Below are 70,822 nucleotides of genomic sequence, written 5' to 3'. Positions count from 1 at the left end.
AAAAGAGACCAACCCCCCCCGGCTCCCCCCTCCTGTCAGGGAGTTGTAGAGAGTGAGGAGGTCTCCCCTGAGCCTCCTCTTCTCCAGGCTGAACAGTCCCAGCTCCCTCAGCCTCTCCTCATAGGACTTGTGCTCAAGTTCCTTCCCCAGCCTTGTTGCTCTTCTCTGGACCTGCTCTTCAGCTGTTCTCAGGGTTTAAAGTTGAAACCTGGGTACAGTTTCCGTCCTTCGCTTCATCTTTGTAGCACAGGGAGGTGAAACAAAGAGGGAACATCTCCTCTGTTGTGCCCTGTGGGCTCCAGGACCCAGCCCCAAAACTCCCAGCTGGTAGCTCATGGAAAGCCCAGGCTTAGAGCCTCTAACACCCTGATCAGCTGCTCTGTGGTCCTGAAGGCACCTGACACCCCTCAGAAAGCTCCTTGAGTCTAGACAGGGACCAGACTGTGAAAGCTCCATCTGGCACCATGAGCCAGCTCCTCTTTGTCCCAGCCCTACCTGCTGGGCTCCATCCAACAAGCAGTAGCCCCCCTCTCAGGTGAGACACTACGTGAAACACTGCAAAGGAAAACACTGGCAAGAATTCCTGCCTGCTGCCTTCCTACAGGGGTCCAACCAACAGAACCCTGCTTGCTTTACTTCCCACATCAGCTGGAGTAGCTCCATCGGGACAGGTGGGATAAATACTCTCCCAAAACAGTGTGCTCTACTGACAAAGTTCTGCCCCCAAAAACCAAAGGTGCACATTCCTGTCTTTTCACAGGAAGGGAATTGTCTCAAAGGCCACTGCTGGTCACATTGTCTCGTGATTTCAAATACCAGACTCGAGTGGCTTCACATGCTGGCAGAAATCCTTCCCTCGTGGGGCCAGTGGAGCAAGTTACCCCAAGAGGCTGCAAGTCTCCATCCTTTGAGGTTTCCAAGACCAGACCAGGAAACCCTGCACAACCTGCTGTGATCCCAGAGCTGACCCTCTCAGAGCAGAAGGTTGGACTAGAGCTCTACTAAGGTCCCTCCCAGCCAGAATTACCCTGGAGAGCTGAGAAATCATTCTCCCTCCCTCCCTTGTACTCCTTCTGCCCCCCCAAATCAAGCTTTCTCCAGAAATATTTTCATTTGTGCCTTAATATTTTCTGCAGAAAGCTGCTGACACTAAATTAAAAGTTCAGTTTAGAGAGAATCACGTCTTTATGAACACTGCCAGCCATCTCACACATCCACTGCTGCTTCACTACTGTCAAAGCCACAACCATTCTCCCCCCCAAAGTGAGAGCTGCCAGCTGCAGCTTCCTAATGACCATTGTGATGAAACACTTGATTTTCAAACGTGTCATTTATAGAAGCAGGAAATGTTTTGTCACCTCCTCAACTTTCCAATAGCTCAGGAGCATACTTTTTTTTCCCCTCTTAACAAAAGCTTTTAATAGTTCAGATGTGTGATCTGTGTGGAGGAGTTCATGGCTGGAATACCTGGATGCCAATTGAAACTCAAAAGGCAACATCTCTTAAGATAAACTGGAGAGTGTAATTTATGCAGACAGTGAAAATATATTTTGCAGACATAAAACCAGAGTGTAAGAGATCATGAGATGCCAGTCACTTAACCTTCTGCCCTTGGACAATCCATCTGTGCTGTTCCCAGCACACGTGTACCTTAGTTTCCTTAAAAATAAAACATCTCTGATATAGATTCAAAAACCTCTCTAAGCAATTTTTGATTCAAGATGTTAAATGACAAGGACATTATAACATGCTCTGATGGTTTGAGCTTTTGTTATTTGAAATGTGTCTTGTTTTTGCTCTAATTTTTAGGTTTTTTTTCTGTCACGTGCTTGGACACCAACCAACCCTGCGCTAAATAAATGTGTTTACACGTCACCTCACTGGCCCAGAGGTGTGAGGAAACCTATTCTCTGACAGCCTGGCAGTTGTTGTCTCTTGACCACTAAGAGCTGAACATTCATTTAGCAGGAGATCACTAGCACTGACAAGTAGGGGCAAGTAATCAGCCACAGACACAAAAATGCACCCAACTTGTTGAAGCACGAGTTACTGTTGCTCTAGGACTGCATTAGCTCACACATTCCTCTCTTGAAAGCTTCTTTTTAATAAATACACACTGTAGGTGCCCTCAAGCCAGCACTCCCTTTTTGGCTTTCTCCGATTTGGAGTGGGAATAAACCACTTGAGAGAAAAGTTTTTTGGAGATGATGAGAGCAGTATTGGCCAATGCCTTGTGCTCTCTACCTTAACCTGCTGGCCCAGTGCTAGCTCAGAGTCTGGTGACCTGGTTGCCTTATTGCATTATATATATATATATATATATATATATATATATATATATATATATAATATATATAACCAGACATTGCAAAGGTCTCTTGTGAGATACTGAGTCAGCAAAGATGCAGCAGGGCTTGAGCCTGAGTCACCATCCCAGCTACAAAGAGGATGCTGGAGGAAATGGGAGTGGGGAGAGAGAGGTCAGGGAGGAGCTTTGAATTGGGAGTGACAAGACAACAGGAATTCATTCTGCAGTAGCTTGGAAAGACAAAAGTTACCTGTAGATTTTTGCTGCCCAAATGCAATGGGAAAGCAAATACTCCTGGGGATTTAACAACCTGGTGTCCAGGTGTTCGGGCACGTGTGACCTCCAGGCTGCTGACCTGACTCTGATGACCTCTTGGACCAGGTTCCTTCCTAGACATGGAAATCTTAGCTGTAAGATGTGGGTTTGCAATCAGATGCTGAAGGAAGCCTACAGGAAAGATGGAGAGGGACAGGACAAGGGGGAATGGCTTCAAACTGAGAGAGAGTAGGTTTAGATTAGATATTAGCAAAAAATTCTTCCATGTGGAGGTGGGGAAGCCCTGGCACAGGTTGCCCAGAGAAACTGTGGCTGCCCCTGGATCCCTGGAAGTGTCCAAGGCCAGGATGGACAGAGCTTGGAGCAACCTGGGCTAGTGGAAGGTGTCCCTGCCCATGGAAGGGGGGTGGAATGAGGTGATCTTTCAGGTCCCTTCCATCTCAGCTATTCTATGATTCTATGAAAATTTCAGTCCTAACAAATTGCATTTTCTAGGGAAAATGAAACCTTTTATTCAGCTTTCACCTTCTGAGACCAGTCCCAGGTGAGGTTTGGCTACAGGAAAGATCCTTCTTCCTTTATCTGGTCCACAGCATCAAACAAACCTGTCAAATTACTGCAGGCTCATAGACTGATCAGAAGCTATGAATGCTTCTCAGGGGATAATGTAAGAGATAAACTTGTTTTCAGAAGATGATAAACAAATTTGCAGGACTTTAGCCAACTGAAAACTCACTTTTTGGTCAAACAGATTTTTTACAAAACTCTCAGGGTGCTGTGGGCCAGAAGCTGTCTGAAGGTCTGGCAACTTCTGTCCTGCCTAAACTTAGAAGATGAAGTATAAAACAGCACTGTAAATCAAACAGCTGCATCATTCCTCAGTATTGCAGCTACCATCATAAATGGAGAGATTATTTCTGTTTCCTCATGTGACAGGGAAGGCTGGAATACAGCAAAGTTTCATTCACTTGCACCACCTCCCTTGGCAGCCTGTTCCAATGCCTGATCACTCTTCCAGTGAAGAAATTTTTCCTAATATCCAATCTAAACCTCCCCTGGTGCAACTTGAGGCCATCTCTGTTAATTTTGTGTCACCACCGTGTATCTGAAAGGATTTCTAAAGAGAAAAGCATCAGCATGGCTTCTTTTTTCTATTTTCTATTATTTTTAATTCCTATTTGTTACCATGTTAGAAAACAAACAAAGAACTGAAATGTATGGACAGATTCATTAAATTAGGGCTGGGCCTGCAGAGGGATCAAAGGGAATCTAAAACAGTCACCACCTTAAGCAGCTCATGGTTGGTTTTGTTTAGAGGATTTCAGATTTGGGCTCAAAATGCTACCAGAGGAAAATTATAAGCAGCAAGCCCCAATAAGCTCGATTCTATAAAGATCATCCATGACAACTGTAATATGTTCTGCTCACATTTTTCTTTGTACGAATGAAATTTCACATACAGCAAGAAAAAATGGAGCTTAATAGAGGAAACCAGATCCAGTTTAGAACAAGGTGTTTTACTAAATGCAACCTTTGCATTTCATCAGTATCAAAATAAGTATCACCAACCTGCTGTGCATTTGTGATGCCTGAATTAGTGATGATGAACAGAGTTTGACCACCTGCATTTAAACAAAAGCTTCAGGGGCTTGAGAGGGATAATTAATTTCTGAACAGCAAATTCTGACACAGGTATTCACTGTGATTCTAAATCCTATGCACCACAATACTGCCCAGGCCCCTTTGACCCACCTACCTTGAATTTTTTACTGGAAAATTGTCTTGCTGCTTTTATGCCCCTGAAAATCTTGGTGAATTTTGTGCAATTTTTAAACAAAATTGCTCCAGACAACACTGGAAGGATCAGGATGAGGACAGTTTTGTGGATACAAATTCTTCCAACTGCTTCATTTGCCTTGTCCTACGACGATCCCTGTTGCTTATTTTTAGTGAAATCCTGTTTTTCAGGAAACCAACCTACTTTATATCTCTTTGGAAGAGCCTGACCAGTATTCCCAGAAGATCCCTCCTGCTTTGGAAAGCTCATCTGAGCTGCTTTGGGCATTTGGGTCACAGGAACCCTTCTCTGCCACTAACAGGTCGTGTATTTGGGGAGTGTTGACTTCTTGTTATTATGTTATTATGTCTGTTATGAAACCTTAATTTCTTCCCCGTGGGATGTTTTGGGCAGCATTCGGTGTCTGCACTGCAACCTGTGAGAGAATCAGTGGGAGCAAACACATCATGTTCACAAGAGATGCCACTGCAGGACTCGGCAAAGGTTCAGGAAAAAAATACAACCACTGCAGACTTTTCTCATCTCATGATTTTGCAATAACAACAACTGAATATGTAATAAAATGCATTATATGGTTTTCCACCTGCCTTGTTCATCTTTTCAGTGCTGAATCTGCACTCTGTAAACTCCTAGTCTGTTATGTAGCACTTTTTAATCTATTGGTTTCAGAGAATTTGCTATAGGAAGAGAGAAATCATCCTCACTTTTTTTTTTTTTTCCTGCACAGGAGAGAAAAAAATCAAGTGACCTGCCCACAGGGTAGCTCAGGGGTAGAGAAAGGTGTAAGATCCAAACCTCCTTCCAGGAAAGGCTGGGGCATCACTTTTGAGATTGTAGAGTCAACAGTCCTAAGGAGAAGCCTTTCTATGGTAAATTATTTATTGGTATTGGCTCAGCTTTACCTCACTTTAACTCCTCTTCTGTTAAATGGAACCAAGATGGATCAGTGCAGCCCTTCAGGTGAAATTGCTCTGTGCTGCAGCAGAAACCAAGCACTGCACCAGGAGTGTTCCCCCTCTGTTACAGCTTCATATCTGACTGAAAACACGTGTTACAACTTTCCCGTAATATTAAAATTTAATTTGCAAAATGGCCATGGCAAAATGATTTTACTGGGTACATGATGGGAAAATATGATAGCTCATAAAAGTTGCTGATTTACCAGCTAGAAAAGATGGCAGCTTCTGCTTTAAAAAAAAAAATCCAAACCAACCAACCAACCAAACAAATAAATCCATCAACAAACACTAATGATCATAATGTTCCCACTCAGTTTGAATTCATGCTCTAAGTTCACTTGATAGCATGGGACAAAGTGGGTTCTTGCAGCATCGTGCCAAATGTGCTTTAGAGTCTCCATTAGTCTGTAAACAATATTCAAAATGAATCACATTCCTTAGGGATATCCCTCATAGCTGCCACTGGATGTTTAGCTTTATTCTGTGTCCAGTGGTGTTGAACACCATATTTGTTGCCTCATAGAAGGGAGCAGTGAAAGTTGCTGTCCCTGAACATCATTCTAGCAGAACATGCAGAAATAGAGAGCAACATTACAGGCCTGAATTGAGCTGTATTATAACCACTGATACCCATTAAAAATAAGAGATGAAGCTGCTATTTCTGCATAGAAATGTCACTGAAATGTGTGGTCAAAGACACGTTAGTGATCACTCTTTATCCATCAGCAGCATGGGAAATATTTTTAGCATATCCATGTCTGGGTTTTTTCTACTTTGGGCGGGTAACTTGCCCGATATTGTAAAATGATTAAACTGTGTGTGACAACCCTGGGCTGTGGGTCCGTCCTGCTGTGCCCACGTGATGTGTCCTCTCTGCCAGGGAGCTGGGGGACCCTGGCAGTGCCAGGCACTGTCCCACTCAATCCCCCTGGCCCAGGGGCTGGACCTGGCTGGCACCCAGCAGCTCCCCCCTGGCTTTGGCACACAGAGCACCCCCAGCCTGCCTTCATGGAGAGTGGCTAAAAGCTGAATTTGGGCCAATTCAGTCTGGAAATACAGCACATGGATTTTTAGCAGAAGTTGTAATTTTAAATGAGGCTCTAAATCTGGAGAGGGCATCTAAGAGCTGACCTCCTGCCTTACCAGAGACCGTGGGGCACATCACATGGCATCTCGGGAGACAAGCTGGCTTTTCTGCCTTAAGAATTCATGTATATCAAATATGAACTTCATTTTTATCCTCTCCCACTGTCCAGAGATGTCAGAAATCAGGATAATTGCACAGACTGTCAAGACTCCCTGGGAATTATGTGTATTTTCTCTCTCTCACACAGAGAATTCATCTTTTTTCCCTGAATAATTCCTGCCAGAGCTGAATCAGAACCTGCCAAACTCGCAGAAAAGAATCCAACCCTTTTCTACAAACTTTCAAAGGAAATATGACTTCTCTTTGCTGACTTTTTTTTTTTTTTTTACATCCATTGCCATTTGATTCTTTTTGAATAACTTGGATGAATTTAGGGAAGGCGTGGTACACAAGGAATCTTTGGGCAGACCCTCAGCTGGTGTGCAATTGGAAAGCTCTGCTCAGTCACATCCTAAAGATGCATCACAGAAAATTTGAAAAGCTCTCTTGGAGATTATTCACCTCATGTGAATGCAACTGTTCCCATCAGCTATGTCATTTTAAGGATTTTAACTATTAGGTCAGAGGACAGACAATAGGATGGGATAGAGCCCAAGCAATTAACTCTTCACTCGATTTTGTTACTGAATCCTGACCTGGACTCCCACAGGGAACCTGTGACACTGTTAGTAGAAGAGAAAAGAGCAAAACTTCAAATAATTAAAAGTTTGGAAGACAAAATTAAACAGCAGCCCACGATTTGCACACAGAAACTTAAACAAAAAAAAAAATACCAACAAAAAACCAAACCAAAAGGACATTAATTGAAATCATTAATCCCAACAAAGCATCCATTCTGAGATAATTGCTGCCATAAAAACCCTCTGCCACAGAGACAGTGACAAGAAAACTGTCTTCAACAGTGACATACATAAGCAGCATGGAACTTGAGAGAAGAGCTGGCAAGGCTGAAATCCTACAGAGACATGAAAAGAAGGAAAGATTTGGGAGGGAATTGAGCTTTTCAGTGTAAGTCATTCCTCTGTGAAAACATGTTATCATTTCTAAGGGACTGAAAGAGGAAAAGGCTGGGGAAGATCTGCCAGGAGAAAGCCAGTTCCTCTTATGCATAAGAAACCAGTGAGTAAAAAAAAATCAATAGCAACCAAGTGGATCTCGAAAAGCAGTTGAGACACTTGTCAGCAATAAGGTGATTAAAAGTGAAATCACACAATCTGAATACTGAGAGCCAGAAAAATGGGGAAAAAAATCATCTATATTGTCTATATTGTCGGGTTTTTCTTGCCTTAGTGGAGTATTTTTCAGAGTAACTAAATGTAACTTTCAGAGAACTACCCCTCTGTATGTAACTGTTGAAAAAGAGCAATAAAAAAAAAATTGCTGGGTTTTTTCCCCTTTTTTTTTTGTCATCAAGTCTAATTTTATACTTTAGAAGTCACATAAATATTTGATATACGGAGGGGTAGTTCTCTAAAAGTTACATTTAGTTACTCTGGAAAATACTAAGACAAAACTGACAATATAGACAATATAGATGATTTTTTCCCCCCCATTTTTCTGACTCTCAGTATTCAGAATGTGATCCCAAGGTATATGGGTAAATCCAGAATTTGGTAGTCATTCCTTTGATTTTAATGCAAAGCACCACGTAGCTGCACTGCACATTGTAACAAAAAAATTTCACACCCTACAGGCATAGAACCTTTCTGAAACCCACCTAAAGAGACAGGACATTGGACTACCAGCATGTCCCATCCCTGGAAGTGTCCAAGGCCAGGTTGGATGGGGCTTGGAGCAATCTGGGATAGTGGAAGGTGTCCCTGCCCATGGCAGGGGGGTGGAACTCAATGATCTTTAAGGTCCCTCCCAAGCCAAACCCAATCCATTCTGGAATTCCATGATCTTCATGGATATCCATGAAGATGAGGGTTGCAGAAAAAAGACAAAAGTTGCTTAAAGCCTTAGAGAAAATTGCTTCAGCTTCCTCTGCCACTGTCCCAGCATGTCCATGCATCAGACACAGTGCTCAAGCAGTTCCATGCATCCAGCATCAGATACGGTGTTCCAGCTTGGTTTAATTGGTTCTTTGGAAGTGTCAGGAACTGATTTTTAATCAGGCTGCTTGTCTTCATGAGCCTTCTGGCCTTTCCAGCACTCAAGGATGAACAGTGACATTTTTGCTTACCTGTGAATAAATCTACCAAAAAGGCCTCTTTAGAAGTGCCCACCAACAGAGCAGGAAACCACGAGAGATACTTTAAAAAGAAAATTAAATGGACACTTTCAGAACAGATATTCCTGATTCACATGAGGATAAACAACAAAACCCCAGAAAGAGCCAGACCTATAAGCACAGAGCAGGGAAACTGGTGTAGCCCTGCCCTGTGGCCCAACTTTGCTTTTGGGAGAGGGAAAATCACCTCTCAGACCTCTTGGAACAGGAGAGCTGAGCAAAGGCTGCATTAGTGAACCCAGAATTGCTTTTGGGAGGGAGCTCCCCTGGCATTGCCAGTGCTTGCATCATCTTTATTTATGTAAGCAATTTATCCCTGTCCTGGGGTGCAGCTGCTGTCAGGCTGAGCTGCCTTCAAGGCTCAGTAACCCTCATCACTCAGAGCACCTTTCTACCTGCTCAGACTCCTGGGAGAACAAGCCAAAAGTGAGAAGAGCCCCCAGGAGCTGAGACAAAGCAGCCCCCAAACCCATGGGCACGGGGGCATCTTTTGGGGCAGCTCCAGCCAACAGCCACAGAAGCCCAGAACTCCCAGCACTGTCCTCTGCCACCCCCCAGCCCTGGGGCAGACACCAAACAGGAGCCCAGAGCCAAATACAAACTGGGAGGGGGCCAATTCAATAAGGACTATGAGCTCCTTATATATATAATCACTTTTTAAATCCCTAGGTTCAGGCTGTGAGCATGAGCAGGCCTGTGCTTTAAAATAAAATTATTTGCTTCATAAAATACATCACCTGTATCTGAAGAAAGCATCAGCCAATATTCACCTTCCTGTTTGTCACAAACCCTTCTTTTGTAAAGACACTGCACAATGTGTGTCCTCAGGGGTTTTGGTGCATTTTCTTCCTGACAAGCTGTGCTCTTTTTTTGAGAAATGATGTCAGTGATGTTTAAGGTACAAACATACCTTCCCATATAATTCATGAGCCTGCAATACAGAAAGAGTAAGGAAATGAGGAAGTTCAGGAGAGGTGGGAGGATCACAGAATCACAAAATGGTTTGGGTTAGAAGGGACCTTAAACATCAAACAACCTTTTTCTGTGTTTGTTTTCCAGCTGAAAATGCAGAGATTTCTTCCTGCTAAACTGAAACTGCTCTGGGCTCAGAATTATCTCAAGTAGGGCTTTAAGCACCATGACAAATACACATTGAAAAAGAAGTTGTTCAGCTTGGTATCCCCTCAGAGGGGATGCTGTGAAGCTGATAGGAGAGTTTCGTGTGTCAATCAAGAGTTAGAAGCTTTAATAACAATAATAAAAGATTATTCCAGCATATCTGTTGTCCACACACCGGTGCCTCTGGCCAGTTGTGCTCCCAGTGCTTTTTAGTTTACTTAAATATGCTAAAATCATACTAAAATTCACAAACAATTTGCTGCTCACCAGGAACAGCCATACCAGCAAATGCTGAGGGATGTGTCTTCGAAAACCATCAGAGAGATCTTCTCCTGTCATAGATTTTCTCTTCTCATTTCTTCTTCCTACACAAACACAAAGAACAAGGTCCTGTGATCACTGAAAAGCTGCCAGCAAGTTACTGGGGATTATGGGCACAACCATCCTCTGATCCTCCAGGTAACTGCAGGAACAGTTCACTTCTGCTGCTTGAACATAGGACACACTTTGAAATTTCTGTGTGTGCATTAAATCTTCTCTCAGTACTTTCTAGGAAGAAAATCTCCCCTTTACTGTAAATAATCAAGAGGAAATCCTTCAGCATAAAAATAAACTGAACAAGACTTGACCACAACAAGCCACCAAGCAAAAAAAAAGCAAACCCTACCCTTCAGGCATTAGATGCAAAATAATGTTTTAACTCATACTTTTTAATGCATTTTCAAGCATTTCTTACTTGCTAAATCAGAACAGATTTCAAGTGGTTTTGTTTAATAACGACCTGAACTCCTACTTATAAGAAAACTGGACAACCTCAATGCCCAATTTCCTTTCCCAACAGTCTGCAGCTATTTACAGCTGCCACTAAAATCTATATCTGCTTGTTTCTGCTTGGCTGGAGCCTGGAAGCTTCCACTGCTTAAGGACTGAATAGAAGGAAAGGAAAAACCCGAGCCCTTGGTTCAGTTTGTTTCCCTGTGCAAGTGGCCCCAAACCTCTCCATTTGCTGATCTCTGCTGCCCTCTCCTGCAGGAGCTGGAAACTCTCCTTCCAGGATTTTAATGGAATAACACGTTATTAGGGCTGTTAATGGTGAGTTTAAAGCCAGAGGGGATGGGGAAGGAGTCTTAGGATAAGGGAAAACTGAAGCTGTAGAGGGAAGCTGCTCGTGACAGATTAGTGAGGGCAGTAAGGGGGAAATAATGATAAACACAATAACGTTAATAACAATAATAATTATATTAATAATAATAAAAATAATAATAATGGTAATGGTAATAAATTAAATAATCATGGAATCATTAAGGTTGAGAAAATACCTCCAAGATCAAGTCCACCCTTCGACCTGACACCACCATGCCCACTAAACCATATTGTGAAGTGACACATCCACTTGTTTTTTGAAGCCTTCCAGGGATGGTGACTCCACCTCCTCCACTTCACTGAGGAGACTCTTCCAGTGAAGAAATTTTCCCTGCTATCCAACCTGAACCTTCCCTGTTGCAACCTGAAGCTGTTTTCCCCTGTCTTACCACTTGTTACCTGCGAGAAGAGCTCAAACCCCACCTGGCCACAACCCCCTCTCAGGGAGTTGCAGAGGGTCACAAGGTCTCCCCTGAGCCTTCTTTTCTTCAGAAAGAACAACCTCAGCTCCCTCAGCTGCTCCTCACAGGACTTGTGTTCCTGAAGTCACACCAGATATCACCACAAAGCACTGGAATTTCACAGAAACACAAACACTTCAAAAGTCCATCAAACGTGAAAATGCAGTGGAACGGGAAAGAGAAAAACATACTTTGCAAACACTCTTGTGGCTGAGGAATTTGCCTGCAAAGCAGTCAGAAAGGATAAACAGATGATTTCAGTTCAGTTCAAAGAATGTGTCTTGGCTTTTTGATGAGATGGCTGTGGCACAGAATAATAATAAACTCCCCACACACTGGCTTAGTCCTACAGGGAGAAAAAGCTGCTACCAGAAAACATCACATCCAGCACCAGGTGATCTCTGGCAAATTACCTTCCTCCTCTCTTTTCCTATTAGCAAGGCTGCTTTTCCTTGCAATGCATTAATCTGCCTTTCAGCTGGCTTTTAATCAAAGCCAGGCTTAGCTTTGCATTGGAAAAAGAAAGCAGATGCTGAGGTAAACCACAGAGTAGAACTGGAAGAAACAGTCAGAAAGAAAGGTCTCTGTGGCTTGATAAGCATTTAAGAACTATTTTTCTAGAGGTAAGGGAGAAAGAAAATACTCCACTTTGTTCCAGTTTGGAAAAATGGCTATGCCTGCCTTCTTTTCCCAAATGTAGCTGGTTTGTATAGTATTTTGCAGGCATTATTTGTATAGTATTTTGCAGGTGTTATTTGTATAGTATCTTGCAGTATTTAGCTGTGCAACAGAGAAAAAGCAAAAAAACCCGACACTGATAATTTGCAAATCAATCCTCTCAGACTGTGGAAAGAGAATTTCTGGTCTGTCAGGAACTAAGAAACAAGCAAACAAGTACTCCAAACCAATCAGTTGTGCCAGGGAAGGATGGCATGCAAGCGAGTAGATATGAAGATACAATATTGCCATGACTTGGAGGTACCAGTTAAAATTTCAGGGGCAAGAAATTACTGAACCAGAACGTGGCAGGATAGAAAAGACTCAGATATTTGCAATTTGCACTTTGGGTATTTTTGTTGTTGCTGTTGTTTGGTTGGTTGGGTTGGATTTTGGTTTGGGTTTGTGTGTGTTTGTGTCTGTTTTGGGATTGTCTTTTCCCTTTTATTGATTTCCTGCTGATGATGACTCTGCCACACAAGCACCAGCACCACGTGAGTGGGGATGTTGGAGAGGAGTGTGGGTGTGAGGGAGGTGAAGGAGGGCAGGAGAGCACATCCTACATGGATCAAGCTCCACAGGGGCTGGAGGAGCCCTGTGCCTGTGCAACTACAGAGGTCCTAGCTGAGAGATGGACAGTACACACTCCTTTATTCAAAAAAAGACATTAGGGACAGCAAAAAAGCTGCAAAAATGTGCCAGGTAATTCGAAAAATTAAGAGCAGAAAAGGCATTTGGGGGAATTCTCCTATGAGTCAAGGGTAAAAAATAATTAATACTGCTGATATCTGAGAGGAGAACTGCCTTACCTTAACTTGTTTAGAGGAAGCTGCAGAGTAATGACAGGGATGATCTTGGCTCAGCAGTGATGTGGATGCTCAGAGAAACCTTCCTTCAGCACGTGGCTTTGGCTGCAGGTGGAAACCCTTCCAGCCAGAGCAGTCCAGCCAAGTCTCCTCTCTCCAGCCACAAACCTCTCCAGCCAGGACCTCTTTAATTAGAAAACCCCTGCCTGGTCCTCCTGAGAGGCAAAGAAAAGGCTTTCTGATTTTGTTCTCAGTCAACACAGGCCAAAAATAACTCAGAAGTCCTTCTGATTATGAAGAAAGATCAAATTATTCTTAAAATATCAGCTTATGTTCATATGGCTTTCAACACTCATAATTCTCTGGTTACAAAGACACTTTATCTGGCAGGAAAAGAAGTGGAATTCTTGTGCAACAAGAATCCAAACTGCTGTATTAATGGCTGTATACTAGTGCCCAGGATGCTCTTATCCCCCAGAAATTCATTTGGAATAGCTACTTTGCAAGGACTTTCTAAGGCAAATGAAATTCTATAAAAGAGGACTATTATTATTATTATTATTATTATTTTTATTGTTATTGTTATTGTTATTATTATTATTATTACCATATTTTCCACCCCAAGGATCCCCAGTTATTCTCCAAACATTGGGTCCATTGCTTCAACACATGTTCCCTTGGTCCCAAGGCAATTCTATTCTGCAAAAAGAAGAGGAGCTGGTTACCAAACATCAGGAAAAAGTTCATTTAGGAGACAAGAAGAACAAAAGCTGGTCTTGGAAAAAGACACCTGCAGCAGCAATCTTGCTAGTTTTCCCTAACACAAGAAAATGCTAGAGCTGAAGCAATAGAAAAGAATTGCATAGTAAATCCAGATGGGATACAGAGCCTGGAGAAGATGCATTCTATGGAAACTATCACCAAAACTTTCTGACAAAGCTTGGATATAAAGAATACAGGCCAGTTCTGCAAGGTACATAAAACACCAGTTGAATTTGCTGCTGGTATAAAGTTTCACCAGAGACAGAAACCAAAAAGAGGAAAAGAAATGTGTGTATAAAAGTGGCAGGTGTAGAAACTTTGAGAAGGAGAACATGAGTATTTGATGATTGCTGTTATCTGGCAGATTAAAAAATATAAACCTGTCTCAGTTGTACAAAACTCTGATGTAGCTGGGGGGGCTCAGAGACTCCTTGACAGGAGGTTGTAGCCAGGTGGGGTCAGGCTCTTCTCCCAGGATGAGAGGAAATGGCTTCAAGCTGGGATAGGAGAGGTTTAATTTGGATATCTGGGAATATTTCTTCAGTGAAAGGGCTGTCCAGCCCTGGCACAGCTGCCCAGGGCAGTGGTGGAGTCCCCATCCCTGGAGGGATTTAAAAGCTGTGTGGATGTGGCACTTGGGGACAGGGGTTTGTGGTGGCCTTGGCAGTGCTGGGGGAATAGCTGGACTCGATGGTCTTAAAGGGCTTTCCCAACCTAAATAATACTATGATTCACCAAGAGGGAATTCTGAATATTCAGACCACCAAGGAACTCTGACCTGTGAACACATACACTGGGCATGGGTTTTTTTCTGAGTAACAGTCTTTGACTCTCACCAGCTGTTGTAAAAAATCATTCACAAACAATGCTGGAAAAAATATCCCAGAATCACAGAATGTGCCAGGTTGGAAAGGACTCACAAGGATCAAGTCCAACTCCTGGCCCTGCACAGCATCATCCCCAAGAGTCACACCCTGTGTCTGAGAGGATCATCCAAACCAGGGGCAGGTGCTGTGATAATTTTCAAAGGGTCACCTAAATACACTATTCATGAATCTGTGGTTGGATTCAAAAAGCAGGCTCAGAGTAAAAAAGGACTGACTCACGAGGGCCATAATACAAAACAAGTGTTTGAAAAAAGTGACCACTCACAAAAAAAAAAGCACAAAGATGACCACCTTCTTCTTGCAACTGAGATTTGTTGCCTATAGCTTTTTATTAGTTACAGCAAGTGAAATAGGAGCCAGGCAAGTGTAATATAACTCTATTAAATAATCTCCTGCCACACGGGGGTGAAAAGTAATAACACTGCCTTTCTTTTTTAAAAAACACCTGTTGGCATCTGGTTTGAACAATGCAGAATATTATCACTCCATAACCCTCTGGAAAGCAGCCACTGAAAGGGAGTTTGTCAGTGGGAACTGCACTGACCTGCAGGAGCATTTGCTAAATGAAGTAGCAGTGACAATGACACGGGAAAAAAAGGTATTTTCAAATTGGTGATGTGATTCTCAAAAAGAAAACCATTAAGTTGGGCCAATAAATAAGTATTTGACAACTTTGCCTTTACCATCTGCTGAGTTTGTCTGACAGACAACCCTGGCTTTCCTTGCTCAGGTGCTGCTCCTCTCCCATCATCCTGGATCCCACATTCTGCTGGTGCAGTCACAGGGAAGGAGAAAACAGAAAAGTGGAAGGGGAATTTTAACCTACAAAAGGGGACCAACAATTTCAACGAATAGCATGGAAATAAACCCAATATCACATAATCATAATCACTCACCTAAGATTTTCAAGACTGAAATAAAACCTCAACTTGCCTTCCTTTCTAAGACTCTTTATGGGGCAGCATAAAAACAGAAAGGGAGGGGTTTTCTTTCATCACTTATTTCCGTGCTTTTCAAAAATCAGGATGTGCAGCCCATGTCCTGCTCTAATTTAACCCACACAAATTTCATGTTTGCTAGTAAAGCTTGGGAATTAATACTACACAAAGACAATGTTTCCTTAGTACTAATATGGAAAATGTGACTCAGTTGTACAAAGGATAATCACTTCCCCTGTTAAACCCAGCCCTGAGCATTGTTCCTGTCCTGAAGGCACAATGACAACAGTTACACAATCAACATTCAATCCCAGGGCAGCAGATGATGGTGGTGTGTTAAATCAAGACACACAGAGATTTTAAAAATCTTTTTATTATTGTAGTGAGACTGCAACATTATCTAAATAAACTTTTCAATCACTTTTACACTCCATTTTCATCATCAAGGGGATGTCACACAGTATTCTGCAGCCTGCACACTTTATAGCAACAATCAGTATTAAAAGGCCTTTGAAATGTGTTTCTTTAAAAACATTAATTACAAATCCAAGTGTATATTAAAGCAGATTTATTCCAGAGACTCACTGACAAACAACTGAACGTGATCTGTCACGGAACAAGCCTGTGTGTGCTCACAGTAACTCTGGAGTACCCCTATCCATGAGCACTGCTGGGAAAAATAAGAGCAGGGATTGAGGAGTGTTGGAGTAGTCAATGTGAGACAGAATTTAGGCCACTGGTAATGACAGTCAAATTTTACTTAATTCTGTTTCTCACCAGTTAATACTTAAGGCAAATTTTCTTGTGTACTTATTTTCCCAAGCTACAGTAACTAAATAACACAGTTCACCATACACTGAACAAAGACTTTTATAATCTATGTAAGATGTGGCAGGAAAAAAGAAGATACATTGCAATTATAACTCTCACTTTTCTACTCAGAATGATGAAACTCACATTTTCAATTTATATTCCACAAGATTATTGACAAGTCCAACCTTTCCTGTTTTATTGGAAATGTCACTTTAGATCTGAACCAAAAAGTTTGTGCAGTTAGAGATGTCCCAAAGCTGAAGCTCCTCCAGGAAGGAGTGTAGAACACATATCCACAAATACTCAAACATAAGAAGAATCCAATGTAGATTGGATTAGATAAGTAGACAAGCCACCAATTACATTCAAAGGAGAGACATTTTACAGGATTTTTTTCACTACAACATATTCAACTTCAGTAGCTCCAAAAAGCTGGAAAAAGGAAGAACTTAATTTTTTAGCCCAGACTGTTTTTCCCACGCCACAGTCTTCAATTTGCAAGGGCAATGTCACTTTTACAGCTCCCCAGCTGTAAAATTCCTCATCAGTAACACACAGAAAACATACATCTGACACCAGAAACAATAATGCAAGCAAGCACTTAAATACTGAAATGCTGGCACACAAATGGGAGAATATGATTTTGGTGGCATCCTTAGGGTTAGAAGGATCTAATGAAAAAGCCAGAATTTTGGCTTTTTGGACTATATTCTTCATCAGACATTCAAATAACAAACAAAACAGTGACTGGGCCAGCACCAGCAGTGTCCTGCCTGTCCTGCAGGAGCCCACCCTGCTGCTCCTGGGATACTTCTCCCAGCCTTTGATCCCATGACCCAGGCAACACAAGGCAGAATTTAGTTCCCAAGCTGTGCAGGGAGTGCACACTTAAAAATGACATGGAACAGAACAACACCTTAATTGAAAAAAAAGGGACATTTCATGGATTTTTGAAATGTCAGGAGACTAACATCTGTAAGTGAACCTGCTACAGATTCCATTCCAGACAGTTATGAAATGACATTACAGTGAACTGATCTAAAATAACAGGAATTTTAAACTGAAAAACTGGACTGAGAAAACACAATGTTCCAGGGAAGAACCGTGTGCTCTGTGATCTGTGTTTATTTTTAAATATATTTATAATTTTATAGTACAGGCTCAATCATTTATACATATAAATACAACAGTACTGAAGTACTATAAAGGTTTGATTTTTAGAAGTAAATGGACTGGACTTTTACACAGGTATGCAACTCTTTCAGCACACTTTAAAATCTGATTCCTGCTACAGCTGAAGAAGTTGAAATATTCTTGTATAATTTTATCACAGGCTTCTTTCCCCTCTTGTGAAAGTGGAGACAATTTTACCAAAAAGAAACAACGGCACAGTTCTTAATTCTGACTTCAAACACATTTAACAGAATTGGCTCAAATCACACAAATCAGCTGTTAGAGTGATCCAAGAGAAAGATGTATTTTCACACAGTGGAATCTCAGTCTGACAACCCAGATCAGCTGATAGACATGAAATCCTTACTCCTGTGTCACTTCCTCCTTGGGCTGTTTGAGTTCAGTCAGTAACTCTTTCCCAGCTTCTCCTGCTTTGGAGGCAAAGAGAACAGCTCCCTGCTTGAAGCCCAGCAGCTTCAAGCTCCTGGCATAATCTGCATACACAGCATGGATCAATTTATGTAAATGAAGCATTAAGGAAAACACAAATTAACAGCACAATGAAAAAACTCAGAATCTTTTTTTTTCCTTCTTACTCCTTTGCTCTCCCGGTGTGAAATGGCTGTCAGTTGTGTTAATCCAATATTTTTCAGCACAAATAAAGAGAACAAAGTTGCTTTAAATCCTGCTGTTGAATGATTATCAAGCAATGTGATATAAACTACAATAGATACATTTCAGATATGCATAAATACCTACCACGACACAACGGCATAACTTGGAATAGAAATTAAAAAATAAATTAAGGTCACATTATGGGATTTGTTTGTTAATTAGACTCTGAGTTATCTACATGACTTATTAGTGGCTTTTTTTATTTACAAGCTGACATCAGTGCTGACTCCACAAACCAGGATCAGGTATCACTTACATATGGATTATTATTTATTGCATACAGACAAAAATTTCAGACACTGCTTCAGGTCAGATGTGCAGATTTTAGTGAGCAATTCTTCAGACACCTTTTATGATACTTATTGCATTTTCAGCTCATTGATAGTGACCTTTAATTTCTTTGTTTGCACTGTCTCAGAACTGACTCCTTCAGAAAGGACATCAGTCACTGAAACAATATGATGGTGTACAAAAGGGTTCAATAAAGGGGTTTTTTTCCTGACATAAAATGAACCACTGATTGCACTATACAGGTTGCAGCAATTATTTCCAAGAACATTTTATCATCCCCTCTTTCCTCTCCTATCACTGTATTTTTTTCAGTTTTAGTTTGTATTCCAGACCTCAGACCTCACAGAGCATCAGGACAAGGTAATAATGGAAATTACACCTTTTTACTTGTTTCTTAATACTTCCCTCAAGCTGCACAACCTGGAAAATAAAAGCTGGAACTCCTATTTCTGGGCAGACTAGTTCATCTAACATAGGCTCACACATACTCACTGTGTATGACCACACAGATGCAGACAGGATTTCAAATAAAGGATATTTGTATCATCATTAACTTCAAATGCCCCGTACTTCAGACAAGCTTCTACAAATAAAGCTGCTCTATCAAAGTACCTCATGCTGAGAAATGGGAAGAAAAAGAGAGAATCATTTGTTAGGATACAAACCAGGAAAGTACTCCAGGACATTGCACCAAAACACTTGCACAGAGTGCAACTTTCTTACATCTTCCCTTGCACTCAAATAACTTGCATTTGACGCAGTTTGAAAGATCAAGGTTCCAGTTACTCAGAAAAAAATCACAGTTACTACAAATCCTTGCTGCTTGGTCAGTGGGTGCTTGCAATCTTAAAGCCTGCAGTAAATTTAAAAATGTATCAGTTGCAGCCTACAGAAATGATGCACTGCTGAGGTTGAAGTTAATTCCAGAAAATCATGCTGAAGGAGAAACAAATGTCAGGAACTGCAGAGCCCCCCTTGACGTCTGAGTCACTACATCTTGTCTGATTTTGGACAAAATTAAATACTGGTTGTGCTGTGTCATCTTTACCTGTGCAACATCTCTGCCACTCTGGTAAAGCATCCAAGTGACAGGAGGACAAGAATGGCCTTGGACTTCTGGTTGACTTGTGGAGAGCAAAGGTGATCCACCCACCGCTTCAGCACGTCGGCACATTCCTCCGAGTTCAAACGGACCTTGGGGAGGTGGGAAAGCCAAGGTGTCAGAAGGAAAAGCTGCTGAAACTATCAGTTATTAATAAAAAGTACACCTATCTCTTGAACTAATACAACATAAAGGAAGTTGAGAAATATCTAGGTATAAAAGTACTCCCCTCGGGTCACTCCACTTTTATGTGTGATTAACATTATTTTTACCCCAAGCATGAAGAAGTTAGAAATCTTCACCCCTTCCTGAACACTTAAGGACAAAACACCTTTATTTTTCTTAAAAGCAGGATTCACTCATTTAGAAAATCTAAGCACAAATTTGCCACGCTTTCTTCAGGAAACATAACAGAAACTTCATCAGAGACAACGAAAAATCCTTACTGACTCCTCCCCATTATAACGTGGGGAGGTAATGCTGTGCCTAGGTAGCCTTACTGTAATTATGTCTGCAAACCAAAACAGGTGGGGATGCAAATTGATGAGTGGTGCTAAGTTTGAAATGAGCACACATCACATGGAGCTCAGCACCAATCCACTGCCTAGTTACTTACTGACTTCCAGAGGTGGATTTGTAGATCATTACAAACTTTGTACTGCTGCAGCTATGTGCAACTTCACAAACCACTGCTCAAAAATTAGAAAATTGAGTATTCCAACCCTTTTTAGGCCCTTTTTGTGGAGTCAAAAGGCTGAAGAACCTGCCAAAGCTGATTGAATGGATTGGCTTGTTGGTGCTTAAGACATGAGAAGAACTGATGATGATATTTCATAACTTTTCAGTTATTTAACTTTGGAGCACTTCAGCACCCTCATCAGCCTTCATACATATGCTGAGGAGGTAGTTTGGTAAACTGGAAGCTGGGGAATGACACACCTTTGCCAGCCAAGCTGCACGATTCCACTCGCCGTAGGTCTGCAGGTAGCGACAGGCGTCAGCAGCCTTGTCGATGAGACACAGCAGCTGGACACCCTCTGGAGAACAAAAACCACTCCAGAGAGTAAGTTAGGGGGAAAAAAGTGTGATCAGGTCATTCATCCCCCCCCAGAAAAGCATCTCTGTATCCTTAACAGCACACAAAGATGTTGAAAACTCCTAATTTCTGGGTGTTGGCACAGCAGCTGGACACCCTCTGGAGAACAAAAAACACTCCAGAGAGTAAGTTAGGGGGAAAAAAGTGTGATCAGGTCATTCATCCCCCTAAAAAAAGCATCTCTGTTTCCTTCTCAGCACACAAAGATGTTGAAAACTCCTAATTTCTGGGTGTCAGCTACTGGATCTTTTCCCACACAAAGCTCTCATTTCTATTTCCTCTAAATAAAAAAGACAAGGGGTTCACAGGATTTCTCATCATAAAGAGATAATGGTCTTTAAATTAAAATAAAGGATTAGCCATGAAATGTATTTACTTAATTTACAGTGTTGTCTACAATGTATTGACAGTGAAGTGTTACTTGTCTACTGAGTGGAAAGTATTTTTCCAGACAAGTACAGACATTTGTACTTTCTCTGCATGTCTTTGAGCATTTCAGTCAATTGTTATATGGTGAACAGCTCTTGTTTTGAAACAAGGTCTGAACTAAAAAGGAAATCAAGTCCATATTTAATCCTTGTAACAGGACACCAAATTTTAATCAATGCTTTAACTGGAAAAGTGGAAAATACATACCTTGATGAGCTCAGCCTCTTTTCTGCAAACAACTGCCACAAGATTTACCCCAGAAGTAACTTTTCCAATGAAAATGAATCAAAACCAGTTGAACTTTATAACTGGGTTACTGATTATTTTTGGGTTAACTTGTGTTAACTCAAAAAGGTAGCACAAGCTGTAACATATGCAGCATATAGATCTACTACAACAGGACTCTCTGCTCTCCTGTTTCTATTGGCAACCTTAATAATGATCAGAATTACTAGTTTATAAGCAAATAGAAAGTGATATTTTACCTGCAAGCTTTCCATTGGCTATCATGTTGGTTGCTACCAGTTTAATGGTGCTTTGAGAGGGACCTGATGAGGTGACAGTTGTGACCAAACAAGCTTTGAGTGAATCACAGTAATAATGTGCATTCTCTGAACTGGTTTCTAACAGCAGTTGCACTGCTCTGTCAGTCTGGCAAGAGAAAAAATAGAACTTTGACCACAACATATTCACTTCTGTTTAAAAGTCTTTCTACTTTTACCCTTTTTAAGACATTGGAGCAAATGAAAGTTATTCTAAACCAGGCTATAAAAATATCTACTGGTGTAGCAATAATTAAGATTCTATTTCAATAAAGCATCCATAGTAAGGGTAGCACTTAAAACCCATTAGGAATATAATGTAAATTAATATTTGGAATTAATTTTTATTTATAGCCATTTATTTCCTTGTTTACTTTTGTAGAGTTATAAAAGGAAGAGGAACATTTAAACAGATAGGGGAAGAAGAAGAATAAAAAATTCAAATATTACCCACAAACCTGGCCCAAGAGGAGAAGTTGATCAGCACATTTCCTGGTATGATCATACGTTGATCTCTTCACTTCCTGGAGATTTACTCTTTCCAGCTGGAATTTCTGGATGAAGGAGGAAAAATATTTTAAATGTAAGTCTACTGTAAGAAATAAAAAAAGCATTTAGAAGATATGTAAGTATTTTGAGAGTTTTTGGAACACCTCCTGTTTTTAAGTAACAGGGAATGACCTAATCCAGAGTGGTATGTCACTAAAAACCTGAAATATGTCCAGGAAATGCTCTAGGATAAGAGGGTTACAACACTGAGTGTTTATTGTGCTGATGACATTCTTAATAAATTTGTTTTTGAACTCTTTGAAATACCTGGAAGTAGGAATTTTCACACAGTATGTCATAGCAGATATCCAAAGGATTAACCAGCTGTTCCTGAGGGACTGCTGTGTCTCTTGGTTTCTCAGGTTTTTCCTGGCACAGGCTGTGCAAATAGTGGGCAGCAATAGTCCAGAAATGCAGCTCAGATTCATCCCCATACAGCCTGAGAAGATACAAATCAGGATGTCAAATAGGTTTGTGTTTTTTCATATGTCCCATAAAAATACGACACATTTAATTTTTTACAAAACCAATGCATTCTTGTGGAGATCACAAGTACTTTGCATTAATGGGATAAACTACAAGAGAAGAATAAGGAAAGTTAGAATAGCAATTAAACTCAGGGAATGTTCAGCAAGGAAATATGTGGAAATGGATATTTATTATTATTTTATACCTAATCACCAGTATCCTCTTTCAACCACAAGCTACTAAGTTCGAAAAACATCTTTGAATACAGACAGACTAAAATTAGTTCAGTTTAGGCAGAAGAACCACAGGGAACAAACACATTTGAAATAAAAACCAGGCCTTCCCCTGTTTGCATATAATCTATTGTGAAAGTTCTGACTGACATTTTTGGGCCTTCCACAACTAAATGTAACACAGTTGGCAGAACTGCATTTCTAAAAGTACCAAGACTGAGGGAAGTTCTCTGTAGCCATTAAGCAAATAAAACTATGTTTCAGAAAGGTAAAATCTCCATTCTTGGTCCTAAAAACACTCTAATCCATGGGTGACAAAGCAGTTTAGGAGTTGAAGAAGAATTGGTTGAGTATCTAAAATTTAGCTCATTCATATGCATTAAGAGCATCAAGATTTTACCAGGAAACATTTGGTAAAATTATCTGAATCTCTACTACCTGGCAACCAGGAGACATCTTTGCAAGAGAGTGAAATCTGGATCAAGCAGAAGTTTCTTTATGTCACTGCAAAAGAGAAGGCCACAAATAATCAATAAAATGCTGTGCAAGTTTTTTTGGCTGGTTGGTTTCCAACACAAACAGGTTATATCACCTACAAACTGAAAAAAATCAAACCTCAATTTCCCTTCTGAATTAAAATCTATGAAAACAGTTATATATAATTTGAGGTACAACTGATGTCAAGGAGCAAAGTCCAGTGAGTCCATGAGGAACTCCTTGTCCTTGCAGTAAAGGGAAACACCACAAGGATGTATAAAAAGCTATAAATTAGTCTGCAGTAATTCTACCAATTCCAGTATTAATTCAATTACTAATAATTCATAAAGGATACATATGCATGAATTTAGGTTTCCTACATATGCTTCAGACTGGGTAGAAATATGCTGTTACCTTTTCTCTCCTACTAAAGGAAGCTTTAACTACAATTTTCATGGTTTAAATGGAATGTCAAAATCTGTTTGCAGCAAAATCTGCTGTGCAAGCAGAGCAATGTGCATGAATATTATTCTGAAATATATCTTCAATAAAGGATTTTTAGAATTGTTTGTCTTTTCTTCCTCAGAGAAGAATTAAATATCCTAACAAACCTTGAAGCATTTAAGTAGCAGTGCCTGGACCAACATCAAAGAACCACACAATCCCTGGGAAGTACTGCTTAAAAAATTCCAAATGCTCACTGGGTCAGCTCCAAATATATATTGACACTAATCAGCATCTTTAAAGCACCAATTTTAAGAGTTATATAAAAATTAACTTTGTTTAAAATAAAAGCTGTCATGACTCAAGCTCATCTTTAGAGAGGCAAAAAGCATTCTTTCTTCTTAAAGCTGTGAATTGCCACAAACTTCAGGTTTTTTGCCTTTTCAGAATTCTGGACATTGCTCAAGTAATAATAGGAAAATTCTTACTTGGACAATGAATTCAACTGCTCTTGAAGAAGGTTTTTAATATTTTCATTCTCTGGATAATCTCTGGATTAAAAAACAAAGTAAAAAAAAGAAAAAGGTTTCTTATATTACCAAAATGACAGAATTATCTGAAATGGAAGTAGTAAAAAAAACACAAGAACATATAAGGAAACAATCTTTCACATTTTTATGGTAAGCCACTCATGAAAGATTCTTTGGTTCCTAGTTCCAAAACAGTAATGTAAGATTGGTTTTGCTTTCTCTCAATCTCAGTGCCAGTGCCAATCTTTCTTTTCCCATTTTTCTTTTATTCATTAACCTTAAAATTAATGAAAATGACAATGCCTGGAGCACCATTCTGTGCCCACAAGCAGTACCCAAACACAATACAGGATACAAAATGTGCTCCTGTGAAGATGTACAGACAGGCCTGTCAGATTATCAGAGTATCAATTCCAGTTACACTTCAGGAACAACTCTGACCACTACATTAACTTCTAGAGAACAAAGAGAACACACAGGTATTAAAATAACCTGTAAATGACCTAAAAATATTGCCAGTACCTTAAAGCAGAGAGCAGTTTTCTATAGCTACTGAGGCAGTTTCCAAGTGCTACTGAAAGCCAAAATAAATAAAATAATTGACCTTAAAGCCTTTTCTATTTATTACTTCTAGTAATAAATATTGAATTTATTATCTTTCTGACTGTCCTGAAGATTGAGAAAACATACTTCTGACAGAAAACATTATTTGCACAGAAAGACCAACAAAATATGTAGGATTTAAAAAATAATAAGACATATATTTCTTCTTACACATCCATTATATCCAGAGAATATTTCTCATCCCATGGCTGATGTAACAGGAATGCTTTTAAAGCTAATGAAGCCCTGGGAACAAGCAGATAGGGACACCAGGCAGGTTCTGAAACAAAAGGAAAAGATTCATTTTGGAGTGGTTAATGTGCAATAACACTGTGTTCAGGAAACAGAAAATGTCCCACCTTGTTTGCCAGCAGGAGAAAATCATAAATAACAGTCTTTTCATACAGCCAGCCCAGGTTACTGGATACAAAAGCTTATCTCTACACTCAGGCAAAAACATTTCATAGGAGGGACAGGGTTATCAACCGTCCTCTAATGAGAATTTCAGGACATTCCATATTGGATTTAGCCACAGACTCCTGGAATACATTACAGTGGCATGAAGTAGAGCTGTATACAATGATTATTGCTACTACAAGGGCATGCTGGAAAACAAGGAAAGCTGTACCCAAATGCATGGTTAGTTTTGCTTTGCCCCTCTGGTTTCTAAGGATGTTGGGAAGTTTAACACCCATCTGTCTTAGCAGAGAAATAAGATGAAAATTATAGGATTAACTGCTGTCACACAAATTTAAAAGTCAGTAACTCTGTATTCAGTACAAGGTTTGGGTAAGGAGTTTGACTGAGGAGTAAAACAAGCACCAACCAGCTACATTATTAAATATTCAGAAATTCCCTGCACTTTGTATGCACTGAATGGTGTAGGAATCCAGTAAATGTGATTCTGTAATTAAAAGATCACCAGAGTGTAGAGGCAGGACAGCTAAATCACAGGCAACCTTACAGCTGGCACATCCTAACTGAAGTGTGCTTGGTTTTACAACATTAATCTTTACAACTTAATATTACAGAACATTGATTTGATAGCAAAAATAGCTGTGATAAATTACATGTTCTCTCAAGCATTCCACACCACAGCTTCCCACATCACATTTTTCCAAATATGTCTCAGTTAGAATCTACATTAAGGGAATCTAGTGTTTTAAGGAAATTCTATGAGTAAAGGTAGGATTGACTCAAAAGATGACAACAAAAGCAGTTATTTGGAACATTAGTAATAAAAAAAAAAAAGGAGCTTAGTTAACTAGTTAAATATTTAATTTCCCTTCTTAAACATACGGCAAAAAAGTAAAAGAGCAATGTGAGTGTTGTTTGAAAGTTTGGTCTGAAATTACTCCATCTACAAACTGCCTTTGATACCTGAAAAAAATTCAGAAAAGACATTTTCACACATTACAAATGTTTCAGAATCATGTCATGAATGTCAGTGATGTAGGTACTGATACCTAAGTGATGTACCAATGTTTTTTAAGTCACCTTTCCAGATTTTCTGCACAAAAAGCTCTTATTATTCATTCTAATTCAGATAGTCAAAAGTATGGATGTTTTTTTAAACAACTCACATGACCTAAGCCTAAAACATTTATCTGTATCTTCGAAAACCACTAGAGAGGGATCAAAATCTCTACATGTGATAATTTTTTGTTCTAACAGAAATGCTGAACATTTTTATTACAAATTACCAGTGCATTTTACCTACCAGCTGACAACAAAATGAAATCACCATACCTATGAGGTCCTGTTCATCCATCCTGAAGCAGGAGGGTTTCATGGACAAGTCCAGGACTCGGATACATCCATCATCTGATGCCAGGACCACCTTGTCAGACGTGCACCAGTCCACATCCAGGATCCGGAAATTCACGTTCCTTCCGCTCCTTAAACTGCTCACCATTTGTACCTGGGGAAGTTATTTGTCATTTTTAGTAGGCTCTCCATCACCCAGTCTAAGGCTGTGTCACACACCCACGAGGCACAGCTCAAAATTCACATTAAAAGGTGAAGTTAGTTGTAAATCATTTTAATAACGGTCCTTTCTGGAGAGCAGGGAATTTAGAAACCTTGCAGTAGGTCACGTGGTTGCCCTGAAACAATACTTTTCCCAATTTAGAGGTGAGACAAAAGATCCTTTTGAGCACAAGCTGTACAGCTGCCTTTTTGTTACCTTTTCTGACCTAAAATTTCCATGGTGAACTGGTGGGAATCTACATTCCCTCTTTAATTCCAGCCCCCTGATCCAGCACATGTGCATCGAGGCCAGAGTGAGGTTCTCATTAATTAACTCACGCTCTTCATTAACATACACCTTTTTGCTAAATGCTGAACCTGTCTAGAAATACATTTAGACATAGTATTAACAGAACTTTATGGGAATGGGATGGTTCATTGTCCACAAACAAAAGAGAGAAAACAGAAATTACATTGTGCTTTTAACTGGTCAGTAGTTGGACATTTTATAACCCTTCTGTAGCATCACAGGACATGACAATTGTTAATGTAAGGAAACAGTAGCAAGAATTCCACTGCAATCAACATTCTGCTGTTTCCTTTCACTTGTTGTAGAGCAAAGCAAGGAGTTAGAGAGGTGTAAGGTACAAAAGCTCTAGGACACCATTATTTTCATGAGTGAGAGAATTCGGACTGGTTGTAGGCAAAAGCTGAAGTCCTAAGGAGATGATTATATAGATGATCCTATAATAGGACTGAGATCATAAAATAGTACTACAGATTTCTGAAAGGTTTTCAGTTGAAATCAGTTGAAAACATGATTTTAGTTTAAAATGCTTTCATGTAGGAAACTCCTCTGGCCTAGAAAAAAAAGAGGGAGGAGTATCTTATGGCAACAAAACTATTCAAATGTGCTTCAAGGAGAGACTCATGGGATAATATTCTACTCTGCTTAGGTAATTCACAGCAGTTGTTCATATCTGCTGTCCAACTCTTATCACCAACAGATTTCTACATTGCACTAAATAAGTACCTGAGTTTGCAGCTGGTGCTCATCACATAGCAAGAAATAAAAAAAATAAAATTCCTGTTTCCCATCCTCATACCCTGAACTTAGTCCAGGGGGCTCACTTAAAACACTACAATTATCTTTCCTTCCCCATGGTACTATCATCCCCTGAAAGACCTATGAAGCAAACCCCAAAAGATTTGTGAACATAACTACAGAATTTCAGAGTAAGGTGAGAAGCTAGACAATGTTAATGAACAAAATGTCTGGTTTTCTGGTATTCCCTAACAAATTAAATCTATTCTTGCCTATGCACAGAATTTAAGAGACCTGTAGCAAAAGTAATCACTTGTCCACAGATTAAACTCTAAAAGTGGGGACTCCCTATTAAATTTTCAAGGTCTGCCTCAAACCCATTCCAAGAGGGTGACAAAGAGGAACTCAGACACATTGTCAGCTTTATGAGTGAAAGGTACTTTTCATTGATGGCAGCTTAAAAATGCTTTATAGGAAGCAAAAGTCTTCTGAGAAAAGCTGTAGGACTTCATCATACAACTGTCAGCAAGAAATCATGACTCTGTAAAACTTAATCCCTGATTTTCAGAAGTAAGAGGTGTGCTTTGGTAAGTGCAAATCAAACCCCCAGGCACCCACCTCTTTGGAATCCCAAATTTCTGCCCCGTCGTTGTACATGGCAAGAAGTTTCTGATTTCCTTTCCCTGGGGCAAATCGGATTTTCTTCACCCAACTCCTGTGTGTGGGGATCCCCCTGAGAAAAGGGAAGTGCAATATTAGTATTAATCACTCTCCACCTAAAACTGGGGGCAATTAAATCCCTCTGCAGATCCTGATATTGCACAGACTGAGGAGGAGAACAATCTCTCTACCTGTATGTGCACACACAAATAGCTACACAGATTATTAAAACTTAGATGATTAAATGCTTGAAATAAATACTACAATACTTAATGTAAAAAAAAATATATCTAGCTGGTTTTAAAACTTTCATTAAATGTTACTTCTTCTGAAAACATGAGAGCTGAAATGTAGAGAACTGTAACACAGTAGGCATTTTCTGAATTTTTATTTCAAAATGCTTGAAATTTTCCCCTCAAGCACCTCCTGCAGTGAAGAACAAAAATGATGAAGGATGAAAGAAGCCCAAATTCTAACACTCATTACATCATGTTTGACAGACTTGATTTGCATTCATACCTGGATACTCTGGCTTTCAAATCCCAGAAGTTTAAGTTTCCATCAACATCTCCAAGAACCAGTATATCCCCTTTCCAAGCAATACATGTAATGCTACCCATACTTCCCTGAAAATATTTAAGAAGCAGAACAAAATCTTGTGGTTAATAGAGACAGACATATGAATAAACACTTCAACATTGGTTTCAGCATTTAAAAAAAAATATATGACACAAAAAGTCCAAATTCTACTCAGTTAAAACAGAAACAGTTCTATCAAATATAAACATTTATCACGTCAGTCATATTTGCTTCAAAATACTTCAAAAGATATTTCCTTGTAAAAAATTTTGGGATTATAGCAACAGAAATCACTTCTCTGTCTCTTGTTGCAAGGAAGCACCAACATGGCAGACCTCATTCATCAAAATAGTAGCATAGATTAAAGAAGGAAATAAAAATAAAAGAACACCTATTTCTAAGCATCAAAGCATTCAAGAAAAATTTAAAAGAGAAAGAATTCTTCAGAGTAACTCGGAAAAAAACAAATTTAAAACTCACAGTTTTAAGTCCTCCTTATGACACAAGACAAAATCCATTAACAGAACAGAATCATGTTTCAATAAGTGTCTCTGTTATTCAACATTTTTACAAGTTTTACTAAAATTCTTAAAAATATGTCAAGTAATTTATTCAGAAAGCAAGTCAGGACCTGTGAAGATCTCAACTTGTAAAAAAAAAAAATCATTTATTTCAATAATATTTTCAACAAAAAAATGATAGGATTGTGAAAACAGAATTGTTACAGTTTTGAAGTTGGAATTTGTATTTCAGATTTCAAATTACTGCATTAGTGATCACTTGCTGCTACAAGGCATATCCTTGATTTTTTTTTCAAGCACTCATAGCTAAGAAAAAAATTAAAGCATCAATGATACAGAAAATTTGGACTCACATCAGGAGGAATTCTTGCACTGTCCTTTACTGAGTTCCCTTCTACTGTGAGGTGATAAACCTGCCCATCAGCACCTGTAAACACAAAGTGCTCTCTGGCAGAAATGTTCTGGCTCAGCTCCGATTTACTTTCAGCTTCCTGTAACAAGCTTTAAAAGGAACACAATGAGACATAATTATTTCTTTCTCGAGATGAGAATTGCAAGGCAAATTCTATTTAGTGCAGACAGGCAGCACAAAAAAATCCCATATATCCCTTAAAGCAAATTATCTAGAAGCAAGAGTGAAAATGTCTGGGGTCAAATAACAGTTTTACTTCAAGAACCAGGTAACCAAGGGGCTACAGACACACCTGAGAGCAACTTCAAAGCACATCAAAGTCCCACATATAAAATCTGAAGGGAGGACCATAAAGTTGTTTTGCCTGTTACATACTCAAGATTCAGTTCAAACATATTCTGTTCCCTGGCCCAGGGAACAGAAACAGTTTTTCTCAGGGTGGAAAAACAAGCAGTGCTGTAGAAGAGCATCAGATCAGAGAGAGACAGAGACCTGATGACAGAGGATTCCACGCTGGTCACTTCGGTGTCTGATGCCACCGTCTGTCGGGCCATGGCCTCCCGGGCTGCCAGCTGCTTCTTCCTCAGGCTTTTTAGGTTATGGGAAGGTGACCATTCCTGTGACAAATTGTCCAGGAAAACAGAAAAGACAAATGTTTATTCCCTGAACTTACTGCGGATTTATAACAATTTGTTTTCTATGATCCCTCCCTCCACCACCCGAGGGACAGACCAGGTTTCTCACCAGTGCCTCCCTTTTGCCTCTTTATGATGAGAGATGAAAATGGTGACAGATGAAATGGTAAAGCACTTTATATATATATATGATACAGATACAGTAACATTTTGCTACAAAATCGTTCAAAGATTTTTATACTATCTCAACTTACCACATTTGATAAGCAGTAACAGAATTTATTCCTTACCAGAGCAGTTGCTGTGGGGAAGTTTTTAGACATCTCTCGGAGCAGAGTGCAGGTTCTGACATCCCAGATCTCCAGTGGTTTGTCTTTAAATACCACAGCCAGATACTGCCTAGAACAAATGAGAATTTACTACAGCAAAAGTAATCATTCCATTTTAGTTTGAGCACTTTACTGCACATATACTGTTCATATCAGCACTCTGGAAACCCTCAAAAACCAAGAGCAAGCAGAGCAAACTAAGTCAGCTCAAATCCCCCTCTGAAGCTTGTGATTCCCTTGAGCTACCGAAGAGCAAAAGAAGGTCTGAAAAAGAGTCCTCCTCAAAGCTAATACACAAATTTCTGTCAGGTGGTTCTGCTCAGTTACTGTGAAGGAGACCAGGGAAGCAGTTCAGAGAAAGCAGCAGCACCTCTGACTTGGCCATGAGGCCTCTTCCTAATCCAGGAATAAATGAACATTAAACCACCTTCCACTTGTCAGTTATGTCTTCAGACTGTTCATCTGTGGAGTTACACAAGTATAATACCTTTAATCTACCACTTTTCACATTTAACTTGAAAATAGAGAGGCTGTGCAGAATATGTACTTTCTGCCACTGCAATTACCTCTATTCAAATGAATTATCTCTATTCTTTCTTGTTCTCACTCAGCACTCTCTGCTCTCTTCATCTAAGCCCATGACTGCTCTTAATTTTTAATGTGTTAATAAGACCACTACATGCTTGAACTCTTCCAAATTCTCTGAAATGTACACATACTTCTGAAAATATTCCTATGCAAGCTAGAGGACATTAATTTTTTTCCTCCACCCTAAAGAAAAAAAAAACTTCTAAGATTTAGAAACAACACCTCATTAAATTCAACACCACTTTAATTTCATTTAGACAGGAAAGGGAAGTAATCTCCCAGAGTACTACTATTATTATTTTTGATACTATGAAGACCAGGGTCTCCTGTTACAGGCCTGAGCTAAAAATAATGAGGACTTGATAGTAAACAATTTGGTCACTTATCAGCTGACTTTTCAAACAACTATATCTCACATCTGGTCTTCCAGTAAACAATTATTATAAAGGTGTGAAATAATTAGAAAAACTAATAAACCTGAAAAATCATCCAATTTTTAATACCAAACTTCATAGTTTTAAGTTAGGCTTAAGTTACAGAAAAGAAAATTAACTCATAACAAAATCAAAGTCGACAAAAAGTGTTCAGCACTTTTATTCTCCCTAATATTATCAAAATGCCTGTTTAGTCAACACAATTTTTATAAGAAATAAAATATTACAGACTGATCTTGCAATGGGATTGGATCCTGAAGTTACAGAGTCAACCACAGAAACACTCACGGCTTTTGCATTTGGAATTAATATTGTGAAGTATTTTTCTCTTGATGCTGCTGTACATTTTTCTATTCACCCTGAAGTGTTCTTTTTTCCTAGAATCTCTATGGTGTCATGAGGATCCTCATGGAGCAGAATAAAAAATATAAACCTCCCAGGGCTGCTGCACTCACTTCAAATGAGACACCTTTATCATTTCGATGGCCGGCTCGTCATTGCCTCGCTCCCCACGAAAGGCAACGCTCCTGCCTGGAACACAAACACAGCAGAGGGAAAAGAGAAACAGTTACCAAACTAAATATAAACATGGAAATAGTTCATCAACAATTCTGTTTGCAAACAGAAATAGTTTATAAACCAAGCCAGAACACCCCCAAGTAACCTGACATCTCTTACATTGCTCTTGTCATTGTCGACGTTTTCCTTCTCTTTCTTTCCAGCTAAAAGAACAAACCCTAAGAATTTATAATCTTATCCCCATAAGAATTTATAATCTTACTCCCAAAAAAATCTTCACCCACTTGCACAAAGTGTTGCAGAATTACAGATGTTACACATATCATTAAAAGGAATAATGACCTACAAACACAGGGGTACCACAGCATCCCCTCTGCAGGTTTCATTCTCCTCAGCTTTCAAGGAAAATTCAAGCTTTTCAATTTTAGCTACTCTTGTGGCTGCCTGTACTTAGCTACTCTGTAGCTAAGTTATTTATACTGATTAAAATGAATAAATCTATATACTAATTATAATGAATAAATCTAGTTATCAAGAATGCTAGTTAGAGCTCTCATGTCAGAGGCCAGGCTACAGAAAACCTTCCAGCTCCTTCTCATTAGTGATGAAGCACTTGAGGAATTTTCCTTCATTTTTTTGGTTCAGAAATGTAAATGTGAATTTTGTCTTAGTGGTTGTAAAGTAAACACAAATCAGCACAGTTTTCTTAGCCCTAAAATAGAAAGCTGGGCACAAAAGTGATGGAAGAAGCAACAAGCAAACGGTTAAATTGCTATGCCTTCCTTGAAAGCTTTAAAGAGGAAATGTAACATTTTTAAGCAAACCACATGCTAAGGTCTCACTTCTGCTTATAAATGTTCAATACTGATTTACAAGCTGAGTGCCCAGGCAAAATCCCATTTTACATGAGATTAATATCACAATGTGTGTATCTTTTTGGTTTGGGTTTTAAACAGATGAACAAAAGACATTATATGGAAAAAAAATTAAAATAATGTCATGTTACAAGAATAAACTCTTTGTGCAGCATCCTGGAAATATAACAATTGAGTTTTTTCCATCAGCTTAAAAAACCCCATTAAAAAAAAAATTGCTTTATTCTACATAAAGTAATTCAGAATTAGCCATGTATTACAAGATTCAGGCTCTTCAATTAGAAATTAAGTGGCTCCAGGTTTTCACATTCAAAAATAATTTAAAATTATTGAAGTGCTTCCTATTTTGGGCTAATTTCCCCAGTTACACCTCCTAGTATTGTGCAAATACTGAGTTCAATCACAAATATGTTTGTCATCTATTATGAGGCCAGAATAGTTGAAAAACACACACAACCTGTTCATTTTGCTATCAACAGTATCTTTTAAAAAGTTATTTATTTTTAACCTTACCAGTTCCTTCTGAAAGTATCAGATTTTATCACTGAAATACTTATTTTACACACATTCACACAGTCAAATTCTGGCCATGGGCCTGATCTACCTGGAAAAATTATCTGTTGCTATCAGAAAGCACAATAAATGGTTCAACACTATTTCAGGTGCACGTGAAGCAGTGGGTGCACACTGTGACACCACACATTTGGAAATACATGCATTTTGTGAACAAAATCCACCACTAATACTGGTGCTCTGTGACTCCTCCTAAACCCCCTGCTGACACTTATTCATATTTTTTTTTTAATCAGTCCAAGGCACAGATGTTTCTGCAAACGTGCTGGCTCAGGTCTGTCTGTGGAGCACCAGACAAAACACATCACGTGGCTTCACAAGGACACAAGAGCAAAACCAGTTAAAACTCTTCTTTACTGTTTCATTTTTTCATGACAACAGGAGCAATAAAAAAAGGAAACACTCACCTGTTGGGAGGTCCACCAGCTGCAGCTCATTCCTGACCAGGCCCAGATTGTTGGGTGTTGATGTGGCAAAGGAAATGAAGCCAGTCAAGCTTATCCACTCAATGCCCCTGGGATCAGAAGGGAGTACATGGAGCACGTCAGCCAAAATATTTCAATGGCCAGAAAATAACCTGAAGTACAATTAATCTTTTTTTTTCGTGCATATTCTTCAAAGCAAACAGCACAGAAGTGATTTTCTGCACTTTGTGGAAACATTATATTTAAGTATAAAAATAAGGTATGAGTTTTACAAGTAGGATGGAAATATAAAGTTACTGAATTAAATTAAAGAGCAGCTTTCTTTTCAGACCACACTAGTTCTTCTTTGGTTAAAGCAAAAATTTCAGCTAAAAGCACTGTCAACTTTTGCAGAAATCCCTCACACAGAGTCAGCCCTAGAGGGGACTAAAAGCACTGCTCTGATTAAGTCAGTGGTTACTATCGAACAACTCAAATTGGCCAACATACAGTGAAATATTTATATGGATAGCAGGGCAGGAGGACTTCATTCCTTCAGTCCACAGAGAGGAGAGACAAAGATGATAAAAAATAGAAAGGCCCTGAAGAGATTTTAAAGGCTATCATTAAAAAAAAACCAAAAACCTGGTGATTTTTTTTTATTCTTTTTGCTCATTCCAAGTCAGCTCCCAACCAAATTACCTCGGAGTGCTGCAAGGATGTGAAGTTACACTGCACACAGATGGATTCTAAGAAAATTCTTGGAATCCACAATATCTTAGAATAATAGCCCAAAGAGGACAGAAAGTGGCACTAGGTGGTACTGTTCCAAAAGGAGATCATCCTCCATCCCCATTTCACTCACACACCTTGTGCCTGCAAAAACTGCTGAGTGCTTTATCATTTTGACATTGTATTGACATAAATCAAGGAACTAATCTAAAAGGAAATTGAGACTGTTCTTAACACATACATATGCCCAACTTAATTTTAACATGGATAAAAGGATTTAGGTTTTCCTCAAATCCTTCAAACACAGATCATTTAAGAAATGTTTCCAGGACAACCAAGTCTTCTGTTACTTCAATTGTAAAATCATGGTGTGCTTTGCAAGAATATATGTGAAATATGAGGGAGATAAATACCAGTATTTATGATTTAATGCCAGTAAATCCAATTCACATTGTATTAAGTAGAAGTTCCCCAAATGTAGTGTAGAGGGGTGAAAACAAAAAGCACTCCCATAATATTTTGCACATATAATTTATGGCCGTATTTATTATTTTAGTCCAAGCTTTAAAAATACGCGAAGCTTTATCCCTAAGCCCTCAAGAAAAATTAAAAATTTAAGACCCAGCCTTTTTCCCAGCAGGACCTATGAAAGTTCAACCAATAATTTCAATCCAAATGAGAAGCACTCGATGATTAATTGAAACATTACAGGAATGACTGAACAGGAATCTACAACTGTGGTAACGTGTGACATTGCAAGTCTCCAAAGGGTCGTAAATACAGGGAGCTTTCTGAAATGGAAGAAATGGGAATTCTGACACCTTTCCATTTTTTATCTGCTGCTCCACTATGTTTTTTGGAAAAAGCCCAGCAACTCATAATGCCTTGTTACTGCTGGTAGTTATTCACCCTTCTCCTTCAAAGACCTGAGGCATTTTCTATAGTTTTCATCAGCTCGGGTTTAACGGGGCAAGTCCTTTTTCTCTGCTGCTGCCTGGCCATCTGTCAATACTAATAAAAACCTACAGAAACCCCAGACACTCATCAGCAAGAGGAAACCTTAGCTTGGCTAACTGCTTGCACCTGAAACAATATCATCTTTGTCACTGTCAGACAGGCAAAGTGAGAATGTGAAGACAGTGGTTTAAACTCTAATGAAGGACACCAGTAATGCCTTCCCCATTGAAACAGCTCCATTTCCTCAAAAAAGACATCTTTGCCCTCCAGAATTAAGGGTTACATACAGCTGTCAACTGTTGCTCAGACTGAATCCACTCTTTAAAATTATAAAATTCAGGGATTCTGTACATTCAGCTTGTCTCAGTTACTTCAGAAGTGAGACTCAGTTGTTCTGATTAATGTTTCCAATGCAAACAAATTACAGAGGGTACTGAAGGGGATAAAAACACAAATTACTTTTCTAGCTGGGAATGGATTGCTGTGACTTTATGACATGGCAGCTGCTACTTAAATCTAAGGATTATAAGAAAAAGAGCAAGATAAAATTGGAAATAAAACCATACGTGGGACCAAAGTGACAGTAGATATTTTTCATTCTAATTTCTCTATTCAAGGAAAGTTTTTTTAAGGAGGTGTAGAATGTTTGCAAAGCAGTTTCCCAAAGGGCACTCAGTTTAAATTCAAATGTTAAAACAACTTCCATTCAACTGCTAAAACTTGGATGTAATGCCATAATTCCCACGTTTTGCCTGCAGGCCATAAACATCCCTGTTACAATCAGCGAGATTTGAAATTTAAAAATAAAAGCTGTTGCAGCCTTGAACTTGCTGAGCTTCAGTGCAAAAGAATGGGCAGCACTGCTCCAGTCACAGCAATCTCTCTATCAGGACAAGGAAAAGCAGCATTGAGAGGTGCAAATGTGCCACTGGACCAGAAGAACATTGGAGGCATTTTATTTCCATGTCCCAAGTATATTCTCTGCATTGAAGATGGATTATCATCTCCTGTTTTGCCACAATAGCTTAGACTGGTCCATGGAGAACAGGGATCAGACTTTGGTATTTCATGGTTCTTCTAATTCCCTTCAATAATAAGAATTATTGGAATTCTCTCTAGTATTTACTTACATAGCTCTAAACAAACAGTGAAACAGCCAAGCAATAATCATGGATAAAATAAATATTCAAGGTTACTCCTAACTATGAACTACCTTTAAAGGACAGAAAGACAATTCTTCCTCCTCCTAATCACAACATAGAATTTCAAAGTTTAAATAAAAACAAAAAGATCAGCCTGTGAATACCTATGTAGCTTCTACAAAAGAACACTTTAATCTTAAAAAAATTCTAATTGCTAACACCCAAACAACTCATTACTTTACCACACTTGGTTTGTAAAGGACAATTGCCTTATTTTTATTACATTCTCAAACTACAGAGCACTGAAAACTCTGCTGGCCTGGAGTTACAATTCCAGAGTATTCTCAATTACATACTAAAATAATGATGTTCCCTGAAGGTATATTTTCAGATACAGAGGCATTATCCAATCTATCTGCATTTTACAGGTAAAGTAAGAATTCCCACTGGAAGAAAAACTGTTGCACTCCATGAAAATTAATTAAAATCAGAAAGAATCCCTGTGCCTCAGACTACATTACTTGAAGCATTCCCTTAAACTTGTAAAAATTGTGTGGAAAGTCATTCAGACTATTAAGGCTGGGACTGAGGAAATTAGAACAAATATTCAGAAGACTTACCCAGATACCAGCTAATGGTTAAACAGAATTCACAAACATTTTATTTTACTTCTAAAAATACCACTTGTTGAAGACAGTTGCTAAAAAGACAATGTTAGTCCTGAAGTTTCTCAAAAACTGCAAACTTCTGACAAATTGAAAGGCCCAAACTAACAATACTTCTAATAATACACAAAGCTTTTTTTTCAGAAGTGTATTTATTTCCTCCTCTCTATCTTAATTTTTTCAATCTGTGAAATGTCAGTAGCAGTTTTTATTTTGAATTCTATAATCACTTTAAAAAAGAAAGGACGGTCCTCTTGTGCTGCAGAACAGAAAATAAAATGAAAATATTTTCATAAGTAGTTGATGGGATGAAACCATAAAGATTCAAATTGTTCAGAACCGAAAGGGGAATTCTTTTCTTACAGTGCCAGCTAATCACACTACAAACATAAATTAACTTACCTAATTTTTGTGGCAGATTCCAAGCAGGTTTCCTTAACGAACTCTCAGAACTACCTATTCTCAGTTACCTCTATTTTTCTTACCTTTTGGAGAGTACACAGTAAAATGCAGCCCTTAACCAGATAAAGACTTCATGACACAATTCTAAGATAAATTTTTACTAATATCAGTACTAGAAATATTTCATTTTTCATGCTTAATTCTGTCTGGAAATATGTATCCTGTTGGGGAAATATGTATCCAGCAAGCACCATTTTTGATATCTTTGCCATTAGTTATCCAGAAACTTCTGCCATGGTGTGCACAACGTGTACACAAACACACAGTACAACAGCCTTAAACTTATTCTGTTCCTTCTTAGGATGGATAAATACTGATTCCTCTATTCAGTCTTTAAAATCTTTCAACAACACAATTATTTTGACTTCAGCCAGGACTAGATCTGTCTCAACAGCTATGTCAGCCCCAGGGGGACAAAACAAATAAACCCTGAGACACAAATCAGAATTATTTCAAAGGACACAATCCATGAGTCCTGACTGCTCAATAAAAAAGACACTGAAAAAAGGTTTCTTGTCCTTAAAGACTTCTTTGTACTCCAGTGACTAAAGAGGCTGGAAGGAGCTGATATGCATCCTAGATCAGCAGCATGCATTTGTTTCAATGTCATTTTTATTCCAATTTTGTCAGTGTTTTGCAGCTTATACACAGCAAAGACACTGTTGGGGTAAAGACTTGACAGGAGATTTCCTTGAGTGTCATGAACAGCAAGGCAGGACACCCACACTGCTGCTGGAACACCAGTCAGAGGGTTTAGGACTTGTTTGCTAGAAGGATTGTAGTAGGAATTAAAATGAAAATCTTACTTGACTTCACAGGAATGGATGCTTAACTCCTTGTGTAAGACTCCACTTGTAAGGTGAAACACCAGGACAGAGCCATTACTTGTACCTATAAAAAGTGATTAAAAAAATAAAGACATACATTTTATTCTTCTCTTCTATACTTCAGTGAAAATGCAGGGTTTACAGCTATTTTTCTTTCTCTTTTTTAAAAAATTCCTGTAACTATTACAATTTTAGAAAAGGCACTTTGATTTCTAGCACTAAAATCCCAAATATTAAAGCCATCCAGTGATATCCACTTGGATCAAGACTTTTCTTGAACCTATTTATAGAGTCTGTTCATTCTTTTTGCATTTTCACAACATACCCACCCAGCTGCAGAGGAAAGGAGTGTTTCTGTTTGGTTTGATTCCTGGAGATGAGTAAATGCCTCAGGGAATTTTATTAATTGTTATCCACCAATAATGCCAGGGGAGAATCATGGGCAGATTTTATTGAATCATTACAGCAATTCTGCTTTCTCATTCCTGAAATAATGACCTCTTCCAAATTAGAAATCAATAACTTGGTAGCTATTAGCTTCAACTACATCAAAAACCTTCAGAAACACTGAAAGTTATAATTTTCTATGAGGCACTTAATTATACTCAGATCACTTCACAAAATACAACAATGGATACCTAAAGACTAATTCAGGTACCTTAAGTCAGGAAAGACCTTGCTATAAATGCACTTTATACCTACCTGTTTCCTAATCTTTGTATTTCACTTGTTTTAAGAATTACAGCTTATAAAAATCCAATTTTAGCAGCATCACATCATGTCATGAGAGCCTGTCTATGTTTTAGAGCACAATTCTAGGTGGTATTTTAGCTCAGTAAATACCAGTATTATGAGAACTGCACACACACAAACATGTATTGTTGTGGTGTTTTCGTTACTGGAGTGACATCCTCTTTGCAAGCTCCTGCCCAACATTCATCTTTGTAATAATTCCCCCACCCCATCCAGGAATCTAGGAAGGCTCTACAGCACAGGCAACATCAGGAATAACAAGACTCTCCCAAGTCTGACTTATGACAGACACAGATTTGGACTGATATTTAGATATTCTGAGTGTATGTTGGAAGAACCCAAATCCCAAGGTCTAATTCTACAGTGCCCTACAATCTTTACATTCCAGCATCTCTGTGTCTGCTCTTCCAGCCTGCTGACAGCAGAGGCAGCAGCCTGCATGGATGCACTGTGAGATCCCTGATGTGGTCTGAAAGAGCACACTAGAAAAATCAGATTTAAACAGGGACAACTCAGAGTTAATAAATCAGGTGCTCTCTGGCAACTATTCTCATACCCAGATGAGTTTAACTACATTTGGAATAAGATAGAATAATATGCTTCAAGTGTATTTTTAGATATTCAAATCAGAGCAAAAATAAAGTCTCTGTAAAGTTTATTTATTTATTGCAGGAATGCGGGACTGCAGAAATCCGTATTTCCTGATGTTTAGAACAAAGTGAGAGCAGCATATAAAATGCTGAGTGTATCAACAGACCAGCAGCATAGTAAACGAAAGGATAAATACAAACTTGCTACTGTATTGCAATTTTTCAGGTAGCATTGCTGAAACTCAAGGCAGGCAAGAAGAATCCAAGGACTATGACAGCTGAAAAAGGGTCGATATCTTTAATTACTTACAAAGGATCAAAAGACAGATTTTCCTCTTCTGTATTAGCAACTATATTTGCATTTAATATCTACTCTTCAGAGCAATGAATAAGCTATTGAAGGACTTACCAACAGCCAGGATTGGCTCATACTGTTTGATGTTCTTTGTTGTAAGGGGGGGGCACATGCGGATGGCAAAGGGAGGCAGAGGGAGCCCTGAAAGGAGGCCAGTCAGTAGGAACTTCAGGTGCACTTCTTGCAGAAATGAGCTCCTCAACTGCTCTTCTCCAGCACCTGCACCTTGCCCTGCTTAAAAATTAAAGCTCTTGTTAGGATTGTTTTAATCAGAGATGTTATGGAAAGTTATCAGACACAGAAATTTATATCATTAAAAAATGTGAGAAAAGAAAGCAAGTGCAATAATTCCAGTCTTCTTCCAGAATTCAAGCCCAGACAGTAAAGTGCAATCTACCTCCCAAAATATAGTGAATTGTCTCGGGCACAGCAATAAAGACAGGCCCAAAAAAGATGTAATTCCAGGGCTGTGCACCTTCTGCAGTCAGCTGAACAAGTCCAAATGTTGTAAGGAACAAAACCAACGTTAGCTGGGATGTCAATGACTACAGGAAATGCAGGTACAAGAAAAATTCATGGAATCACAGGATGGTTTGGGTTGGAAGGGACTTCAAAGCTCATCTCATTCCAGCTCCCTGCCATGGACAGAGACACCTTCCACTAGACCAGCTTGCTCAGAGGCTTTTCCAGGCTGGACTTAAAAAATCATGCCCTAAATGGCATCTTTAAACACATGAGATAAAGTGAAAATGTGTTAAGGTACCTACACCAGCTCATCCAGACACCTCTCAGCAAATGCAATTCCAAAGCTGCACTTTTGTATCTCTGAGCAGCACGAGTCGCTTTTCCAGCAGAAATTAGTTTTAAAACATAAACCTAAGCATCCTAATGGGAAATTTCTCAATATTGAAGTAGATTTCAAATAGCTGGGATGTGTCACATAAATTGGCTTCATCCATTTGAGATTAATATCAAAAAAATGAAAGTGTTTTGGCCAAATTCCAACTTAAAACACTTTTTCTTTTCCTCAGAGAAAATGAACTTGAAGCATTGGTCCTCAAATGGATTCATTTGATAATTTCTTTAGCAAACAGCTTTAATTTCAGAGTTACTATTTAAATTGCACAGAAAACAATTCTAACAAATGCAGTTCTCAAGCTAAAATGCACAACCATTTAAAAAACCCTGTAATATTAATGAAAGCAATTCTTACCAATCATGTTGTCTAATGAGAGGTCTGGAAGTTTATTTTGGAATGGTGCTACAGGAATTCCACAGAAGGAGACTGGGGAATACAAAGGTGATGCACTTGAGCTGCTGTAAAAGGAATGAAAACAAAATGTTTTTCTTTAAAATCTCACTGCAAAATACTTTGTGTTCACATTTTCATGATGACCATCAAATCCAGCAGGATCAAGAGCTAATGAAGGAAGACTCCTTCAAAATCCATTAAAGACTGTGCCAATTACAAATATGCTTTATATCCACAGTCCTCAAGGCTCAGTGGCTCTCATAATGTTATTACATTTTTTGGGAGTTATATAATTATGACAAAGATCAATGTTTTGGAAATTACTCTTAAGGACACAAGAAGTAAAACCCAGGAACATATGGATTCTAAACACCTTTCCTGGATATGCAGCACAAGGAATCCAACCAGCAGTATTTTTGAGAACACCAAGAATAGAAATATTAAATCACTGATGAGCAACAAAAGGGTCTAAGTTGAAAATCTGGTACTACTGACATTTGAAAGTGCACTAAGAAATCTATTTATTTTACGGCAGTAAGTTATTTATTTTATTTATTTATTTTATTTATTTATGTTATTCAACAGTACTTTCAAGGGTTATTGCAGCAGAACGACCTTAACACATTGAATGTTCAAAGAACTGCATTCCTTCACACAGTATTTGTAGAGACTGCTCAAAATCTGAAATTCTAAAGGCTTTGTACACAAAAACATTGTTTATACCACCATATTCCAGTCACCTGCTGGGCAGCTTCATATTGTTCAGTGTCAAATTCACACAAAGAAAGCAGAAAACCCTTCCCCTCCTGGAAATGTAGTTTTTTAAAGACCCAGGTGATGTCCCCCTAAAATAATGTGAACATTCATTCTATCTTTTGTTTTCTTACTCCAACCACTTAGGACAGAATTATCTCTTAAAGAAAAAGAGGAAATACAGCTCCTTCACTTCCCCAAGGAAAGGGAACCAATCTTTTTGGATGACACATTTTGTTCCTCTTCCTTCCATTCCCACGTGTCACAAAACCAAAAAAAACCACTGAAGGACATCACAGTAAATGTAACAGATTGAAACCATGGTAGGAAAAATAAATCCCGTTACCTGTTCCGAATATTTCTGCCAGAAACACTGGATTTTAATTCCCAGATCATCACCCTGCCATCACTGACTATGAGAGCTGCAGAGTTCTCATTCACTGGGCAGCACACCATGCTGAAGGGTCGCACTGTTTTGGTCACCCTGATGGCATCACACTGACTTCTTAGATCATAAATCAGCTCCTGAACTGGCTCTGGATCTGTAACATCAATGGTCCCACAGAGGACAAATAATCAGAGTGAAAAACACGTGATGGGATCAATCACCAGAGGCTCTCTGATTGAAATCCATGTTTGGGAAAAGCAGTCAAAAACTACTGATCTTGCTGTACGCAACACAGCTCTGGAAAGTTCTCCAAAACGTAACTTTGTCTTTAAAATATCTTATTCCAAAGGAATCTTGCAAAACCTAAAAAATAACTTTCGTATCTGGGCACAAAGTGCATCTGCTCTCCACAATCCAAAATTCCAGGTTTACTGGCAGACCTGGAGGCCAGTATTGTAGCTCACTAGAAATTAGCAAACTGCCCAAATCAAAACAACCACAAAAAAATCACTTATTTACATTTACAGAACTATGTTTTCCCTTTTTTCCAATCTGCTCCATTACATTTAAAAGACCATTCTTAGTAACAATTCATAAAAGAGACAGAAGTTTAATAATTTAGATATTAATCTAAAACCCATATCTTAGTTCTAAAATCAGTTCTTCCAATTGACCAAATGACTTCCAAAACCTTGTGTTTGTCTGAAAAATATATCCATTCTTAAAGATAAAAAGAACACACTACTCATCTTTTATGTATAACATTCTTGTATCTGTGACTGCTAAGCCAGTTTATAATGAAAGTATTATTTAGTGCTAAAAGGATTTTCAGGATATTAATATAATCTATTTTGCACTTAACATCAGAGAAGTCAAAAACCACTTTGGGAAAAAGCAGCACAAATTTAAATTTAAATTCAATGCACAGGGAGAAAAACACTAGAAGGGCTGTAATTCACCATATGAGGCATGATGGTTAATACTGGTGTTAAATTATTAATTAAAAGGCATCAAAGGACATTAAAAGGCATTTCAGGACGTTTTTGACACAAAACTTACCTGGCTCTTCGCTTGGAGTTCCAGTTATGCTGCAGTTGGATCTGCGAACCCTCAGAGTTATACAACCATTTTCATGGAGGCAAAACAACCCATCCCTCTGGAAACAAGGAATTACCTGCACAGAGAGACAGACATTATATCACATCATCAAAATTTCAACCTCTGCAAAGGGCACTTGCAAATACAAAGTACTGATTGCTGATGTTTGAGCGAGTCACAAAAAATGTTACCATTAATGCAATGTTTCCATGATTATTTTTTTTTAGCTACAGGACTTGTGACTGAGGAAGTCAATTAATGTGAAAAATTAATTGCAAGGTTTTGTTTGAATTGTTTGCTGGTTCAGAGGACGTTTTTCCCCCCATGAACTAACTTATTTTCATTCTCTAGAACTAACCAAACAAGTCTCAGCGGATCACCAACTTATCTATGATCTTAAATTATTTCAACGATTAAAACCCCATCAAATCTTCATTACCTGTATGAAAGGCACGCCTGTTCTTTCAATTGCAATCACACCCACTGTCTGATTCACTTCCAAGTCAAGAATCAGAATTTCTCTGGGGTACAATAACAGCATGTAGTTTCTCTTGGAAGGCAAATATGACAACTGGAGACAGTCGTTGAGTGTCACAGACTCAGCACTGTAAAATGTCAGATACAAACATTTATCAGGTTGTGTCAAAATAAAATTAACAGCAGGATTTCTCCTGCAGCTGCATTTGTTTCAAGTAACCCCTATTTTGATCACGAGGCAACTGCAGGTTTCCATTGAACTGTTACAGCAGTGCAGAGCATCACTGAGCTCCAAAAACACACCCTGTTGGCTTTTGTCTAAATAAGATTAGAGAGTAATTTTAAAAATAGCATCTCATTCAAATGGAACAAGTGTAATTCTTGCACACCCCACATACAAAGCAATTCACTTAGGAACAGTGCTGGCTGCCCTGACATTTACTGACATTCATGGGAAATTACCCTTAAACATATTGCTTACTCCAAGTTTTATATTGTTATGCATATTACTTTATTTGGAAATGAACTGAACCAGTGTAGCAAGAATCCCAGTGTTCAAAATTCAGAGAAAGTAGCAAAGAGAGGAAAGTTTATCGTTTTATGAAAGGTGATCAGGAGATCAGCTGCAAGACAAAGGGGTTCCTTAGGGACGTGGAATCCAAGGAACTTGGGTCATGGTGAAGAAAATCATCCTCATCCTGTGCTCAGTTTTCAAAAGCCTCTGAACTCATTTAATGGATGACCCTTTGAGGGGTTTTGTTTGTTTTTAATCTCATTCCATCACACATTAAACCTCTTCACACACTTCCTGCACCTCATTGCTTGCTTTGGGGCTCTGAGTCCCCTTTTGTCTGCACTTTCCTGACAATCTCCTGCTCCTCTTTCCTCAGAGTTTCCTTAAACTCACATAAAACCCCACGAATCATTGCTGCTGCAATTTTTCTTCCTTTTTTTTTTCTCATTCTAGTCTTTCTACTCTGGATTGAAAAGGAGGGAGAAAAGAGAAGCCGGTCATACCTTTGGCAGCATTCATATTTAAATTAAAATGCAACCAAGAGAAAGCATAAAAACGGTATCTGATGGTTTGCTGCTAATGCAGAGCACAAATAAGGCTGCAACAACCTATGTATTGCCTCAATATTTGCAAATCAGGCATTATAGAACACAAAATTATAAGATCATGCCCATTAACTTCATATAAAAATCTTCTCCTCAGTCAAGTCTTCTCAGTTTGCAATTTAAACTCCCTATTATAACAGAGTATAAGTTTCTCATTGATACAGCCTGATTAGTGGGTTCTTACATTTGCCAGAGGTTTGAGAAATATTTTTAATGTTCAAATAGAAAATAGAAAGGGAAGAAAGTGGCCTAGAGAATTTCTAATAAAAAAATATAATCTCAAAATGCAACAATTTAAGTTTTAAAAGGGCAGAAAATACACAAATAGGAATGAAATCATAAAATTCTAATTTTATTTATGCACTAATCATTCAGAAAACGCCTCCTGCTGCAGTATCATGTACAACATTAGAATGACAACTCTTCTTAGGTATCTGCATAATTTTTATTCTCTAGCTATATCACTCCTCAATCCACAATCAAAATGAATTATGGGAGCTCATTTTCATCTTTTTTTTTTCCACTAAGAAAGCTGTTTCTGAATTTACACCTGAATAAAAATCTGTCAGCAAAAGGAGAAAATTATGCCATTTGAGTTATATAAAATATGCTGAGATAATATGGTGGTTTTTATGAGCAGAACTGGATGTCAATGTTATATTCCTAAATATTACCTTTCACATCTGCCTACCCCAGTGAATCTTTTTTTTAAACTAATTACCTTATAGGTTATTATATCCATAAGATGTACAGGTATACAACACATTATCTGAGAAGAAATATTTGCAACCTACCTCGGTTTTTCATTACTGATTAAGATTTTTACTTTATCAAGGGCCTTTTTGGCCCCTGTAGCAGCAGCCAGCTTGTTGTGAGAAGGACTGGAATGGGGACTAGAGATGTAAACTTTCTTCCCTGAGCTGGCAGGAGCTTTAGAAGGAGAGAAGTCAGAGATGAACACTATTCCTTCACTGGTGAGCACTGCACCAAGAAAAAAAATAAAGAAGCAAAATTCAATGTGCAATTTGATTGGGGCATTCCAGTTTAATGACATCTCAGTGAGGAGAAATGCTAATAACTTTAATAATACTCTATCAGGGAGAAAACTCATCATTCTAGACCACCAGCACGTTCTACTGAAAAAGCAGCAGATGGCACATTACAATTAATTAATATCCACAAAACTCACCTTTCAAAATTAAGTTTATATTAAAAAAATACTGTATTACTGGCAGAAACTCAGTTATTCTCTCCCATATTCTCTCCCAGAATAACTCAGTTATTCTCTCTTTAAGCTTCACAATGCAAATAGAAGAGTTGTGCACATTGCCTGTAACACCATTTTTTGTTCTCATGCAGAGCACGGCTCAAAGAATTATTAACTCATGTTATTTATGCTGCAGCATAAAGTTTTGGCTCAGCTGCATAACTAAGATGTCTACAGAAGGCTGAATGGTATTGCAGATAAACCCCCCCAAAATTACAAAGCCTCAAACCCTGCTGTCTCATTAGAGATCAGGACTGATGGAGCTGAATTCCAGAAGAAAATGGTGACTCTTTTATTTCTCTCAGTTTCTTTCTGCTAAAATGAATAAATATTCCCTCCATCATCCCCTTGACATCTGAATTGCTCCTGAAGCTGATGCTCACACTGTATTCCTTAAAAAAAAAAAATCCTTTCTTTGAAAATAACATTTATTCTTGGTCTACTTATTGGATTCTCCCTCAGCAGCCATCCTTTTGTACTTTTTTACATTTCACATTGGCCAAAGACTTCCCTGTCTTTGCTTTGAGACTCCTTCATGGCATTTATGACATTATTCTATTCAATCCACTATATTTAATCTCAATATTAACATTCTAGCTTAACATTTTTCCTGGTCACACAGAACCAAGGTCACAGTATTTTATACAGATAAACTTACAAGCTAAGTGTGATGGATCAAAGGGGTCAAATGAGAAAGACAGGATGTTTTCAGCATAACTTTTCTTCCAAAGTTTGGTGCCTGTGTCTGCATTCCACAGTACAATATAGTTAGGAGGGTGAACTGCAAGCAGCAAATCTCTAGAAGCATCTTGATTCCACAGCCACTGCATGTCTGTCAAAAGAAAAGAAGGAACAACAGTGAAATTCATTTAAAAAATAAAGTTGTTCTATTTTAAAACTACTCTGCTTCTATGCCTCATCTTTAATGGAATTAATAGTGGCTTGTTAGCAACAAGATGTTTCTGTTTCACAATTCTAAAACCTAAGTTCCTATTATAGCCTGAATTTATGTTTTTAACAATCAGCAACAAACTGGGTTGCACATGTCTACACACATGCACAAAATCCATGTCCTACCTGAAGAAGTCACATGTTTTCAGCCACTGAATTTCTATCTGAAACAACCCATTGTACTGTGAGAACCACTGCAGAGTCCAAATTAAAAGAACCATACACCATCCCAATTAATATCTGGGAAGACACCATGAGCCATAACACCATCTAAAATTAATGTATGAGACGGTATTAGTATTGGACCTCGAAACAAATGTCTTCTCCACTTCAAACACTTTTTCAGAGCTGGTAAGTGCTTTTCCCTGGGTTTCACAGAGAAGAAAAGAGGGAAAAAAAGCAGCCACGTGTGCCCAAATGTGTTACACTGGAAGTTAACAAAAGGTTTGACTCCTTCTCAGCTGAATGCAAAGTTTGCATCAAATAAAAGGAGAGTGCCTTACACCGATGCACCACTTTTCACCTCCCTGAAACAGTGAGGAGAAAAGTGTGAGGCTTCTTCCTGAGGCCCCAGCTGTCATCCCACAAAGCTCTTGCAGATAACCCAGAGAACCAGATCACTCTGCTGCTCAATCCCTGTATTTGCACCACTTTCTACAGCTTGGAGAAAGTCAGAGGCCTCAGAAACACATGGAAAGGAAGGGAAAAGAAGCTGCTTTTGTTAGAGGTTATTGCTGAATCAAATCAGTGACTGAGGACAAACCAGAATTTTAATTCTGTTGCTTTTTAGCCTTTTTCCTTGCCCAGAAGTTTGGAAAGCCTTCACTGGGTTTGAAAAAATGGACAAATCTCCAAATTTCTCCACCCAAACTCCACCAAATATTCAGTGAATCAGTGTCAGGAATAAATAAAACCCAACTCATAATGCACACACAAACAAAAAAGTAATAAAACTAATAAAATTAACTGCAGTCAATAGAAAAAATTTTCAGTGACTCACTATCAGACTTACAATATTATATCTTCTTTCACAGGATTTATAAAACCAGAATAACAAAAACCAAACAACTTATTTTCATAAGCAGGCTTTTATGTAATAGGAGTTTAAAAAAACCACCACATAAACATCATTACAAGTTTTTGAAATAGTTGAAATGCTCAAAAAAACCTTCTCTCTCTGCTTACATTGCAAATGTATGTTATCATACCAATCTATTTGATCAGAAGTAGCTACATCATGAGCTATCTAAGTAACTGTCAAAATATATGTGCCCAATCAAAACCTTTAATTTCTATAAATGTAGTGCTGTTAAAGCACTGCACCCCCTCAGATGGCAGCAGCACTCAGGTGCAATTCAAACTGCACCACAACCCCAACTGTAAAGCAGGAAGATCTACTTGACACTGTAAATGTTATTACTGCAATCAATAACATCCATAAAAGTGGATGCTAACTTTTTGTCTTGGAAAACATCACCATAATGAATTAAATCTCACGGCATTCCTCTGGGAGACAGTAAATCTTACATTTCCTCATAAAACCAGCAAGCAAATATACAGAAGGCTGGCAATGCCAACTGTAGAATTCACTGGCAGAACAGAGAATAGTTTATAAAACACAGGTGATGGATTTGTACACAAAATGCTCCATAAAACACCTTCCATAGAAAACCCATCCACTCTCTTTACCTTGAATTGGTTTGGAATGTTCCTGTATTTCACAGCGAGCCGTTCCTGTTGCCACATCCCACACAATGATTTTCCCTGTGGCATCAGCAGAAGCCAAACGCAAGGAATACGGGGAGCCAATGTTGTGGTGGTAATTTTCTTTAGCCCATTTAACCTGAACACACAGAGGGAAAGTGGTCAAAGGAGACAAACCCATATAACACACACACTGCATATTTTTCAGATGGATAAGCAAAGAATAATGAACTCAATAAAAAGCATTGTAATGGTTAATGTCAACAGCACCTGTGTAAAATACCTTTAAGCCTCCATGACTTGTGCAAATTTAAGGTAGGTCCCAACTTTGCTGCATGACTGCATGGCTGATATTCTCCAACTACATAAATCAACAATCCCTGTTCCTGAAGGCAACTGCAGCAACCCAAACATACATCTTATGTATATAAACAGTTTACTCAAATATTTAGAGGAAACTAAGTAGCAATATTTATGGTTCTGTGGGCATCCACAAACCTGTACCCGCTGATTTCCAAACAAATAGAAGTGGAAAAATTACCATCCAATTTTTATATACGTCCTAAAACATGTCATTTTTGTAATCTGACAAATATAGGTATATTATGGTACTGGGGAGGAAGGAAGGTTAAGTCTTTCATCTCTGTGTTGTCTCACAGCTAAATAATCAAACAAAGAAGCTATTATTGACATTTGCTAACTTTTCAGTCCTTTTCAGCCCACTGAATTCCACACACCACTTTCTGGTTTGGGATTTCAAGCTTCATGGGCTTGCAAGTTGGCAACACCTGTGAAAACTCCGTGTCTTGAAATCTGAAATATCTTGTCTACAAGTATTCCCAGGTTAAAAGGGCATAGGCAACACTGATTTCTCCCTTATCTTTTTAATAAGGAGTTGTTTTGCTACCTGGTTTTACAGTGAACTTCTGTCCCTAGGAGAGACTGAAGACACTGACAGAATAAAGAAACCTTAATGCAAAGCTAATGGGAACTTACCTGCTATAAAAATTCCACTACAGCTACCTGTGTGCTGTCACATCACCTGACAGTGAAAGGGGGAGGCCAAACACAGAACTTTTCTAGTTATAAACTCAAAGCATGTTTCTACCTGAAACACAAAGAATTCTAGAGAGACTCTTCTCTACCTACAAATTTCATTTTTGCAATTCCTGCTTCCCTGCTGTTCAAAAAAGAATCACCCATGAGGATATCTGCAATTACTGTAATCGTATAAATCTACAAAGCCATTTATTCCTCAGTTAAAGACTTATTACTTCAAAGCAAATTTCAAGTCTGGAAGACATTATTTCTCAAGGGAGGAGTTGTCACCAAGTTATAAACAACAAAAAGGAGATCTTTACTAACCAGAGCCCACATGGTGCTCTCACAACATAAATCTCTTTTCTCTCTGCAGTCACACTGCTCCAACAAGGTCCAACACAGGACCTGACCCTCTGCTAAAAGAAATTATTTTCTTATGATATTGGTCACTGCCTGTCTACCCTGACTTCAAAATACAGCAGCATCAGTCAGAAACAGGAATCAGGGGTGACTTTTTTTAGTGTTCACAGTCTACCTCATCTCATTTATAATGCCTTATTATCTCTGTTTATTAATACATCAAAAAGGATACAAATGTAATGTCAATCCTCTCACTCTAGTGACAGATCAAAACCTTTCTCTTGTAATTAGATTTTCCTCTGTAGAAGCATGCTTTCAAGTACTCTTTCTAAAGGTAAAATCAGATATAATCCACTCTGTACAAGGCCATCAGTCTCCTACAAACACCTTTTGTACAGATGGGCAACTAACACAGATCAATCCTCAGTGAATCCATTACCTATTCCAGACACAGTTATGACAACCAAAGGCCAGAAGTATTTAAAGTAAACCAGTAAAATGCACTGCAGAAGGATTATGAACCAATTGGTTTATTCTTTGCTTTTTAAATTACAGATGTGCTGTGTTTTGACATTTTTCAGCACTGAAGCACAGGTTCTTGAGGAGAAGATCCCTGGAATACTGAGTTTGCTGGTGTGAGCCTCTGCTACAAAGAGTTTGTCAGACATACACTGCAGACTTCTGTCAGATCCCCTCCAGCTTATTTACACTCTTAGCACTTATAAACTCTTAAAAAACAATTAGGAATTGAAGAAAATTTCTTACAGGTGTAAAGGTATCTGCAGTGATCATGACCTCATAATAATTTCCTATATAATGCCTGTTTCTTAAAGTAGAAGGGAATTTCTTTTCATTCTTGCACCTCATGAATTAACCATTTTCTTACAGCATGTTTCTGTTCCTAGAGCTTCAGGAAGTGGTTTTGAAAAATTATCTTAAAAATTAATGGACTTCAGCATTTGGTTTCCTACTGAAATGATGTTACTCCTCAATGCCAGTGAAGGTAACCAAAACACATTAAGATGCATGGATAAAAAAAACTAACTGTGCTACAATTTATTATCTAAGTCTCAAAAAATGACATAAAGGATCTGTTTTGAAACCTAACCCTTATAACTGCCTTTTTTTGCCAGTCAGTTAAAAATTCTCTCTAATCAAGCAAAACTAATTCCTGAACTTTACAATCATTTTTAAAAGCTACAGTGTCATTATCTGTATGACTCCTGGCCAAGACCTTGTATGGACCTGTACAGTTTTGCCCTACCCAAAATTTTCACTCAGGATTTGAGCAGTCCATTTATTATTATTCAAAAGCTCACTTGACTGAACTCTGTAGCACAAAAATATACATTATACCATATAAAGATACATAAACAATATCCACTACTGAATATCCTGAAATTTCAAAGCCATTCACCAAAAAACTGGCGAATCTTTTTCTGCACACTAAATTACTTTAGTCTGCAGAAAGAAATCATCATAACATGATACCTCAGAAGTCAGTAAATTATCAAACCTAAAGACAAAATAATTGTGTTTAATTTTAAAATACCAGAGTGGCCATGTCTGATATAGTACTAATGTATCTATATGGAAATAGATATTAAAGAAAATTCCATGTGGGAAAAAATAGTGTGCGATTTGCAGAAGGCACATTCAACCTTTTACTACAAAAAACCCCCACCAAAATCCCCCATCTAAGAACTTATTATTCTTCATACATTACTGACTGCCTTCTAAAGCAGCACTTGTGCCAAGGACTGTTAAACATTATATGTGCCAGCCAAACATTCCTCTAAACCCCAACTGAATCTGTCATTGTCCACAATCAAAGAAATGATGTATCAAAGAAATACATCCTGTTCCACACTTGACTCAAACTCTGCAATTTCAAGTCAAGGACCTTCAAAGGAAAGTTCAGGTGCCCTATACTTGAACTTAAATTTTAGCCAGTTTATATCACTAAAATAAATGTTCAGTTTTGTCTGCTATTGTTCCTGGTCTCTAGGTAGGAACAGAAGAAAAAGCTAAAAAGTAACTTTCTAGACAAATGGTGCACTTCCCACCATAGGGGAGATCAGAAAGGGCATCAACAAAGAGCTTCATTTGACATTTTGTAATATCCATTTGAAATTCTCTCATGTTAAAAGCTTTCCTAAAAACATTTCTGTGTTCTGTAACACTAACAGATTTTTCTAGATATTCAATAACCTCTATATACTCTATAAAGATCTACCATCGACCTCAGCTCAAATTTCAGCATGTATGGTTTGACTCAGCTGTAACAGAGATCTTGGGTATTTTACAACACATTTTATCTGAAAATCGAGTGCAGTATCATGTCAAGTATTTACAGTGATTTAGAAAAACAACGTATTCAACAGAATCAAATAATATACCTTAAAACATGCACATCTCACCTTGACAACACTAGCTTTGTGTCTTTCCAGAACCTGTAAAGTCTGAGCAGTATTTGCATCCACTATCAGCACAAGGGAGTGACATCCATATGCAATCAAACCTTGCCAGCCCCTGGAAAAGCACAAATCATCATCAACAAGCAAAAAAACAACAAAAGCTTTGCACATCAAATACAAGACTTTTTTTTTTGCTGAGTTGAATGTATGCTACTGGACACAATATTTGATGTCTATCAGCTTTTATTAACATAAAAGCACTATAAAATGCCATTGCATGTCTGCTGAACCACTTGCTGAGAGAACCCTCAGCCACCACAAAGCATTTCTTTGTGCTCATCTGTAAAAACCCTCTTCTGTAAATTTAAGACATTGCACAGGAATTCACGAAGAGCATTCCCAAATTTTACATGTAAGAACACAGGTGAGAAATACATTTGCCACCATATAATTAATTGCATTTCTTTTATTTATTCATTTATTCTGAGACTAAAAAGTAGCGTGTAAACATTTATTATACTAACAGTGAAAACCTGCTGAGGCCTGTGTGACTTCAGAAGTTTATCACAGAATCAGAGAATGGTTTGGGCTGGAAGGGACCCTGAAGACTTTCTCATTCCACCCCTTCCATGGACACCTTCCACTAGCCCAGGTTGCTCCAAGCCCCGTCCAACCTGGCCTTGGACACTTCCAGGGATGGGGCAGCCACAGCTTCTCTGGGCAACCTGTGCCAGGGCCTCCCCACCACACAGGGAAGAATGTCTTCTAATATCTAATCCAATCCTACTTCCTTTAGGTTTAAAGGCACTCCCCCTTGTCCTGTCACTACCTGCTTTTGTACAAAGTCCCTCTCCAGCTCTCCCGCAGGCTCCCTTCAGGTAACCAATGACACCTACGAGCTTTGGTGAACACCAGGCAACTGGCAACAGTCAAAGCAGAAAAAGTTTCAAACTAAGCACTTCTGAGCACTTTGATGTTCACTGCTTTGCAAGCTGACCAACCTAAACGCTACACTTTTAAACCATGCCTTGGTCTAGCTCGTTCATTTTCGCTGCCTGGCGTTCAGCAGTGTTGGGGCAACGAATTACAGCCCAGCTGAGAGAACTCACTGCTCAGAGCAATGAATACAAGAGTACAGGTACTGGCTTTGTACACCAAGTCTCGAAGGCAACAGGAACAGAAACCAGAAGCTGCTCTGATCTCTACAGTTCACCGCACCGGCAAGATCTCTGCCCAGAGAACGGTTTGGGTTAGAAGACACCTTGAAGACCATCTCGTTCAACCCTCTGCCACGGGCAGGGACACCTTCCACTAGCCGAGGTTACTCCAAACCCCGGCCTTGGACACTTCCAGAGACGGGGCATCCACAACCTCCCTGGGCAACCTGTGCCAGGGCCTCCCCACCCTCAAAGGGCAGAATTTCTTCCTAATATCTATTCTAAAGCTCCTCTCTTTCAGTCCGAACCCGGAAAGGCCTGGGCCGTGCTCGCCCATGGCTTTGTTCCTGCACAGCGCTGGACAGCAGCAGCTCCCCGGGCTCCCGCCTGCGGCCTCTCCCGGGGATCCATCGCTATCACCGCGCTCCAGCCGCCAGCGGGGGCCGCGGGGCTGCGCGGACAGCCCGGTGCCGGCGGACAGCGGGCGGGGGCACTGCCGGGGCAGAGCCGAGCCCGACCCGCGGCTGAGGCGAAGGACCGGGACCCCCCTCCCGCCCACCCGCGGCCCCTCACCAGTCCGCAGCCCCCCGGTTGGGCGCGCTGAGGGCGCCCGTCAGGGTCCGCGCCGGCAGCTTGATGTTGACGGTGAAGCGCTGCATGGCGAGCCCCGGCAGCGCCGAGCCCCCAGCGGAGCCCGGCGGGGAGCGGAGCCCGGCGGGGCGGCCCCAGCCCCCGTTGCCGCTGCCGAGCGGCCCCTGCCCGGCACCGCCCCGCAGGAAGCGCCGCCTCGGCTCCGCCGCCGCTCCGGCCTCCGCCGGGGCCCCGCGGCTCGGGAACGGCCGTTCCGGGGCCGCTGCCGCCCCCTGCCCCGGCCGGGGTGTTTGTGTGAGGGGTGTGAGGGGTGCGGGGTGTGTGGTTCCAGCCCGCCCACCCCGGTTACAGAATCACAGCATAATTAGGGTTGGGAGGCACCTCCGCAGATCACCCAGTCCGATCCCCCTGCCAAGGCGGGGTCGCCTGGAGCAGGTGACACAGGAATGCGGCCGGTTGGAATGTCTCCAGAGAGGGAGACTCCACGACCTTCTTGAGCAGCTGTTCCAGCGCTCTGCCACCCTCACCCTAAAGTTCTTCCTCGTGTTGAGGTGGAACTTCTTGTGTTGTAGTTTATGGTTGTTGCTCCTTGTCCTGTCACAGGTCACCACCAAAAAAGAGTCTGGCACCATCCTCTTGGCACCTGCCTTTGAGATATTTAAGTGCATTAATGAGATCCCTTCTCAGTCTTTTCTCTAAACTAAGCTCTGTAGCAGTCTCTCCTCATAACAGAGATGCTCCAGACCTCTCATCATCTTTGTGGCCTCTGCTGAACCCTCTCCAGCAGCTCCTTTTCTTTCTTGTACTGAAGAGCCCAAAACTGGACACAGCAGGGACACCCCAGAACAGCCACCAGGGCTGGGGACAGGATGCTGTGTTGGTTGTACGTCGCACAGATGGGAAGGGAAAGGCTCCATGGGGATGCCAGAGATCCTGTGAGCCTTGGCAGACCAGCTCCAGGGACAGCTGTGCACCCGAGACACCTCAGCAGGAACAGGGTTCCCTGTCCCATCTCACAGTGCTTGGACAGTGAAGGTTGTCCTCATTGGTACTCACTGTGTTGCAGCACCACAAGGCACCAAGCCCTACCTAAGCAACCTGTCCTCCAGCTGTCCCCAAGCTGTCACTAGTGCTAGGAAAAGCCACCTGGGATAACACATCCCTGAGCAAGAACACTGGGCACTTGCACTGGGCACACCAGGTACTGCAGAGCATTGAGGTTGGACTCGATGATCTCAGAGGCCTTTTCCAACCTAATTGATTCTGTGAGGCTTCCAAAATAATTTTCTGTACCACAGCATTCATAAGATGACCAGAATCACGTAGCTCCAGGCATGTTATTCAACATGCATGTACTGTTGGGGGATTTGTTTCTCTTCAAAATAATAATAATTGTTTACTTGTTATATTTCATAGATAAAAAGATGCCACTAGATGGCCAAAGATGGCAAGAATGTAATGCCAGCCACACGTTTTTACCATGCTGCAGTGTCACTTTGTCACAGAAGATCCAGTAACGCTGATCCTCTTTTTTCCTCTTTTCATTCTAATCACAGTTGAATTTGTGCAAGTGGGAACTCAAGAAACAACCTGCAGCTGACACCTTTTCCAGCTCTATTCTAAAGAAAGCTGCTCTCGAGACACAATACATTGCTCAGTACCACCACATTCTGGGACTGTGCAGTGTTGCATTCCATTAGACAAACCCCAGTTTGAAATCAGGGTGTATAACCAATTCATACCTGCTATGGGGCATGGTTATATTTGCCAAGGGGGTGTATCTAAAGTACAAGTTCATTTAATCCCAGTCTAACTTTAAAATCCTAATAGGGATCTTTAAATTTCATGTTGTATTTTCAGAAAAAGATTAAATAAGTGGATTTGATGAAAGAGCTTCTATTTCTGAGACTTCAGAGTTCTGCTAAAATTAACATAAAAATAAAATCAATATATGAATTTCAGAGTGTGGAATATTTAGCACCTAGAACTCTATCAGCCTGATGCAAAACCAGATGGCTTTAATCAAAGACTCAAATACTTGTTTCCCTTCCCAAATGTTTTCAACTCAAAAGTTTAAAATTATCCAGAAACTCTCCTCCAAGTGAGCATAATCCAGTCCCACTGAACTTGCTGGTCATGTAAATTTAAACTCTCAGAGGTGATGGAGCAAACTATGAAGAGAGATCTGATGATTTGCCTGCAGGCTCATTTTGTTTTGAACAAGTCTCACCAAAAGAAATCCCTCTCAAGTGGTCTGCTGTTCTGGTTTTCTTTTTTTCTGGAAATATTTTCCTTAGCCCTAAGCATTTCTCTTTTTTTTAAAGGTCCAAAAAGATGATGAAACTTAGAACAAATTAATGTTTAATTCACATGTTAGACTTACTTTCTGTGGTGCCAGTTTTGTGCCATTGCTTTCTGATTTCATCCATGACTGCTTGAACACAATCAGTGAGAGGCTCTGGCCCTTGTATTTCTTTATGGCCCTTTCCATAAATATTTCTTCTGATGAGCCTTTACCTCCCTCCCTGAAATACATGAGTGTAACTGAGTTCACAGCTGCATTAGGTTTGCAGCCTGCCATTGTTAAAGAGAATTTTTATTGAATTTAACTCACTGGGTTTCAGGTGTGATTTCAGGGAACCTCATTTAGGGACAGCTGTTAAGGGAAGAGTCGTTTGATGCTCCAGGAGTTGGAACCATATAGTGTAATGATGCTGGGCCAAATACTAGGGTGGCTTAATCCTCTGAATGAGGGATGAAATAAATCATACAAGCTTTAAAACTTTTGTAAAAAGAAGAGGGGATTATTCTGTTACCCAGGCAACATCTCTTCCAAGTACCGATGCCATGAAATAATTAACTAATAATCTTGAACAGGTAAATTACTGCTGCATCAACCTTGACTGACATAATAATTTGTCAAATACCTTGAAACAGAAGTGTTGAGAGGCTTTACATGACTCAGCAGTGTGTTTTTGCAGCCCAGAAAGCCAAATGTGTCCTGGGCTGCATCAAAAGCAGGTCATGGAAGGTGATTCTCCCCCTCCACTCCACTTCTGTGAGACCCCACCTCCAGTGGTGCATCCAACTCTGGGGTCTCCAACACAAAAAGAACATGGAACTGTTGGAGAGACTTCAGAGGTGTTCACAAAGATGATCACAGGGCTGGAGCACCTCTGCTGTGAACACAGGCTGAGAGAGCTGGGGTTGTTCAGCCTGGGGAAGAGAAGGTTTGGGGGAGACTTAGAGCCCCTTCCTATGCATAAAGCAGCTACAAGACAGCATGGAGAGGATCTCTTTCCAAGGGCAAGAGGGGAATGGCTTCACAATGGCAGAGGGCAGGTTTAGGTTGGATATCAGGAAGGAATTCTTCCCTGTGAGGGTGGGGAGGCCCTGGCACAGTTGCACAGAGCAGCTGTGGCTGCCCCATCCCTGGAAGTGTCCAAGGCAAAGTGTTCATGGCAGGGGGGGTTGGAGCTACCTGGTCTCTTCCAACCTGAACTATTCTATAATTTAGTGAAACAGGGCCAGAGAAGACTTAAACAAAAGAAAGAGAGGGCTGATGAGTACGACAGAGCTCAGTCCAGCTGTACCAACTACTTGCCACTGATGCAGTGCCATGCATTAAACAGTGCCCAGGGAGAGTGAGGTTATCGAATCTACATCTCTTTGTTTCATGTCCCACCCAGTATGAGATAAGGAAGCACTTTTTTCTTCCCCTTTTCTCTTACCTGTTCACTTTATGAGGTTTTGAGATAGGGTTACTCAGTTACTCTGCAGCTGTACAGCAGCTGGTGCTCAGAACTCAGGGAAGCTCTGAGTTTAATTGCAACCTAGAGGCTCTATGTGAACATAGTAAGGCAAAGGAATAACAGTGTACCCATCAGTCCTGTAGTATCCTGTACAAAAACCCCTTAAGAGACACAACAGATAAACAGACATAGACCTGAAATACGTGTGATCTCTCACAGACACAAAGAGGGAACAAGAATGCTGATCCCAAATAGCCACATCCGGTGCCCAGTTGATTCATTTGGCTTCAAAAATTGGTTTTTTTTGCTGAGAAGGGAAATCAAAATTTCCACTAACAGAACCCTGAGCTTTTTTTAGTGGTGACTATTGCTAGAGCTCAGCCCCTGGCTCTGCTCTAGGTAAGTGTGGAGGGGTGCTGGACACCGTGCAGTAAATACCCACACCACTAAATAATCCAAGGAATGAGTTAAAGGAGACAAGCTTGAAGTATTTCAGATCTGAGGAAGTGTCCTAGCAACCTGAGGAAGCATTTGTTTATTATTTTATTAGGTATGTAATGAAGTAGTATTTTTTTGTAGCTAATAAGTAATTTATCAGCGTCAGCACATTCTGCTCTAAGATACAGGATAAGAGTGACAGTGATGTGAAGCTGGGATTTGAAATTTATGTGAAACAATGCAGTATACTCAACACTAATAAATCAATCAGTGTTCCTGACAACGTGGGTTTCCATGACATAAATGTTTAAGGAGGAAGAAGTCTCTAAGAAGACATGCTTAATGAAAAAATAATGGGAAATGAAGTAAAGACTGATTTTAAGAGCCATCTACAACTTCATGACTACAGCTAATGAAATTGTGAACACAGTCATTTACTGAATTTGATAAAGTGCACATTAAGAAATAGAAGTATCCTCATATATATATTGCATAATAAATGGAAGGGAAAAGTTTTAATCCATGTTATTAATGTTTTGGGTTGTGCAGGTTATTTTAAACTAAATTTAAAGATTTAAATGTCAAGAAACCATGGTAACCATGAATACCCAGTGAAGTGTTATTAATATCTGCATGTAATATATCCTACACATTAATATTTAATGTTGGATACAGCCCAAAAATTATTCTTATGAGAGCACAAACCTTAATTATTTCATGATGTATAATATTTTCTTTAAAGAGTTTTCACATTCTTTGGAAAATTATGTATTAGGACTTGTTTAATTCCAACATCCAGTGAAGTTTGGCAGCCAATGACAAAGTGTGGCCCTGCTTCAAGGCTTTAGATGAATAAGATCCATGGAAAATAGCTGTTTGTAATCCAATACGTGGCAGTACAATCTGCATGTGCCAAGGAATAAAACAGCCTGGCAGCACAGCTACTTGAACCATGATGATTCCTTCACCAGTGGATTCTCCCCAAAATGGGGGGTGAATTCTGTGCTCTAATGGTTTATGACTGTGAGACTGTGGAGCTTTGAGCCTCTTATAAGCTCGAGGGAAACTAGAGGTGTTAAATGTTGCTCTGATTTATAAAGAATCAAATACATTTTTAAATCTTTATAAATTTTACGAAGAACCTTTATAAATTTTTATTTATAAAGAATCAAATAAAAGGCCGAGGCGACCTGTGAAAGAAGAAGTCACTGTGTAAACACAGAACATTAACACACAGACAGTGACACTAAAATAAGATTTTGTTCCTCACCTTTGGTGTTCCTCCTGGCAGTTCCTTGGCTGGATACAGTGGGTGACCTCTGCTATTCCAGGTTCTGGATGTATTCCCACCAGTCCTTGTGAGAGGTGTCAACAGCTTCAGGTAGTAGTTTCTGATAAGCCATTACATACTCAGTGCCAAAAGCAGCTTTATAATTGCTCTTTTTTCCTAAAAAAATAAATTTTGAGAGTGTTACAAAATGTCTTGCCGTGGGATTTGGGTTCTTTGGTGAACCTTACTGCTCTTTTTTTTCAAAGTGTCCCAGAAATTGCTCTGATCTCTTTGATACACTGATAAATATTAGGTGGAGAAGCAAGACAGAAATTCCAGGAAAATTCAAGGAAAAAAATGTACAAAGCTTGCTTTCCCTCTTAGCACAGTGGTGACCTGTGACTCCCCTCTAGCTGTGTATGGATTTTTTTCCTCTGGAGTTATTATAAATTGATCACAGGAAGGAAAGATGCGATTTTTGGAACACAAGGTTTAAGTGCACCAGAGTTCCCAGTCAATTCCATTTGGGATTTTCCACTTTTCCACTTTGGATGAAACAATGATCACCGAGGAACCAGTCTTTAAGAACCAGAAAATCATGCAGCAGTCTGGCAGAACAAAATTATCATCTGTGCAATCTGTATGTTGGCAGCAGAAAAAAAATATACAGATTCGTGTCAGAGAGAGAGTGATTCTACAGAGCTGCTGGAACCCAAATATTAAATACAAATATTTTAAAAATCAGCTTCTGAAGTTGATTCACTGATGGTGCTTTACAGGTTGTGGCTCTTGGGCGTGCAGGGGAAGGACATTGGTGCATCCTGGAGGAAAGAATCACAAATGGCCTTTGAGATTTGGTTGAAGGATGACAGATGACTCTGGAAAAGGCTCTGAAAGCAAACCAGTGTGGAGAAGAGTCCAGAACCTGGGAACCAGGGGAAAGAGAAAAATATGTGGTCAGTGAACTCACCAGGGTTTCTTCTTCAGTAAAGCTGGCTCCTGCCAGGGCTGTTTTTCACACTTTAAACTGCTTCCTCATGGGGCACTACGTTAAGGAAAGAAATCAAATGAGTCTTAATACTTCTTCTGTGGTGGTGTGTTACTGTTGAGATTTCAGGTTTTAAAGAGCTCATGTAAATGTTTCCCGTAAGTACAATAAATATTTGATCTGCCTTTGAAATAGTGCTGAAAAAGCAAGTTTTATGATCACTGATAAAGGTAAGGTAGAGGTAAAAATCCTCCTAAGACCCATCACATTTGACACATTAAGTGTCCTGTTCTTGTAAGTGGCTGCAGGGTAGGAAATGACTTGGCTGAAATACTGCATCTATTAACAGACAAATGCCATGAACCCATAGAGAGGAAAATCATCCTCTGAAGAGTCCATTTAAAAAAAAAAAATAGATGTTCTAGCAGAGATCAGACCCTGCCTCACCAACCATGAATAAAAGCTATTTCTTTAAAGTCCTGTTTGAGCTGTATATGTTGGTTTATGTTCTGTAACATCAGCAGTATCCATCTGGTTTTTCCCTTTCAGTGAAAATATTGCAGAGAGGTGTAGCTTTGCTTTACTGGTGATTTTCTAAAATGTTCACATCCTTTTCTTTAAGGAAGAGTCTTTAAAATGTGAAACTGCTCTTGCAACACGCGGTGGATGTCAGAGAGATAATAATAGCTGCTGTTTTAGTTCATTCTCATGTTTTCAAGAGAGAGTTTGACTGGCGTCAGCCATGTGATATATTGACTTTAAGGTCCTTCATACTGTGGCAATATTCCCATACTTGATTTTATGTACTTTTTATTTACCTTTCCGTTTTTGATTTTCCTCTCTTCACCACAAGAAAAACAAAGGCAGACTAGAAAAGCAACAACAACAGCAAACCATCAAAACCCACACACAGACACAGAAACGGACAAAAAAAATCCCAACAAAAACAGGCCTTCAGGAGTTGACATGAAATTCTTTTTAGGAGTCTGATCAGTGAAAGACATCTCATGCCTCAGAAATATGATTTCTGTTCAAGTGGGAATTATAATGAAATGCAGGACTAAGACATCTCTGAAATCCAGGACTTCTGCAGGGATACACCATATTCTTCCAGGCCTGAAATGACCCGATGAGTGTTGAAAAAAATTCAGAAATTATAAAATACTGGAGAATTTATACATTTCTTTAACTTCACTCATCGTGGGGTCACAGAGCAGAACTATAAGAAATGCATCTGTGAACTCAAATTTACGGGAATGCACAATTGTGTAGTGATTTTTTCACACAAGTAATATTTGGAAGCGCCTGACCACGACTTTCTCAAGACAAGATTATATGAAAATAACCTTTAAAAACAACACTGTACAAGGTAATATAAGAAGGCAGATTTTCCCAGTGTGCAATGGGGGCTGGGGAATTTAAAATCTGCAGCATTAAGCTGGATTTTCTTCCTCAAGAAAACGTAACTCTGTCTCTGTCCTGCAAAACATTTTCAGATTCTTCCCCTGAAACTCTGCCATAAAGGAACCTCTGGATTCCTGTACTGCAGGCACTGGGGATGATTTCAGTTTTCCATTTTTTCTCCTCTCCAGAGTAGGACTCCTGGGAGATGAGGCAGGGTGAAATATATTCACTTTGAAGCCAGTTCAGGGTGTATTTACAATAATAAACTTCATGACCTGCATTCTTAACAGGACATAAACTGTGAGAGTGAAAAAACTTTATTTCAAAATATTGTCATATGTAACCAGTTTGCTTTTTTTTTCCCCTTATGAAACAATTAAACAAATTTCCCTTTAAGCCAAATCTTCAATTCTAACAAAAGTACTTCAGTCCCCTAAAATTACAGCTGAACTTTTGGTCTGTTTTGATAATTTCTGTACCTCCATGCCAGAGCAAGTGCTCTTTGTGCTGCATCCCACAGCTTCCAGGTGTGGTTTTCCTAAATTATGAACGTGCTGTCAGCAGGTTGAATACAAAGCAAATCTGTTTCTTTTCCTCTGAAGAGTAAGGATATATTTTCTCTACTTCAACAAATGCAAAGTTCACTTTGTGATGCATTTGTCTGCAAACTTTACTAGACCTGGCAAGTCTACATATAAAATTTCTGTTCTTCATTATGCTAAAAACCCCTAGATTCCTGATAATAGGATCTTCCCAGTATTTTACCTATGGGGAGCAATAATATTCTTTTACTAGGGAAGTGACATATATTCATCTTCTCTTGAGAAGGCACTAATTGAAAAAAATGACTGCTCCAAAAGTTGTGTAATTTAAGGACAACCTATTCCTTAATTCTTAATGGATATAATTTGATAAGTACCTGTATTGATGACCATGTGGCATCAGGATACCTGAGGCTTTCAGTATAGGAGAAATTACTTTTCTGAGACTGTTAGTGCTTTTGATGGATGTTGGCAGAAGAATATTTCTCGAATTTGCTTTGGGAATAAAACAGAGTTTCAAGGCTTAAATATCTGTATTAAAAGCACAGTGTCTGCTGTCACCAAAGCTCCCACCTTCAAAAATTTCGTGCACAGCAGCTGTAAACAGGTGGCTGCTTGTGGCAGCAAATGAGAGAAATTCAAGAGATGAAGGACTGTGAGATGACAATGAAGATCAGCCTGGAGCTCATCAACATGACCAAGAGCTCAGCTGCTGCCAACCAGGGAAACAGGAGCCTGTGCTAAACACAAATTTCACAGGCTAAGTGTTCAGCTACTCTTTAAAGGCTTCCTTCATTTTATTTTCTATTCCCTTGCAAGCTGTTTCTTCCAGCAATTTTGGAAGTTTTGCTGTGAGAAGGATCTTATATTCAGTTTTAATACAAATTAAACAGCCACTTTTTCGCTGACAAGAGCAACAGATCTCAAACTGTGAGCCCAAAGCACCTTTTCCCTGCTTAGCAATTCTGTTCCATCTTCTTCCTTACATTTTCATGTTCCTTCTCTTTTTCTCTCTTTGCTACATTTTGCACATTCTGGGGAATAGAGATGTTTTTCATGTACTGGGTTATTGTAGATGAGTTTTCCATAATAAAACAGTTTTCAAGCTCCCTGTTCTCCACAGAATTTTAAATAAAATATCCCTGATTTGAAGACAGAATGATCAGTCTGAACCAGATCCCAGACATGCAAACTTCAGAGCAGAAAACATAAAAAAAATTAAATATTTAGCATGAGTTGTACAATATTAAAACCAAAGGAGACTCAAATTCAGAGGGGTGATAGTTACAAAGCATTCTTGATTTGACACCAAAAAATGTTTAACCTGTTAACAAAAAACTTCTCAAAGAAAACCACCAGTTCCTAACTTTCTAACTGTTTGCAAATGTATCATTAAAATATCAATATGTACTACTCAAAGCTTCTGATTTGCGTTTTTAATAATAAATAATATAATAATAAAGTTGCAGGGCCGTTTTCAGCCCAGTGGGAGCCCCAGGAAAGGAGGAGAAACTTTCCAGAAGGAGAGAACATAACACCCCAAATTAATCCTCTTCTTACTTGGCCCGAATATAAGAACCTTCTGCACACACTATATATGCAAAATATAGCTCACTAAGTGAGCTGTAGAAATTAGGCACAGATCCATGAGGTTTTGTATTTTTAAAAATTGTTTTAAGTATGAAGACTTAAATTTCAGAAGATTTGAAGTCCCCCAACTTTCAAGGGATTAGAAATGCTGATTGGCATGTAAAAGTCAGCAAATTGGATAGATGCAGATGATGTACATGGCCAGCAGTCATTGTTTCTTGCATATTTTTAAGGGAAAAAAAGGCAGTTTTGGAACATAATCTTGTAGTTCATAATATTTTGTAGTCCTTTGTGAAGTAATTTAAACACAAGTAATCTCAAGGGCTTGATTTTTTCCATGGTATTGACAAGCATATCTAATCCATTGTGCCACAATTTACTAAAGGATAATTGCTCATTTACTGAAATTTAGAAAAAAAGCCACCAAATAACACCATCAAAGCAAAAAAAATCTTGGTCATTTCTCCCCTCTAAATTATATCACATTTCTTCCAGTTTTTATTAAATTTTCCATGTTTTAAAAACTTGGAAGGACAACTTATGTGACTTCCAGGGAAGTATTTTTATAACAGATAAGACTATGTCAGCACTGTGAATATTTGCACTGGTTTAGCCCTCTTCATGTCCTTATTTATGCATTAAATGTTGGACAGTAATTTAAAAATTATTGTAGCAAGATTTGAATTACACAAAGAAAGCGACAGGGAGGAATAAGAAGAGAACCAAATAGAAACCTGATTACTTCAGGTATTACCGTTGGGATTGTTGTAATTAAGTGCATTCCTCATTTCATTACCAAATTCCATGGAAAGTGTAACTGCATTATTTGTAACTGCTGATCTCCTGAGCCCCCTGAAGGGCTACTGGGCAAAACGAGTTCTTGCATCTTTGATCAGGTCGAACACAACCTGATTTGCAATTTTTCAATATTTTTTCTGTTCAGTTCGGTGAGTAGCTGTCTGAGACACCTTAGAGCACAATGAGATTTAGCAACAGGCAACACTGACAGATTGGAGATACCACAAAATACTGGTAAATACATGGGGGTGGGGAAATTATGGGTTTATTCATAAGCAACTCTGAAGTAGGAATAGAAAACCTGTGTTATCCATACAAAGTGACATAAAGAAAGCCTTTACTGGTCAAAACTCAGCGGTACCCAAGACACCAGGAAGTTTTCCTTTGATTAATCGTGATTCCTCACATGATATCATGTGGTAACCGCAGTGGTAATTAATCCTGTTAAGTGTTTTTTGCTGATATCCATCAGCGTTAATGGCCCGGCAAAGGCATTCACAGCAGGGCATCAACGATGGACATCTGCTTTTAAAAATAAAAGGTTTATCTCCTTCTAGCTGGAATAAGAACACTTACGTGTTGTAGGGCACTGAACGTTCCTCGCCTTCTAAAAGGAAAAAAAAAAAAGCGCTTATTTTGCTGTAGGAAAAACTGCCTCAGAGGGATATGAAGAGGCTCCCGACAAACGGGTGGCACAGCCAGGGAAAATCTGAGTCTCTGATGTGCTGTGCTCCCTCAAAGAAAAGGATTCACAGGGCAGGAGGCTGCGTGGCAAAACCTCCTCATTAACTGACACATTGTGGATCTCACTTCAACTCTTTGAAAATCAGTGTTTAGCTGGGAGTAACCCCGGTGTTTCCCATTAAAGTGCTTGTAACGCAGCTGCTGGGATACAAATCACATCTGTCAAAAGAAAATCCTCGTTAATGAAGGATGAGAGTGCTGGCTCTCTGTGACAATGTGACACCAAACCCTTCTCCCTGCTTGTGATAATTTTGCCTTTGAGAAGAACGAAGCGTTCCAAGGTGAGCTCACACCCGTGGAGTTACCGCGAGGAGGAATTTGCTCCCTTCTTTTCTCTCAGCAGCAATGAAGAAAGCAGGGGCACTGAGAAGAAATAGTTGCAAAAGGCACGTGAAAGCAGAGAAGCTGCTGCAGCTCTTCTGGTGTTTTGCACACAGGGTGGAAGTGGCGCTGATGCTGATGTTTGATGCATTTGCTCATGGCTGACCAAAATACATGTTAATATTTATCATATTAAATAACCTCAGACTTGCTATGCTGCCACAAAACGGCAGCAAATGAATTGTTTCAGTGAAAAATTTTTGCCTTTTCAAGCAAAGCTTCCAAATTCCACAGCAGCAACTGGTATGAAACTCGATGCATTTCCATTTTTAATTTCCCCTTGCCGTGACTGGTTTTAATTAACAAAAATTACGGGTGGCAATGACTGGCACAGATAGATGCTGGAACTAAATTACTAAGATGGCACGAGTTAAGATTTAAAATGTAGATTTAATTTCGGAAGAGAACAATATATTAAAAAAAAAAATCAACCCTAAAGCCTCTATAAAGATTACAAATTGCACCAGTGAGCTGACCTGGCTCTTACAGGAAAGTGGATTTTATCAGGATATTTGCATGCAGTGCTCTGCCATATTTACTGAAGCCTTTCCCAAAGGCAATAGCTCATACATTTGTAATTCCTATCCATCTCTTTGATTAAACAATTGAACCCCCTTGTAGCTTTTATATTTTTACATATTTTGATCCATTTTGTCACTGTAGGGATATATTTTTCAAAGCTGTCTTGAATCATGCAAAGACTTTTGATTGTACCTCCTGGAATCCTCAAAGGCAATGACATATTCTAATTAACAAACAGCTCTGAGTATATTAAAAATGTATCCCACAGTTTCATGGTTGAGGAAAAATAAAAGATTTTGAAATGAGCTTGACTTGGGTTTTGTTATGTTTTATTGCTCTTGGGCTTTCATATGGTAAGTTTTTTCTAAAAGTCAAAGAGGGAAAGAAATATCTGGAAAAACTGGAAGCAAAGTGGAAATGACAATAAAAAGAAGGAGAAAAGACTAGAGAATGAGATTTCAGGCCCATCTAGTAGTGCTAAATCAAAGGTTTTGTCAAAATTTAGGGCAAATATGTCTGTTGTTTTCTCCTGCTCTATTTTACACATCAAGTCAGTAAGCAGCTGATCATTTTTCTGTGTAATCAGTGGAAATTATTTGGGTAAAACTCTTGTTTTGTGGACTAACTGTTACTATTTCTTAACATCTTAGAGTTACAGCATTTGGATATTGGAAGTCTCTTCTTTTTGTTGAGTTTCAGTGTGTATTCTGCTCACACGTGCATGTTAATTTTATATTCATGACCTTTATTTAATTTCCTGTGTTCTGTAAGTAACTTTTTTGGTAACGCCCCTTTTAACTTAAGTCTTTGAAAGAGGTGCTTTTTTAAAAGGCAAGTAGAAGTTTCTCCAAACTTCTCCTGTTCCTACCACAGATTTAAAGTCCAAGAGAGGCCACACAGGCCCAAATCAGAAGAGTGGAGACTCCAGACTTCATTTTGAATGCATCTCTCAGCAAATCAGAACAGAAAGAAGCCAGGATAGCCTTCAGGGCATGAATTATTTTAGAAAGCCTCATTCTAATATTGTCCCAAGCACTAATTCTACAGACCCTAAAGCGTGCAAGAAATAAAATTGTGGGGGAAAAAAGGAATCCCTTCTCACCAAAATGATGAGGCAGAGGAAACAACCTACAGCTGACTGTAACAGTACCCTCCCTGGGAGAATATTATTATAATATTAATTATATCACACATTATTATATTATTATATGTTATATGCCTTATTATATTAATACATCTTAATTATACTATATGTTATTATCATATCATTAATAATATTAATATTATAATAACGCATATAATAGGTCTTTTCAACCAGAGAGCATTTGAGGGACTGATGCTTACAGAGTGTAAAATGATGCTCCTCTGCTGCAATGAATGCAGCTGTGCTGAGCCTTGTAAAGCATAAATTAGCTGGTTGTTGTGAAAGTGGAAAAGAGAAACTCTGGTGGCATTTTGGCAGACAGAATTTGCTCGGATTTTAGGGATGCTGGGTTTAACATTCCAGCGTGGGCAAAAAGTGAAACCCAGTCCTTCCTAATCCCAGCTCCTCGTGGACTTAACCCATGTCTCACAGGAATAAGACACTTGCTGGATCATGTGAAGTCATTCCTTCGGGGCAGGAGGTGCTGCCCCAGGCTTGGCTGCTATTCATTGCAATGTATTTCCCCAGCAGTCACTCAGCACATTTTCGTTTCAGAAACGGGCTGCAAATGCCTCACTCTGCCGGGCAAACAGCACTTTTGGGGTCTTTAAATATTTAAGCATTTTTAGCCTTCTCTGTTAGGAAACACAAGGCACTGCTAGAAAGTTGCAAGAAAGACAAGGTTAGGAAGCTCAGGATATCTTTAAAAACATCTATCCTTGTGCCTAGAAAGCAAATCCATCTCAAGGGCATCTGCTTAATGAGACATCCTTTCCCCTGCAGCCTCTTCTCTGCAGGCAGAGCTCTTGGTGCTCCTGAAGATTACAGCCAACCCTCTACCCTCCTTTGAGTAAAAACCTGAAGTTCTCTCTGTTGTGAGATGCAGCAGAAACTGGTACATTCTGTTCCCCTTCACTGGAACAGAATGAAAATTTTCCTTTTGTTTTCCAAGTGTTCACAAAATTCCTAGTTTTCAGAAAAGTATCCCCTGAGAAACAGCAGTTCAGGCACTCATGCTTGTTTTGTTATTCATTAAACAGCTGTAACAAGAGCAGACAGCATCTGGATTATATTTTGAGATAAACCTTACTTAAATCCTGATGTTTACTCTAAGTTACAGATTAGATTATGGAATTGTCCTTCCTTACTGGCTCTTTTAAGGGACACAGGTGTGCTCACCTGTGCAAACACTGCCATTATCTTCTCTTACACTATGTAAAAGGTTTTAAATTTCACCACAGAGCTGAAAAACATGCCTGTCTGTTAAATTTGGTTGAAACATCCCAGTTTTCTTCTAAGAACCTGCCTCTCTCCCCAGATTAATGAAACTGGATTACAGTGAGGAATAATTTATAGAAGGTGTAAGAGCTGCCAACAGCCAAAACCTTGCCAGCCTCTTGTCTTGCAAACAAAGAGCTGAAACTCCTCCAAAACAATAAATAAAACCAAGATTCCTACTGTAAATTTTAATAATTTCAGAAAACTGACTCATTTCAGGATTCAGAGGTGTTTTGCACTGCATTTACACTCATTTCTATACCTCAGGAGTAGATGCTCTCCAGTTGCCCTCTCTAAAAATCCACTCAGACACACTGTTAGCAGAATACAAAATTTTGGTTAAGAAACCGAGCTGACCTTAATTTAAATACCTTTCTATAGCTCATCGAATT

At 39.3% G+C, this 70,822-nt stretch overlaps 1 protein-coding gene across 2 annotated transcripts; it reads right to left on the bottom strand.

Annotated features, from left to right (window-relative positions):
- Positions 1–15,922: 15,922 nt before the first annotated feature.
- Positions 15,923–55,668, bottom strand: WDR11 (WD repeat domain 11). Of its 2 annotated transcripts, none has more exons than XM_017809305.1 (29): positions 55,562–55,668; positions 53,835–53,946; positions 49,999–50,152; positions 48,017–48,190; positions 46,886–47,072; positions 44,935–45,100; positions 44,457–44,571; positions 43,356–43,551; positions 42,218–42,321; positions 41,059–41,238; positions 39,286–39,370; positions 34,525–34,631; positions 32,606–32,681; positions 31,090–31,198; positions 30,657–30,781; positions 30,106–30,253; positions 29,172–29,278; positions 28,611–28,725; positions 26,729–26,900; positions 25,151–25,259; positions 24,335–24,397; positions 23,364–23,429; positions 22,492–22,663; positions 22,134–22,229; positions 21,619–21,784; positions 20,548–20,645; positions 19,555–19,700; positions 19,045–19,124; positions 15,923–18,061 (listed from the first exon to the last, which is right to left on the bottom strand). In XM_017809305.1, the coding sequence occupies exons 1-29, from the start codon at positions 55,645–55,647 to the stop codon at positions 17,904–17,906; spliced, it is 3,672 nt and encodes a 1,223-aa protein (XP_017664794.1). In that variant the 5' UTR covers positions 55,648–55,668; the 3' UTR covers positions 15,923–17,903. The 2 variants fall into 2 exon arrangements, with proteins under 2 accessions (XP_017664794.1, XP_017664796.1); XM_017809307.1 differs by having other exon boundaries at positions 41,059–41,235.
- Positions 55,669–70,822: the final 15,154 nt, after the last annotated feature.

This window comes from Lepidothrix coronata, unplaced genomic scaffold (assembly GCF_001604755.1).
Source record: "Lepidothrix coronata isolate B3197 unplaced genomic scaffold, Lepidothrix_coronata-1.0 Scaffold25, whole genome shotgun sequence".
Classification (NCBI taxonomy): domain Eukaryota; kingdom Metazoa; phylum Chordata; class Aves; order Passeriformes; family Pipridae; genus Lepidothrix; species Lepidothrix coronata.
Note: the sequence above shows the minus strand (reverse complement) of the source record. Positions and strands in the feature narration are given on the sequence as shown.

Coding starts and splice junctions, on each gene's coding strand:
- WDR11 (XM_017809305.1), bottom strand. CDS start 55,647: ATGCAGCGCTTCACCGTCAACATCAAGCTGCCGGCGCGGACCCTGACG. Junction 44,572..44,934: donor CAGGCGTGCCTTTCATACAG/GTAATGAAGATT, acceptor CTCTCTGTGCAG/GTAATTCCTTGTTTCCAGAG. Junction 22,664..23,363: donor AGATGTCTCCTGGTTGCCAG/GTAGTAGAGATT, acceptor GTATCTTCTCAG/GCTGTATGGGGATGAATCTG.